This window comes from Apium graveolens, chromosome 2 (assembly GCF_009905375.1).
Source record: "Apium graveolens cultivar Ventura chromosome 2, ASM990537v1, whole genome shotgun sequence".
Lineage (NCBI taxonomy): Eukaryota > Viridiplantae > Streptophyta > Magnoliopsida > Apiales > Apiaceae > Apium > Apium graveolens.
In genome coordinates this window covers 257,740,999-257,813,087 of record NC_133648.1, presented here as the reverse complement: position 1 = coordinate 257,813,087, position 72,089 = coordinate 257,740,999, and positions in this window count along the sequence as shown.

The following is a 72,089-nucleotide window of genomic DNA, read 5'->3' as shown; positions in this document are numbered from 1 at the left end:
ATTATTCGATTAATAGTTTTGAAAACTATATATATAATATACTCGGGAACATCGCCTCTCGGTTTAAAAAAATGTTCAACTCTGGGTCCCCTATATTAAGGGTATACGCAAGTACTGCTTATCTCTAGCATAGGTATTATGCAGTTTATAAACAATTTAATAAATAATGAGATATAAAGATTATGAAATAGGCATGCATATATATATATATATCATATCAACATGCTCCAATATATCATAAGACTTTCTAATTACAACCATGCATTTATCACAAGATAATGCATATACAAATATATACATCACAACAACAGTATAACGGGTAGAAAACTTGCCTGAGTGTTCCGGGGTAGACTTAAGCTTATAGTGGGTCCGGTAACCTATAAACAACAACAAAAGCCGGAATTAGACCACGGTCGCTTAAGAAACTAGTCAAAAATCACTCATACCCTAACGGTCGCTTACGGTCGCTTATACGCTTAACGATTTGTGTTAATCGCTTGCGTACCCTCGGCACCACCAATTTTAATAAATTAACCGTTACAAATTTTAAGGCAACTCTTTCGCGATTACTTTACCAACTGCCTAATCCACCTTACATAATTGTTTCATATTTCGATTAATCATTTAAGGGTCTCCATTATGCTCTCAAAGTTACTTGAGGTTTCGGGGTTCGCTCGTGAAACGCCATTACTTAAAATGGTCATTTCTCATCGCTCGTAACTCGGATTTAGGAGAACGACAATATCAAAACGAAGCTCGTAACATGAAATATCTAAACATGGAAAAGGTCAGAAGCTTACAGTGAGTTCACGGGTCCTAAAGTTTCATGCAAAACAGTCTAAGGAAAATGAGCATTACGAAAACTATGTTTACGAGATTCCCAAAATAATTACCACTCTAAATCCCCATTGATTCACTCACAACCACCAACACAACAATATTCAATAATCATAATACAAACTCAGTCCCCAACTCCAAGTGTTACCAATTTATCCAACCAATCAAAGACCCAATATTCAAAACCAATACAAATCCACCAAAACTACTTATAATCAAAGATCAAGCCTAAATACTAACAATGCTTCAATAAAACTTAATGGAATCATATAATCAAAGCTAGGGTTTGAAGTTTATACCTTCCTTAGATCCTTAAACCACTTATAAGAGATTGTAATCCTTAATAGAGACCTTGATCTATGTTTATAATGTTCAAACTTGCAAAGGAGTTCAAGAAATGAGTTAGAACTTTTGGAGTTACAATTAGTCCGATTTAAAGAACTGTAAATATGAGGGTCTTACCATGATTATTTGGACGAGACTTGTGAACAAGAGTTGTAGGCCATCTCAATACCTTTCCAAAATTCTATAGAACACAACATTTGAGTGAGTATTCAAGGAGATATGGCAGTTTGAAGTTGCTGGTATTATTTTGGCCGAGAGCAAGAAGCTTGGAAATGGGGGAGAGAAATGAAATGTTGCTTGGTTGATTTGTTTTTTGAATGAAATGAAATGTTTGGTTGAAAATTAACCTTTCAAAATATCTTTTCTTTTTCTTTAATAAAGTGATGATCTCACCTTGATTACATCATCACAAAGACACTTGTTCAATCCTTATGGTTGGATGATGTCATCTTCCCTAATCCCTTTGATTAGTGCTTAATTAATTGGCTAATGACCGCTTATTTGTTATACGGTTCGCTTAACTTTCGTTTTTGTTCGTCATTTGAAAGATCATATAATTATTCAAAGAATCGTTGATGCATTACTATAGTCCACCACGAACCTACGATAGTCATTTTTTTCCTTGGAATCTTAATAGCTAACCATACAAAGTCCATACCTGTCGTATCAAATTTTTCCAAGGAGGTAACATAATCACCATTCATGATTCATGAAGAACACTCCAGATCCTGACGTACATACATGACATGAAGCAGATAAAATTACAGAAGAGTTTCAATCAAAGCAACGATAGCAGGTTAATACCATTCTTAATCATATGCCTTCAATAGAAGACTTAACTCTAGGGTTTGTTTAGTCCTTTTTGAAACATAATCCTGGCTTATCTCAAGATAGGACCCTCTAAGATAGATAGCCCGCTCACGGTGATTACATGAATTAAATCTTTACCAAACTGCTATTATGGTTGAGTATCGCACAATTATTAGAAGAAATGTCAATCTTTCATACCATAATACCACCTCCACGGCTTTAACCATCATTTTGTATTCCTCTGGCACAAGCGCCTATAATTTCTCTTTTACAGTTAGAGTGTCGGCCACCTCATTGGCCTTTCCTGATAGTAATAATTCCTTAAAATCAATGTCTTTTGAACGATCTCCAACTAAATTTTCTACCTCATTTCCAATCACTGCTTGTGTGAAAATGCTCTTCCTTAAGCTTTGGTGAGAAAAAAAATCACCATTTTTCCATAATTTATTGCCTCGGTCTTTAGAGGTTAACATTATCATGACTAACTATCGATCATACTTAGGACGTCTCTTATCTTGGGTCCTTCTTATTTTCACCAATCTCAACCTCCATTGGGTCAATCTATACTTTCTTATGGTTCAACACGTGCCCACCTGGCATTATTATAATTACGTAATATTTCTTTTATCAAAACTTCTATTCTTCAGAACTTTGAATATTACCTTTCTCCTTATAAGACCTCTAAGGTTATCCTTAAATCGTTCCTCCTGTATTCCCTAGATACAGGGCATATCAAAATACCATTTACTAATACTAGAACCATTGTCTATATACTTTTAAAAATTCCTCCACTGATCCTTAAAGGTTGTTGTTACCCCAATCCTTTCCAATTCATACTGTCGAAACTCATACTGTCCCTATTAAGGGTAAAATGGCAACCTTTATGCATTCCCCTAGGATTCATCTCAAGTTATCGAGGTTCTATCCTAAATTCCACCTTTAAATAGGTACTTGCATCCTTCCATGGATAAATCAAGTCATATATCCCTGATAAGGGTATCTTATTTAATCATTCCCACCTCGATAGTCTATACCTAATTTCACAATAACATCCTTATTCAAACTGAGGTCAATCCATATGGCCTCTAGAAGATAACAATGGTTATCCTCCTATCTTTCCTGATTTGGTAATGATAACAGGGATGTTCTGGAAGATATTGGTTGTGTTCAAAGTGAAATTTTTAGTTCTAATTACCCATTTACCTCTGTTATTTATCTTAACAGTCATCTCAATGTTGGGATATCTTTTGTACCTGGTGTCTCCTTTTGGGTATCCAGTCACTGGTGTTACATACACCTCATATTCTTGAAGGTCACTTCCTTCATCCAATTTCTTAATTTCTTGATTTCCTGTCTCCTCGGTTCATCCGTGTTTTCTTATTAGCCCATCGATCTATCTCGAAGTGTCTTCGAATACTCCCAACTTAAAGGGGATAAAAAATATAGATATATATACATATCATTTATGCCTTCAACCATCAACTTTAACTCATGATGAATCACCCTCATCCAGATGATCACACACTTTTCTATTTCTATTACTACGAGTCTTTAGGTTTTCCTCATACCCAACTCCCTTATCATTCCTCAAACTCTATTGCCTTTATATTCCTTTCCACTTCAGTTTCTTTTTTTTATTATTACAATCATTTCATGGACCCATTAATCATTGACTTCAAACATCACGTCATTCTGGGATTCGTGTCCTCAGGACAAATCTTGCCAACTTTTACAACTTAGATTCATAATTCATCATATTCATCCGCCTTTGTTCTGGCTCTAAAGCTTTTACACTATCTCTATAACTTTGGGAAGTACTTTCCCGAAAACAATTGACTGAACTTTAATCGGTTTATTATAACCTCTGGCCCCGTGTCTTTCTTGGCCTTTCACCAGCGGGGTGGCCTCTCTCTTAGGAAGGTAAGTGACAAAAACAGTCTTTTGCACTTCGTCAATCATTTAGAATCTCAAATTATTCCTATATTTCCTTTAGCCAGGCTCTTGCCTCGACTGGGTCAACCTGTTGCTTGGAATTCTGAGAGCTTAGCGACTTAAAGGTCATGAAAGAATTTCCCACCTCATTGTTTCCTCAGGGTGGTGGTTGGGGGTAAAAGTATAAGTTTTGTTTAGGCAGGTCCATGAATTGCCCCATAGGAGTACCGTCCTGGTTCCCCCTATCTTGCTCAACTTCTGTATTCTCAGTATGAAATATTTCATCCTTCTCCCATAATCGGGGTTATCTTATACATTAAAATCCTTGTTTTCTACTTCATTATGTTATGGGTTCCTTCTTTCTTGATGGTGACCTCCCTGACTATCATATTCAGGGTTTGCCCTAAATCTTATTCCTCGAACTATGGATTTCATCTAAGATCCAGTCCTTAAACTGTTCAACGTTTGGAACCCAAATTCTGTAGGAATACCTCATTATTCCCTTATCATCTTTCTCGGTATTAATCTCTTCTTGATTCATTGGCTTTTTGCCTTTATTCATCACTATTTCTTGGCACAATATGATCTTTTCCTATAATTCGGGCTGCATTACAATCTCAAACAGCCTTTCTGTTCCGGCTCCGGTTACCTTCACTTCTATTTCCATTTTCTCGAAATCTTTTATCTACTCTTCCGAAGACATTATCATCTTGAGTCTCTCCTTTCTACCAAGGGCATTAGCCACCACATTGGCTTTACCTGGCTGATAAATAATCTCATAATCATAATCCTTGATTAGCTCTAACCACCTCCTCTGGCGCATGTTGAGCTCTTTCTGCGTAAAAATATACTTGAGCTCTTGGGGTTTGCGTAAACCTCGCACTTCTCTCCATACAAGTAGTGTCTCCAATCTTTATGGTAAAACTATTATCGTGAGCTCAAGATCATCGGAGATGTCGAATTTTATATTCCCTTAATTGTCTTGACGCGTACTTGATTACCTTACTTTGTTGCATAAGCACGCACCCTAATCCCTTGTACGAAGCATCACTCTAAATCACAAAATCTCCTTTTTTTCCTATGGCAACGCCAACACAGGGGTCGTCACCAATCTTTTCTTTAGTTCTTGGAAGCTGTTCTCGCATTCCTCTGTCCATTCGAACTTCTCAGTCTTACGAGTAAGCCGCATTAAACGGGCTGTGATCTTTGCAAAATTTTAAACAAACCTACGGTAGTAACCGAAAATTCCTATCTCTCGTAGTCGCCCTGACTACGGTCATCAATTCCTCAGCGATCAAATTTTTACTCTTGTTAGGATCCTCCTCAGCAACAATCTCTTCTGGGTCAACCTCCTCAAAGGCTACATCCTCAACATGAGCATTATTCGGTCCCTCGTTAGGACGCTCAATCGGATCCACAATCTGATCTCCAATAAGTAATAAAACATCATCGCGTTGTTGCTCCTCAAACTTAGGGTTCGGAGTCCCGCTACCATATACGATAATGTACTACGCTTCTATCACGATATTCATAAGGTTTCCCGTAAGGGTTTTTAGCTGTCAGTACTACGCTAGGTAGTCCGACTATGAGCTTGGCAAGAGTTCTTATTATCTTAGTGAACTTATTATTTTAACGTCACATCATCTCTGAGGTTTATAACGCTTAGCTCTGATACCATTTCTGTAACACCCCCAAATCCGGGGTCAGAGATCTGGGTTGTCACGAGTTTTATTTTCCTTAATAACACTTAATCTTAATAAACAACCAACTATTGCGTACTGTACCCCACAATATACACACACACCACAAGTTATAGTCTCAGAGATGAATAACAAAAATAACACAAGTCATTTTATTCCACAACTAAAAACCATTACACCTTAAAAGGGTTTCTGAATAAATTTACATATTCTTTGCCATTAGTACAATTCATAATCTACATAAGTCTGGTACATCAACAGTTGAAACCTAGCCTATTGGTAGTTCCTACCTCAGCTACAGCGGCATCAACGCCGACAGAAAACTGCGGAATGTTTAATATCCGCTTGCAAATTGGGAGTTTGGTCCTGTTCATCATGTTGTTATGGATTAAAAACTAATATATATAATTGCTGTATTTAATACTAAGGAACGTGAGCTTCGAAGCTCGATTTGACTGCTCTTGTGTTTCGTGACTCAATCTGCCTTAACAAGATGCCTACGTACCTTGCTGATTGCCAAGGATCAAGTCAAAAACGTAGTTCTGATTTGTGGGGTGAGACCCCTTATATAGATGTTGGTGATCCTTGAATTGGACTTGGTATAGGAGACTTGGTGGGCAAGTCTCATAATTAGAATGGACTTTGGAGTCCTAGATAGTAGGAAACTGATTCCTTATCCTTTTAGGTCCCCTTGAGGCTTATCTATAAGGATTTATATCCTTATCAGGACTCTTCTCAACAGCTGATTTTTCCCTTATTAATTAATTACGAAATTAATTAATAATCAGGGCTTTTGGACCTTTTTTATTCCACCAGGCCTGATCTGGTCCATCAGGCTTAACCTTTCTGGTCTGAATATTATATATCTTATTATTGGGCCTAGCAGCCCATTAATTATAAAATCAGGACTTATTTATCCCTATCATTTGCCCCCCAACTTTTGGGAAACATTGATTAGGTTTCGCAGAAGTTAAATCTATTCGTTCCCTTACAGGGTTTCGTTTTTGCGTAAAGTGTGGAGCGACCTACACATTTACAACGAATCTTCCTTTTATTCAGAAATTATCTTAATTTCCAGGAATTTTTCCCTAATTTTCTGGAATTTTCCCTAATTTTCTGGGATTTTTCCCTAATTTCTGGGATTTATCCTAATCTTCTGGATTTTTCCCTAATTTTCTGGATTTTTCCCTTAATTTCTGGGATTTATCCTAATTTTTCTGGATTTTTTCCCTTAATTTCTGGGATTTATCCTAATTTTCTGGATTTTTCCCTTAATTTCTGGGATTTATCCTAATTTTCTGGATTTTTCCCTTAATTTCTGGGATTTATCCTAATTTTCTGGATTTTTCCCTTAATTTCTGGGATTTATCCTAATTTTTCTGGGATTTTTCCCTAATTTCTGGGATTTATCCTAATCTTCTGGATTTTTCCCTAATTTTCTGGATTTTTCCCTTAATTTCTGGGATTTATCCTAATTTTTCTGGATTTTTTCCCTTAATTTCTGGGATTTATCCTAATTTTCTGGATTTTTCCCTTAATTTCTGGGATTTATCCTAATTTTCTGGATTTTCCCCTTAATTTCTGGGATTTATCCTAATTTTCTGGATTTTTCCCTTAATTTCTGGGATTTATCCTAATTTTTCTGGATTTTTTCCCTTAATTTCTGGGATTTATCCTAATTTCCTGGATTTTTCCCTTAATTTCTGGGATTTATCCTAATTTTCTGGATTTTTCCCTTAATTTCTGGGATTTATCCTAATTTTCTGGATTTTTCCCTTAATTTCTGGGATTTATCCTAATTTTCTGGATTTATTCCTTATTTCTGAAAATATTAATATTTTTCAGAAATTATTTAAGGAATTTCCTTATTTTTTTGTGATTTTCCAGGATTTTTCTTCCTTTTTTTTTTTTTTTTTCTATATAATTTTCGACCAGGAATCCATTCGACCAGGATCCTGGTCGAATTAACCCCCATATTGCCCTGGTCGACAGCTTTTCGAGCAGGAGTGTTTCGAGCAGAAGTCCTGGTCGAATTTCGGCCAGGATTTTTTCCTCTTTTTTTTTTTTTTTTTTTTTTGAACAGAAATCTTCGACTAGGATTTTCGGTCAGAATACATTTTTTTGACCGATTTAGCCTTTCTTTTAAGCCCAGATCGACAAAAATTCGGGCAGGTTCTATTCGACCAGGTTTTTACCTTGCTTCCTGGTCGACAGGGTCAGGAAAAAAGGTCAGAAATCATTCAGGCATTCTGGTCGAATGAAACAAAATATTCTTTTCTTCCTTTTTCGATCAGGAATTTTTGGTCAGGATTCTTTTCTTGACCGAATTAACCTCCATATTGTGCCTTGATCGAAGCTTTTTTGAGCAGGATTTTCGTCCCTTTCGGTCAGGATCTTCATTTTTGACCGAATTAGCCATCTTTTGTTGCCCAGGTCGACAGAATTTTGACCTCAATGATTTCGACCAGGAATCTTTCATGTTTCTTGGTCGAATGGGTCTCATTTCTAGTCGAATTAAGCCTCTTTTTCAACCCTGATCGACTTGATTTCGAGCTCAAGCCATTCGACCTGGACTTCTTTGTGTTTTCTGGTCGAATAGGTCAAGATCATTTGCATAAATTTTTGTACATACTTGGATTTAGGCCCCTAATGCTGGGCTAAAACTTGGGTTTTGTTTTTTTTTTTTTTTAAATATAGTGGGCCTTATCCTGGGCCTCCCACTTTTAATTATATAGGCCCTTTTCTGGGCTCGCTTCTTATTGACCATCTTTTCCACAGGCCTTTTAATTGGGCTCCCACTCTGGGCTTTCAATTTGGGCCAAAAATTTAACTGGGCTTCTTTTTTATTGGGCTTCAGAGGCCTTTCAAACACTTGGGTTGTCAACTGGGCATGATTATTTCCTCAGGAACATTTTGGTCTTGATAAATATTTTTGACCGAATTAACCTCCTTTTCTAGCCTTGGTCGAAGCCTTTTCGATCTCAACTAATTCGACGATGAATACAACATGAAACCTGATCGAATTGGGCCTGGGATTTGGGATATATTACTTTCTGTGACTCCATATATTTGATTTGGGCCCTAAGTCTGGGCTGGATTTTTTCCAATCTCAAATTTGAGCCTAAGATTTGGGCCTGAATTCTTTTATGGGTACTTTATTTTTGACCCTGGGCCTTTTCCAAACTAGGCCTTTACCTTGGGCCTTCCCCTTTTTTGACTGGCTTTTTGTATTAGGCCCCTTACTTTTAACTGGGCTTCTTTGGTCCACCCTAAATTGGTCTTTAATTTGGGGCCATTTAATTTTCAGCTAATTGGGCCCTTTTCTGGGCTTACCTCTTATTGGGTTGATCTTTGCCCTAAACCTGGGCTAGATTTATGAAACCTTGTATTGGGTTTCAATCTTGGGCCCTTCTGGGCTTTGATCTTTAATTGGGCACTTAGTATTGACCCTGGGCTTGATTTATTGATCCCTATACTGGGTTTTTTTCTAATTCAAGTAGGATTAGGCCTTATTTTTGGGCCTTCATTTATCCAAATCCTTTTTGGATTTGGGACTTATTTCTGGTTTTTGAAGATAATACTCATATATATTTTCTTCCAGTTTTTGGACCCCGGGTGCTGGGCTTTGAATATTTGGGGCCCTTATCTGGGCTTGACATACTTCCAGGCCCAACAAGTTTTAACCTTTTTTTTTTTTTGAATTGGGCCTTTTTATAGGGCTTTCATATCATGCATCTAATTTAATTGCCATGCCATAGAGATTCAAACATATTTCGAAAAATTCTCTGAGCTTCAAAAATTGTTTGGGATTCATCCCTTACACAAGTCTTAATAAACTTCATAATAAGACATATAAATCCTAAGCAAAGCTTCAAGGTGCTTTTCAACCTACTCTCCATCATGACAAGTGAGAATCGTATCCAACTGCCCTACACATAGTAAACCTTCAGGTTTTGTGCATGCCAAGTTCTCGGGACTTCAAAACCATCCATAGTCTCCAGCTTGTAGGTTCCTCTACCCTGAACACTCTTGACTCTGTACGGCCCTTCCCAATTCGGGGCAAGCTTCCCTTTTTGTCCTACACCAGATGCTTCTATCTTCCTCAAGATTAGATCGCCTTGTTAAAAAAACCTTTCTTTAACCCTTAGGTTGTAGTAGAATGAAGCTTTTTTCTGATATTCTACTATCTTTGCATGTGCTTTATCTCGCACTTCATCAATTAAATCCAGGGCTAATCTCTGCCCTTCCTCATTTTCTTTCTCATCGAAAGCCTGAATCCTTGGAGAGGAATGTGATATCTCCACGGGAACTACTGCTTCCGCCCCATATGCCAACATGAAAGGAGTTGCATCTGTCGTGACTCTACAAGTAGTCTTGTAGGCCCATAATATTGGAAGTATCTCATCTACCCAATTATTTCTCGACTTTTCGATCCTCTTCTTTAGTCCATCCAGGATTATCCGATTTGCTACCTCAGCTTGCCCATTGGCTTGCGGGTGAGCCACAGAGGTGAACCGCAACTCAATTTCATTTTCTTCGCAATACTTCTTGAATTCCTCATTGTTGAATTGTGTTCCATTGTCAGTGACGAGGATATGGGGAATTCCATATCGGCACATAATGTTTTCCCACAGGAATTGTGCAACTTGCTTAGTTGTGATTTTGGCCAAAGGTTTGGCTTGGATCCACTTGGTGAAATAATCAATGGCTACAATCAGAAACTTCCTTTGTGTCGTGGCCATAGGAAAAGGCCCTAGAATATCCATCCCCCACATTGCAAAGGGAATAGGCGAGTTGATAGAGGTCAGCATCTCGGGGGGTTGTCTAACAACTAGTGCATGCTTCTGACAGCGATCACACTTCTTTACATATTCTTTGGCATCAGCCATCATTTCTGGCCAATAGAAGCCTAAACGAGTTATCTTATGAGCCAAGGCCCTGCCCCCCAAGTGTTGTCCACAAATACCTTCATGCACTTCTTCAAGAGCCAAGCGTGCCTCATCGGGCCTGAGACACCTCAAGTAGGGAACCACGAAAGATCTTTTATAAAGAATCCCATCTATCAAAGAGTATCTTAGTGCCCGAACAGTTAATTTCCGTGCTTCAGTTGCATCACTTGGCAACCAACCGGTCTGAATGTGAGCCTTGATGGGATCAATCCATGACGTCCCCAAGCCTATGGGAGCCACTAGCTTAACATCTATGCTCCGTGTCTTCAAAACACGGAAGTACACACTTCCTGAACTTTCTTCAATCTCAGACGAAGTGAACTTTGATAGCGCATCCGCCTTAACGTTTTCTTCCCTTGGAATGTGTTCAACATGGCATTCATTAAATTGGGTCATCACAGCCCTTACTAGGCGGACATACTTAGCCATCGTATCATCCCTTGCCTCAAATTCTCCCTTTACCTGGGATATGATCAGCTTCGAGTCTCCACGGACCTTTAAGTTTTTGACTCTAAGTGTCCCAGCTAGACCAAGGCCAGCTATCAGGGCTTCATACTCTGCCTCATTGTTTGTGGTTGGAAAATCTAACTTCATAGCATACTCAATTAAGAACCCATCAGGGCTTTGCAAAACCAACCCTGCTCCACTGAAATTTGTTTTTGATGCTCCATCAAAATAGAGAACCCAATATTCTTTCTCCTTGTCATTCTTCTCCCTGTCCCCATTGTCGACTCTCTTGTCTTGAGGTATGGTATCTTCCTGCCCCCCGACTTCTTGGTTGGGTATGGTACATTCCACCACGAAGTCAGCTAGTGCCTGGGCTTTTATGGCCGTACGTGGCTTATACTTGAGATCGAACTCTCCCAACTCTATTGCCCACTTAATCAGTCTCCCACTTGCCTTGGGACTGTGAATGATATTTCTCAGTGGCTGATTTGTTAGCACTTCAATTTGGTGAGCTTGAAAATAAGGACGCAGCTTTCTTGAAGCCATTACCAAGGCCAAAGCGAATTTCTCAATGGCTGAATAATTCAACTCAGCACCATGCAAAATTTTGCTGACATAGTACACGGGTTTCTGGACTTTCAGTTCCTCCTTAACCAACACAGCGCTCAAAGCACTCTCTGAAACGGCTAAGTACAAGTATAAAACTTCATTTAAAGCTGGTTTGGCCAACAACGGGGCCTGGCCCATATACTTCTTTAACTCTTCAAATGCCTTCTGATTTTCCTCACTCCATACGAAGTCTTTGATGTTCTTTAGTGACTTGAAAAATGACAAGCACTTGTCTCCTGACTTGGAGATGAATCGTCCTAATGCAGCAACCCTTCCTGTAAGCTTCTGAACATCCTTAACAGTTTTTGGGGGTTCCATGTCCAGGATTGCCTTTATTTTATCGGGGTTAGCCTCAATTCCCCTCTTTGAGACCATCAATCCCAAGAATTTTCCAGATCCTACTCCGAAAGCACACTTCGCAGGATTCAACATCATCTTGTGGTACCTCAGGACCTCAAAAGCTTCCCTCAAATGGGTTATGTGATCGGTCTTTACTAAACTTTTGACTAACATGTCATCAACATAGACTTCCATAGTCTTACCAATAAGATCCTTAAAAATTTTGTTTACCAACCTTTGATAGGTGGCTCCTGCATTCTTGAGACCAAACGCCATAACAAGATAACAATAAACACCAAAGTCAGTGATAAATGATACCTTTGGAATGTCATCCTTATGCATTTTGATCTGGTTGTATCCGCTAAATCCATCCATGAAACTCAGCATCTCATGTCCAGCAGTGGCATCAATCAAAGTATCAATCCTAGGCAGCGGAAAACAGTCTTTGGGGCATGCGTCATTCAGATCAGTGAAGTCTATACACATCCTCCACTTTCCATTAGCCTTCTTCACCATTACAGGGTTGGCTAACCACTCCGGAAATTGGATCTCCTCAATGAAACCAGCCTCTAAGAGCTTTTCTACTTCCTGTTTTATAGCCTCTTGTCTTTCCGGGGCAAAATTTCTTTTCTTTTGTTTCACTGTCTTCCGGCTTGGATCTACGTTTAGCTTGTGAGTAATTAACTCCGGGTCTATGCCTGGCATATCAGCTGCTGACCATGCAAACACATCACTATTTTCTTGCAAAAATTTCACTAACTTCCCTCTAAGGGGCTCCTCTAATGTGGCTCCAATGAAAGTCATCCTCTCAGGATTCTTGGGATCTAAAGGAACCGAAACCAATTCTTCTGCTGGCCTTCCTCTATTCTCATCATTTTCTCGAACATCCATATCTTCAATAGGAAGAACCTGCCCCCCGACTCCATCTGCCCTCAAAGAGGCCACATAACAGCTTCTAGCCATTTTTTGATCTCCTCTCTCTTCTCCAATCCCGTTTCGGGTGGGAAACTTCATGACTGAATGGTAGGAAGAGGGGACTGCCTTGAAGGCATGTATCCCTGTTCTCCCCATGATAGCATTATAAGTTGAACTAGCCTTTACCACCACGAAATCCAGCATCTGCGTTGCTTGCCTTGGCTCCGTACCTATGGTGGTTGGCAATTTGATTATCCCTTCCACAGGACATTCTACTCCAGCAAATCCATATATTGGCATGTCGGTTGGTGTTAACTGGGAGTCGGTATACCCCATCCTTAGAAAGGTGTCGTGGAGCAAGATATCCACTGAAGCACCATTATCCACAAGGACCCTCTTAACCGGGCTATTTCCTATTATCGGCGTTATGACCAGCGGGTCGTCATGGGGAAACTTCACACCCTCTAGGTCGGAATCATCAAAAGCCAATGTTACTTCTGTCCTGGCCCTCTTCGGGGCTTCTCCAACAATATGCATAACCTCTCTAGTATATGCCTTTCTGGAATTTTTGGACAATCCAGCAGCAGTTGGACCTCCAAAGATCGTGTTTATCACAGGCCCTCGAGGTCTCGGCCCTCCATAAATGGTGTTTATAACTGGTCCTCTAGGTTGGGGGTTTCGCCCCTGATCGTCTTGGTCCCTCCTACGATCTTCAAAGTTCTTCCTTCCATTATTATTTCTGTCCCCTCCATCTCCAGTATACTTGTTCAATCTTCCTTTTCGAATCAAAAACTCAATTTCATCTTTCAATTGCCTACACTCATCGGTGTCATGGCCGACATCTTTGTGAAACCTGCAATACTTGCTCTTATCTAGCTTGGCTGGATCGGCCTTCAAGGGCTTAGGCCAACGAACATCTCGATCTTTCTCGATCTCCATCAAGATCTGGCTTCTGGGAGCATTCAGCATAGCGTATTCGGTGAACTTTTGCCCAGGTCCTCCCTTCTTGGGGGTTGAATCAGGGTTTTGTTCGGTTTTAGGATACTTATCCTTAGCGATATACTCCAGATCAGTTTTTCGCTTCTTGCCTCCAGTGGGCTCATTACTTACTACGGTCTTCCTCATGCTTTCTTCAACCTTGATATACTTCCCTGCCCTCTCTTGGAGCTGCAACATATTTTCAGGGGGACGTTTGGCCAAGGACATCTTGAAAAACTCATCCCTAGTTCCTTGTTGCAGTGCTATCATAGCTACCTTATCATCAAGGTCTGGGACTTTTAAAGCCTCCTTTGTAAAACGATTCAGGTAATCTCTCAAGGATTCCTTAGCTTCTTGCACAATACTCATAAGAGATGCTGAACTTTTCTCATGGACTTTTCCACTGATGAACTGCTTAATAAAAGCCTGACTTAACTCTCTGAACGATCCAATAGAGTTTGGGGGCAAGCGACTGTACCATCTTTGAGCCATACCTGACAGGGTTTGAGGGAAGGCCCGACACTTTATAGCATCATTCATGGGTTGCAGCAACAGTGCATTAGAGAATGTCCTAACATGATTAGCGGGGTCTCCCGTGCCATCATAGGCTTTGATAGTGGGAATCTTGAATTTCCTTGAGATATGGGCATTCATTATCTCTTCTGTGAAGGGTGGAGTTGGATCATCAGGATCTCCAAGGGGAAGGAGATTGCTTGGATCAGTTCTTGGGACAACAGCCCTTCTTCTTACCGGACCATCCAGGTCTATGACAGGAGGAGGATTTCTCCCCCTAGGAGATATCTCGGGTCTGGTGGCCTGGTGAGCCTCCAAATCACGCCTCAGCCTTTGGATTTCAGCCTCATGAGCCCTGATCCTTTCCTGCACTTCTTGGGGATTCGCCCCTGGGGTGCTTTGGGGGCGTTGCCTTCCATCGGTCATTGGCTCTTTTCCAGGACGCCTCCTTCTCGGGGCCACTTCATCATCCGAAGATTCGGAGTCTCTCTCAGTATAAGGACCAGAAAATTCCCGATCCTCAGGAATAGGACCCAAACCTCGTATATAGGGGGTGACTGCCCTCGTGCTTCGCCTCGCCTAGCATATCCGCTTCCTCCAACCTCAGGGCGAAGGGGCATCCCATAAGGGGGGTTAGTAGTAACAATAGTTGAATATTCATACCCGACGGGTCGAGAATTCACAGGTATATGTATTTGTTGAACTTGAGGATTCGTACCTTGAATAGTCGGGGGAGTTGTCCCTTGTGGCTGAGGATGAGTTGCCCCTGTCTGGGCTTCCCCCTGAGTAGATGCATAAGTTGAATGGGGAGGAACCTCCACGGTTGATGAAATCACCTGGGTTGTCTCTGATGGTGTTCCTTCCTCTAGAGCTCCAATTGTTCTCCGTGTTCTCGCCATGGTTGTTGTTGCTGTCCCACAGACGGCGCCAAATGTTATGGATTAAAAACTAATATATATAATTGTTGTATTTAATACTAAGGAACGTGATCTTCGAGGCTCGATTTGACTGCTCTTGTGTTTCGTGACTCAATCTGCCTTAACAAGATGCCTACGTACCTTGCTGATTGCCAAGGATCAAGTCAAAAACGTAGTTCTGATTTGTGGGGTGAGACCCCTTATATAGATGTTGGTGATCCTTGAATTGGACTTGGTATAGGAGACTTGGTGGGCAAGTCTCATAATTAGAATGGACTTTGGAGTCCTAGATAGTAGGAAACTGATTCCTTATCCTTTTAGGTCCCCTTGAGGCTTATCTATAAGGATTTATATCCTTATCAGGACTCTTCTCAACAGCTGATTTTTCCCTTATTAATTAATTACGAAATTAATTAATAATCAGGGCTTTTGGACCTTTTTTATTCCACCAGGCCTGATCTGGTCCATCAGGCTTAACCTTTCTGGTCTGAATATTATATATCTTATTATTGGGCCTAGCAGCCCATTAATTATAAAATCAGGACTTATTTATCCCTATCACATGTCTATCTGTTGTTGTGTGATAAAAGAAGAAAGCAAGGGTGAGCAACAAGCCCACCGAAATAATATGTTTAATAATTAACAATATATGAGCATTCTCATAGTACTCATGAAAGTCTTGGTCAAGAAGAAATGAACCAAGTTGATATCTTGATGCGGCCAAGTCGCAAAATATTTAGTATATATGTATATATACTTTTCAAAATCTTGGATATCCTCTTCCATGCATAATATACATAGAGTTCCAGTTTATAACTATATAAAAATATCGTTGCAAGGTGATCTCATATATCTAACATTATCTCAACATTTTCTGAAAATCTTTGTCATGCATAAGATAATCATTAACTAAATATAAATTGAAAAGATGAAGTTACAAGATACTCCAATATACTTATATATTTTCCAAATACTACCTTGTTGAAAATGACTTACTGAAAATGACTTACTGAAAATATTTAAGGTAAGAATGATTGACGATATCAATCATTTCTCGAATACTTGGAGAATAACGAAACATTATTCTTTAAGAAAATAAAGATTATTTTTTAATAAAATAAACGGAGTCATAAGTCCTCGAATGAATATTCAAACTAATATTCACTTATAACTTAAAACTATCGAATAAACCTTATGGGATTAATAGTTTTGAAAACTATATATATATATAATATACTCGGGAACATCGCCTCCCGGTTTATAAAAATGTTGAACTCTGGGTCCCCTATATTAAGGGTATACGCAAGTACTGCTTATCTCTAGCATAGGTATTATGCAGTTTATAAATAATTGAATCAACAATGAGATATCAAGATTACGAAACAGGAATGCATATATATATATCATATCAACATGCTCCAATATATCGCAAGACTTGCTAATAACAACCATGCACTTATCACAAGATAATGCATATACAAATATTTACATTACAATAACAGTATAACGGGTAGAAAACTTGCCTAAGTATTCCGGGGTAGACTTAAGCTTAAAGTGGGTCTGGTAACCTATGAACAATAACATAAGACGGAATTAAACCACGATCGCTTAAGAAACTAGTCAAAACTCACTTATACCCTAACGGTCGCTTATACGCTTAACGATTTGCGTTAATCGCTTGCGTACCCTCGGTTCCACCAATTTTAATAAATTAACCATTACGAATTTTAAGGCGACTCTTTCGCGAGTACTTTACCAACTTCCTAATCCACGTTACATAATTGTTTCGTATTTCGATTAATGATTTAAGGGTCTCAATTATGGTCTCAAAGTTACTCGAGGTTTCGGGGTTCGCTCGCGAAACGCCATTACTTAAAATGGTCATTTCTCATCGCTCGTAACTCAAATTTAGGAGAACGACATATCAAAACGAAGCTTGTAACATGAACTATCTAAACATGGTAAAGGTCAGAATCTTACTGTAACACCCCCAAATCCGGGGTCGGGGATCCGGGTTGTCACGAGTTCCATTTCCCTTAATAACACCCAATCTTAATAAACAATCAACTACTCTGTACTGTGACCCCACAATAAACACACACACCACAAGTTATAGTCTCAGAGATGAATATCCAAAAATAATCACAAGTCATTTTATTCCACAATTATATGTCAATACACCTTAAAAGGTTTTCTGGATAATTTACATTTCTTTGCCATTATTAAAATTCATAATATACATAAGTCTGGTACATTATTAGTTGAAAACTTAGCCTATTGGTAATTTCTACCTCAGCTACAGCGGCCTCAACGCTTCCAGAAAGCTGCGGAACGTTTCCTATCCGCTTGCGAATTGGGAGCTTGGTCCTGTTCATCTTATCTATCTGATGTTGTGTGATGAAAGAAGAAAGCAAGGGTGAGCAGCAAGCCCACCAAAATAATATGTATAATGATTAACAATATATGAGCCTACTCATAATACTCATGAAAGTCTTGGTCAAAAGAAATGAACCAAGTTTGATATCTTAATGCGATGAAGTCGCAAAATATTCAGTATATATACATATATACTTTTCAAAATATTAGAAGTCCTCTTCCATGCATAATATACATAAAGTCCCAGTGTATAACTGTAAAAAAAAATATCGTTGCAAGGTGATCTCATATATCTAACCTTGTCTCAACGTTTTTCTGAAAATCTTTGTCATTCATAAGACAATTATTAATTAGATATAAGTTTAAAAGATGAAGTTACCAAATACTTCACTACACTTATATCATTTATAAAGCTACTTGAACTACCATTGTTCAAAGTATAATGAGCTTTCAACAGTTCATCACATAGATGAGACTACAAGACAAGATTTGAATAGATTAAATCTTTAAAATATTATTAAAGGAAATGAAGTTATGACATACTTCATTAAGTTCGGATATATATATATATATCCACATATACATCTTCCTTTATACATTTCCTGAAAACCTCTGTCATGTAAAGTATGAACAGAATTGCAATATCCAATAAGTTTGGAAAGGAAAAGAATTTTGGCATAAACCAGATATCTTGCTGATCAGGAAAAGATACCCATAAGTAACCTTTTCTACTAGTAGATGGACGAATTCCCCACTGGTCATCACCCTGGTCGTAATAGGACCTTATGCTGGACTGCCACTCAGCCACTTATGCATTTGATGGACTCCCACTGAGCCACTTACACTATCATGGACGCCCACTGAGCCCATGTTGCTTATGCCGACTCAATAGATGGACTTACTTCCCGAACGTTGGGTAAGTAATCAATACATTTACCAAAACTGCAACCGTGTTGCGAATATAAAATACACTACAGAGCCGGATCCCTCAGGTTTTGAGCGAGTATTTAAATCCCCTTAAAAAGGAAGATCTTAAATATAAAAATGAGTTTTGGGATCCGCTCTAACTTTTAAAAATCATTTTGAAGACTCGAAAACACTTTATAGAGTGTTTGGAGTAAAGCTGATTTAATGAAGTAAATCAGTCCCCAGAATATTTAGAAAATGACTGAATATTATTATTTAAATAATATTCCCATAAAGAATAATCTTTATAAAAATAATTGAAGTAGAAGTATTAAAACTTATACTTGAAACGAGTATTAAATAACCAAAGATATACTTATATGAAAGTACTATCTTTATTTGAATAATTGAAAATAAGTTTGATTATTGACACCTTATTCTTAAATAAAATAAAGAATATATCTCAGCAAATAATCGGAGTCATAGATCCTCAAATGAATATTCAAATAATATTCAATAAATAATATAAACTAAGTCATAAGCCCTCGAATGAATATTCAAATAATATTCAATAAATAATATAAAAGAGTCATAAGCCCTCGAATGAATATTCAAATAATATTCAGATAATAAAATAAAAGGAGTCATAAGTCCTCGAATGAATATTCAAAATAATATTCATTTAATATAAAGGAGTCATACGCCTTCGAATAATATTCGAAATAATATTCAATAATAAAATAAAGTTTAAGTTATCGAATAAACCTTATTCGATTAATAGTTTTGAAAACTATGACCATATATATATATATATATAAGTATATATATATATATATATATTTATCCATATATATAAAATCTACTCGGGATCCTCGACTCCCGGTTTTAGAAAATATTTTCACCTTTGGGTCCCTGTACTAAGGGTATATGCAAATTACCGCTATCCTCTAGCATAGGTATTATCAACTGAATCAACAGATATATATGGAAAGAATACGAAACAGGCATGCATATATATATACCATAGCAGCATGCTTCAATATATTGCAACATTTGCTAATTAACCAACATGCATCCATCGCAAGATAATGCAAATACATATATTCATCACAACAACAGTTATAACGGGTAGAAAACTTGCCTGAGCGACTTGGGGTGATAAAAGGCTCGGGACGAGTTTGGTAACCTATAAACAACAAGTAAGTTGGAATTAAACCAAAGTCACTTGTAAATCTATACTTTAACTAACTTAGACTCTAACGCTTATTTTGCGCTTACTGATTCACTTAAGTCACTCGAGTACCCTCGGCTCCACCATTTTTAATAATTTAACCTTTACGAGTTTTAAGGCGATTCCTTCGCGAGTGTCTTACCAACTGCCTAACACACTTACCATAAATGTTTCATACTTCAATTAGTCCTTTTTGGTCTTTAACCTATGTTTCAAAGTAAGGCGAGGGGAAAAGTTTCGTTCGTGAAACGCCGTTACTTGAAACGGTCGTTTCTCCTAAACCGTGCATCGGAATCGAACGAACTACATATCAAAACGAAGCTCGTAACATGAGCTATCTATACATGGCAATGGTCATAATCTAGCAGGGGTTTCTCGGGTCCTAATGTTATGCACAAAAACAGTCTAAAGAAAATCGGACGTTACGATGGCTATGTTTACGCGATTTCCCAAATTTTAAACCATTCAAAACCAACCCAATTCAACCTCAATCCAACATACAACCAACATCCATCCTTATCACATCATAAAAACCCCAACCAATTCAATTTTAACATTCATACTTATGCCTAAGCTTAACTTTAACCATACTTAAGTTCTTTTAATCAAAACAACAACATTTACCATTCCATTTCAATACCATTTCACTCCCAAACTCTGAATCACAAACATCAAGCTACAATATCACCTTACTAATCAAAATCATCTTATAATACATAGGAATCTAGGGTTTGGAGATGATATACCTTCCTTGAAGTGGTGGGAGGAGCTAGGAAGCCTTAAGAAGCTTTGAAAAGTCTTAGGAATGCTTGGATCTTCAAGGAAATCAAGAAAAATTTCAAGTTAAAAACTTGAAAACACTATTCATAGTCTTCTTCTTTGATTAAATGAAGAAGATTGAGAAGGAATTAATGGCTTAAACTCATGATATAGCCCTAACTAAGCATAAAGATGATTAGGGAATTATCTTACCAATTTAGGAGGCTTGGATCTTGAGTTTTGAATTTCTTCCCCTTTTGAAATAGTAAAAGCCGAGAGCAAGCTTGCTTGGAATGAGAGAATTGATTTTTTTTTGTGTTTTGATGAAATGATTTGCTTGGCTTGGTTGATTTGATTTTGTGTTTGATTTAGTCAATTACCTTGTTGCCCTTGAATTTGTGTGGTTCTTATTCAACCACACCTCCTTCCTTCCCATATCATGCCTATGTCATGTGGTGATGTCATCCTTCCCTCCTTGTCCTCTTCTCATTGGTTGGGTGACATCACTCTCTCTAATCCCTTTGATTAACTTCCTAATTGTTTGCCTAATGACCGCTGATCTGTTATACGGTTCGCTTAACTTTCGTTCTCGTTTATTGTTTGAAGGATCATACCCGGGATCTTATTACTTAGGTTCCCTTAACCTTTCTCAATACATTATATTCCTTTTTATGATCCTCTATTATAATCCTTTAATTTAAATCCTTTTTATCCTGTTACCTTATACTCAATTATCTCCGTATCTAGTGTATTTCCGGGAAAATCAAAGTGTTCGGATTTGGATTCTGACGATCTTTACATACACTTATATCCCATATAAAGTACTAATAAAATCTCAGAATATCCATATCAGAACCCCTACATAGTGTGGCATGAAAAGTTTTCTCATTCGGCAAAAACACTATTCATAAGGATTACAAAAAGTTGAAAATTTTGGGGGTTATTACAGTCTCCCCTCCTTAAAAGGATTTCATCCCGGAATCAAACAGAAAACAAATGGGGGTACTTTTCTAGCAGTGCGCTCTCTAGTTCCCAAGTTGATTCTTCCACATTATGATTCTGCCATAGTACTCTGACTAGCTTGATCACTTTGTTCCGAAGACCCTGCTCCTCCTTATCTATAATCCTTACTGGCTTCTCCACGTAGGTTACGTCTGGTTGCATGTCTATGCGCTCATATGCCCCTATTTGTCTAGCATCCGAATTACACTTCCTTAACATTGATACGTGGAACATGTTACGACCTGCTACATGTTCGGGGTTAGGGCTAGCTCATATGCTATCCTCCCAATACGTCTTAATATATCCAAGGGTCCAACAATTCGTGGACTTAGCTTTCCTTTCTTTCCGAATCTCATCAACCCTTTTCCCAAGGGATACCTATAACATTACTAGGTCCCCTATTTCCCATTCCTTGTCCTTTCGTGTTAAATCAACATACTTCGTGTTCCCATCTTGGGCTACTACCAGCCATCCTCTGATTAGATTTATCATATCCTTGGTCCTTTGGACTACTGCGGGTCCGAGCATCTTGCGCTCTACATCTTCATCCTAACATAAGGGAGATCGACATTGTCTTCCCTCAAGGATCTCATAAGGCGACATCTCGATAATGACATATGATCTATTGTCGTAAGATAACTTAATCTGTGTTAAGTGATCATTCCAAATTCTTTCAAGTCTCTTGCACAGACTCTCATTATAGCTTTTAGCATTAGAGCTTTTGCTTCTCAATACCCATTCTTTTCCAGTTCGTAATCGCTATTACCTTCCGTTCCTAATATTATACTGGTTATACCTTTGGCTCGTTAGCATTCTATAACCTTTTAATAACCACGTCAACCTTAGTATCACTAACGCGTTAGAATCGGAATACCACCATACTTGGTACCACTTCCTTTCTAGCTGCCTCCATCTTTGAAAGCTTGATCCATCATATAGAAGTAAAAAGATTCATTGAGAGATCACTATGATCATGAACACTTGTTACATTGCATAGTTAGTACAGAAGGTGGCCAGCCTTTAGTACTTGACAAGCAATTAAACAATAGCTGGTATCCTACTCAGCTTCTATCACACAGATAGATAGTCATTCGGCAATACCTCCCCTTCTAGAAGGGTTGTTCTTCTCAGTTTATATGAAATGAAAAGAAGAGAAAAGAACGAATTGAAGAGAATTGTATATATGAAAAAAATATACTGCCACAAAATATCTGGCTTGGAACCTACCTCTGAACTATAGAGGTTTGTCATAGGAGAATAAAATATATGTGTATATATATCAAGTATTATCGCATCGCATTTCACATGCCTAAATATTTTTGCTATTCCGTCCATCGTTCTATGGACCCATGCTCTTCCTCGAGCTTATACACAATCACCTTTGAAACTCCCTCGATATCGAAAATCGAATCTGGGATCTCATTCTAGACATCATTGTTAGTAGAATTCTATGCTTGCACCGCAACCTTCCTCATATAGTAATACGACTCTCTTTTCATAAGAGGGAATAAATATTCAATAGGTAGATACTCTACTTAATTAGTCTATCAATGATAACTTATACACTACCACGACCAGATTAGTGGTACTCAATCTCAACATCCATTCCAATACAAGTCTCACGGTTGTAATCAACTCATTACTCACAGAATCATTGCTGCATTACTATGGTCCACCACTGACCTACTGTCGTCATTCACTTTCCATGAAATCTTAATATCTAACCATACGGAGTCCATACATGTCGTATAGAATACTTCTAAGGAGTTAACATAATCACCAATCATGATTCATGAAGAACACTCCTGATCCTGACATACATACATGACATGAAGCAGATAAAATTGCAGAAGAGTTTCAATCAAAGCAACGATAGCAGGTTAATACCATTCTTAATCGTATGCCTTAAATAGAAGACTTAACTCAAGGTTTCGTCTAGTCCTTTTTGAAACATGGTCCTGGCTTATCTCAAGATAGTATCTTCTGAGATAGATAGCCTGCTCATGGCGATTACACGAATTAAACCTCTACCAACTACTATTACGGTTGGGTATTGCACAGTCATCAGAAGGAATGTCAATCTTCCAAACTATAATACAACTTGCATAGCTTTAACCATCATCACTGTATTCCTTTGGCACAAGCGCCTATAATTATCCTCTTACCTTTAAAGTGTCGGCCACCTCTTTGGCCTTTCCTGATAGTAAATTTCCTTACAGTCAATGTCATTTTAACCACCTCCAAATAAATTTTCTACCTCATTTCAATCACTGCTTATGTGAAGATGTCTTCCTTAAAATCTGATGAGTAAAAAAAAATCACCATTTTTCCATAAGTTATTGCCTCAGTCTTTAGAGGTTAATCACTGTCACGACAGACTCCCAATCATACTTAGAACATCTTTAATCTTAGGTCCTAATTTCCCTGAACAATTTCGACCTTTACTGGTTCGATCCATAATTTCTCGTGGTTTAACACGTGCCCCACTTGGCATCATTGTAATTACGTCATATTTCCTTTATCAACATTTCTATTCTTGAAAATTTTGAATATTACCTTTCTTTCTTGTAAAACCTCTTAGGTTATCCTTGAATCGTCCCTCCTGTATTCCCTAGATACAAGGCATATCAAGATACCATTTATTAATACCAGAATCAATGTCTATATACTTCTGAAAAAAATTTCTCCACTGATTCTTAAAGTTTGTTATTACCTTAATCCTTTCCAATTCATACTGTCAAAACTCATACTATCCCTATTAAGGGTGAAATGCCAACCTTTATGCATTCCCCTATGATTCGTTTTAAGTTACCAATGTTCTATCCTTAATTCTACCTTTAAAAGGTACCTGCATCCTTCCACGGATAAATCAAGTCATATATCCTTGATAGATTATCTTATTCATCATTCCCACCTCGATAGTCTATACCTAACTTCATAATAGCATCCTTATTCAAATTGAGGTCAATCCATATGGCCTCCAAAAGATAACAATGGTCATCCGCTTTTCTTTCCTGATTTGGTAATGATAACATGGATGTTCTGGAAGATATTGGTCATGTTCAACGTGAACTTCTTCTTAATAATTCCTTATTTACTTTTGTTGTTTATCTTAACAGTCACCTCAATGTTGGGATATCTCTCATACCTGGCATCTCCCTTTCTGAGTATCGAGCCACCGGTCTTACATTTCACATTATTGAAGGTCACTTCCTTCATCCAATTTTCCTACTTTCTTACTTTCTTGTCTCTTTAGTCTATCCGCGTCTTATTATTTATCCTTCGAACTATCTAAAGGTTTCCTTGAATCCTCCCAACTTAAAGGGGATAAAATGTACATAACTCGTATGCCTTCAACCATCAACTTTAACTCATGGTGAATCACCCTCATACCAATGATTACATACTTTCCTATTTCTATTGCTACGAGTCTTTAGGGTTTCCTCATACCCGACTCCCTTATCATACCTCAAACTCTATTGCCTTTATATCCCTTTCCACTTCAGTTCCTTTTTATTTCCCTTTCTCTTATCATTATTTCATGAACCAACACAACATAAGCATTGATTTCAAACATCCCGTCATTCTGGATTCGTGTCCTTAGAACGAATCTTGACAACTTTTACAACTTAGATTCATAATTCATCATACTCGTCTGCCTTTGTTCTGGCTCTAAAGCTTTTACTCTATCTCTATAACCTTGGGAAGTACTTTTCTAAAAACAATTGACTAAACTTAAATCAGTTTATTATAATCTCTTGCTCCGTGCCTTCCTTGGTCTTTCACCAGCGGGTGGTCTCTCTCTTAGGAGGGTAAGTGACAAAAATAGACTTTTGTGGTTCGTCAATCATTTAGAATCTCAATTGATTCCTCTATTTCCTTTAGCCAGGCCCTTGCCTCGGCTGGGCCAGCTTGTTCCTTGGAACTCTGAGAGCTTATTGACTTAAAGTTCCTGAAAGAATTTCTCACCGCACTGTCTCCTCAAGGTGGTGGTTAGGGATAATAGTCTAAGTTCTTTTTAGACAGGTCCATGAATTGCCCCATAGGCGTACCGTCCTGGTTCTCCCTATCTTGCTCGACTTCTGTTTTCTCAGTATGAAATGTTTTCTCATCCTCCCCATAATCGGGGTCATCCTACATATTTTAAATCCTCATTTTCCACTTCATTATGTTATGGGTTCCTTCTATCTTGATGGCGACCTCCCTGACTATCACGTTCAGGGTTTGCTCTAAATCTTATTCCTCAAACTAGCTTTCATCTAAGATTTCATCTTTAAGCTCTTGAACGTTTGGAACTCAAATTCTGTAGGAATACCTCATTATTCCCTTATCACCTTTCTCGGTATTAATCTCATATTTATTTGTTGGCTCTCTGCCTTCATTCATCACCTTTTTCTGGCACAATATGCTCTTTTCTAATAATTCGGTCTCTATTGCAATCTCAAACAGCTTTTCGGTACCGGCTCCGGTTACCTTCACTTCTATTTCCATCTTCTCAAAATCTCTTGTAAACTCTCTCAAAGACATTATCATCTTGAGTCTCTCCTTTTTACTAAGGGCATCAGCCACCACATTGGCTTTCCCCGAATGATAAAGAATCTCATAATCGTAATCCTTGATTAGCTCTAACCACCTCATTTGGCACATGTTGAGCTCTTTTCTGCGTGAAAATGTACTAGAGCACTTATGGCTTAGGTAATTCTCGCAATTCTCTCCATACAAGTAGTGCCTCCAATCTTTAGGGCAAAACTATTGCCATGAGCCCAAGCTCATAGGTGGGGATATCGAATTTTATATTCCCTTAATTATCTTGACGCGTACGCGATTACCTTGTTGTGTTGTATAAGAAGCACCCTAATTCCTTATGCGAAGCATCACTACAATTCACAAAATCTCCTTTTTCATCCGGCAACGCCAACATATGGGTCGTCACCAACCTTTGCTTTAGTTGTTAAAATCTTTTCTCGTATTTCTCTGTCCATTCAAACTTCTTAGTCTTACGAGTAAGCCGCTTCAAAGGGGCTACTATCTTTACAAACTTGAACGAACCTCCGGTAGTGACCGGCCAATCCTACCTCTGGTAATCGACCTAACCATGGTCATCAATTCATCAGTGGTCCTTTATTCATTCTTGTCAGGATCCTCCATGGGATCCTCCTCAGAAACTATCCCTTCTAGGATAACATCCTCAATCGCTACATCATCCGGTCCTGCGTTAGGACGCTCTATCGGATCCACAATCCGATCTCCAATTAGTAATAAAACATCATCGCGTTGTTACTCCTCAACCTCAGGGTTCGGTGTCCCGCTACCATATACGATAACGAACTACGCTTCTATCACGATATTTATAAGGGTTCCCATAAGGGTTTTAACTGTCAGTACTACATTAGGTAGTCCGACTATGAACTTGGCAAGAGTTCTTATTATCTTAGTGAACTTATTATCTTAACGTCACATCATCTCTGAGGTTTATAACGCTTAGCTCTGATACCATTTCTGTAACACCCCCAAATCCGGGGTCGGGGATCCGGGTTGTCACGAGTTCCATTTCCCTTAATAACACCCAATCTTAATAAACAATCAACTACTCTGTACTGTGACCCCACAATAAACACACACACCACAAGTTATAGTCTCAGAGATGAATATCCAAAAATAATCACAAGTCGTTTTATTCCACAATTATATGTCAATACACCTTAAAAGGTTTTCTGGATAATTTACATTTCTTTGCCATTATTAAAATTCATAATATACATAAGTCTGGTACATTATTAGTTGAAAACTTAGCCTATTGGTAATTTCTACCTCAGCTACAGCGGCCTCAACGCTTCCAGAAAGCTGCGGAACGTTTCCTATCCGCTTGCGAATTGGGAGCTTGGTCCTGTTCATCTTATCTATCTGATGTTGTGTGATGAAAGAAGAAAGCAAGGGTGAGCAGCAAGCCCACCAAAATAATATGTATAATGATTAACAATATATGAGCCTACTCATAATACTCATGAAAGTCTTGGTCAAAAGAAATGAACCAAGTTTGATATCTTAATGCGATGAAGTCGCAAAATATTCAGTATATATACATATATACTTTTCAAAATATTGGAAGTCCTCTTCCATGCATAATATACACAAAGTCCCAGTGTATAACTGTAAAAAAAATATCCTTGCAAGGTGATCTCATATATCTAACCTTGTCTCAATGTTTTTCTGAAAATCTTTGTCATTCATAAGACAATTATTAATTAGATATAAGTTTAAAAGATGAAGTTACCAAATACTTCACTACACTTATATCATTTATAAAGCTACTTGAACTACCATTGTTCAAAGTATAATGAGCTTTCAACAGTTCATCACATAGATGAGACTACAAGACAAGATTTGAATAGATTAAATCTTTAAAATATTATTAAAGGAAATGAAGTTATGACATACTTCATTAAGTTCGGATATATATATATATATATCCACATATACATCTTCCTTTATACATTTCCTGAAAACCTCTGTCATATAAAGTATGAACAGAATTGCAATATCCAATAAGTTTGGAAAGGAAAAGAATTTTGGCATAAACCAGATATCTTGCTGATCAGGCAAAGATACCCATAAGTAACCTTTTCTACTAGTAGATGGACGAATTCCCCACTGGTCATCACCCTGGTCGTAATAGGACCTTATGCTGGACTGCCACTCAGCCACTTATGCATTTGATGGACTCCCACTGAGCCACTTACACTATCATGGACGCCCACTGAGCCCATGTTGCTTATGCCGACTCAATAGATGGACTTACTTCCCGAACGTTGGGTAAGTAATCAATACATTTACCAAAACTGCAACCGTGTTGCGAATATAAAATACACTACAGAGCCGGATCCCTCAGGTTTTGAGCGAGTATTTAAATCCCCTTAAAAAGGAAGATCTTAAATATAAAAATGAGTTTTGGGATCCGCTCTAACTTTTAAAAATCATTTTGAAGACTCGAAAACACTTTATAGAGTGTTTGGAGTAAAGCTGATTTAATGAAGTAAATCAGTCCCCAGAATATTTAGAAAATGACTGAATATTATTATTTAAATAATATTCCCATAAAGAATAATCTTTATAAAAATAATTGAAGTAGAAGTATTAAAACTTATACTTGAAACGAGTATTAAATAACCAAAGATATACTTATATGAAAGTACTATCTTTATTTGAATAATTGAAAATAAGTTTGATTATTGACACCTTATTCTTAAATAAAATAAAGAATATATCTCAGCAAATAATCGGAGTCATAGATCCTCAAATGAATATTCAAATAATATTCAATAAATAATATAAACTAAGTCATAAGCCCTCGAATGAATATTCAAATAATATTCAATAAATAATATAAAAGAGTCATAAGCCCTCGAATGAATATTCAAATAATATTCAGATAATAAAATAAAAGGAGTCATAAGTCCTCGAATGAATATTTAAAATAATATTCATTTAATATAAAGGAGTCATACGCCTTCGAATAATATTCGAAATAATATTCAATAATAAAATAAAGTTTAAGTTATCGAATAAACCTTATTCGATTAATAGTTTTGAAAACTATGACCATATATATATATATAAGTATATATATATATATATTTATCCATATATACAAAATCTACTCGGGATCCTCGACTCCCGGTTTTAGAAAATATTTTCACCTTTGGGTCCCTGTACTAAGGGTATATGCAAATTACCGTTATCCTCTAGCATAGGTATTATCAACTGAATCAACAGATATATATGGAAAGAATACGAAACAGGCATGCATATATATATACCATAGCAGCATGCTTCAATATATTGCAACATTTGCTAATTAACCAACATGCATCTATCGCAAGATAATGCAAATACATATATTCATCACAACAACAGTTATAACGGGTAGAAAACTTGCCTGAGCGACTTGGGGTGATAAAAGGCTCGGGACGAGTTTGGTAACCTATAAACAACAAGTAAGTTGGAATTAAACCAAAGTCACTTGTAAATCTATACTTTAACTAACTTAGACTCTAACGCTTATTTTGCGCTTACTGATTCACTTAAGTCACTCGAGTACCCTCGGCTCCACCATTTTTAATAATTTAACCTTTACGAGTTTTAAGGCGATTCCTTCGCGAGTGTCTTACCAACTGCCTAACACACTTACCATAAATGTTTCATACTTCAATTAGTCCTTTTTGGTCTTTAACCTATGTTTCAAAGTAAGGCGAGGGGAAAAGTTTCGTTCGCGAAACGCCGTTACTTGAAACGGTCGTTTCTCCTAAACCGTGCATCGGAATCGAACGAACTACATATCAAAACGAAGCTCGTAACATGAGCTATCTAGACATGGCAATGGTAATAATCTAGCAGGGGTTTCTCGGGTCCTAATGTTATGCACAAAAACAGTCTAAAGAAAATCGGACGTTACGACGGCTATGTTTACGCGATTTCCCAAATTTTAAACCATTCAAAACCAACCCAATTCAACCTCAATCCAACATAAAACCAACATCCATCCTTATCACATCATAACAACCCCAACCAATTCAATTTTAAAATTCATACTTATGCCTAAGCTTAACTTTAACCATACTTAAGTTCTTTTAATCAAAACAACAACATTTACCATTCCATTTCAATACCATTTCACTCCCAAACTCTAAATCACAAACATCAAGCTACAATATCACCTTACTAATCAAAATCATCTTATAATACATAGGAATCTAGGGTTTGGAGATGATATACCTTCCTTGAAGTGGTGGGAGGAGCTAGGAAGCCTTAAGAAGCTTTGAGAAGTCTTAGGAATGCTTGGATCTTCAAGGAAATCAAGAAAAATTTCAAGTTAAAAACTTGAAAACACTATTCATAGTCTTCTTCTTTGATTAAATGAAGAAGATTGAGAAGGAATTAATGGCTTAAACTCATGATATAGCCCTAACTAAGCATAAAGATGATTAGGGAATTATCTTACCAATTTAGGAGGCTTGGATCTTGAGTTTTGAATTTCTTCCCCTTTTGAAATAGTAAAAGCCGAGAGCAAGCTTGCTTGGAATGAGAGAATTGATTTTTTTTTTTTGTGTTTTGATGAAATGATTTGCTTGGCTTAGTTGATTTGATTTTGTGTTTGATTTAGTCAATTACCTTGTTGCCCTTGAATTTGTGTGGTTCTCATTCAACCACACCTTCTTCCTTCCCATGTCATGCCTATGTCATGTGGTGATGTCATCCTTCCCTCCTTGTCCTCTTCTCATTGGTTGGGTGACATCACTCTCTCTAATCCCTTTGATTAACTTCCTAATTGTTTGCCTAATGACCGCTGATCTGTTATACGGTTCGCTTAACTTTCGTTCTCGTTTATTGTTTGAAGGATCATACCCGGGATCTTATTACTTAGGTTCCCTTAACCTTTCTCAATACATTATATTCCTTTTTATGATCCTCTATTATAATCCTTTAATTTAAATCCTTTTTATCCTGTTACCTTATACTCAATTCTCTCCGTATCTAGTGTATTTCCGGGAAAATCAAAGTGTTCGGATTTGGATTCTGACGATCTTTACATACACTTATATCCCATATAAAGTACTAATAAAATCTCAGAATATCCATATCAGAACCCCTACATAGTGTGGCATGAAAAGTTTTCTCATTCAGCAAAAACACTATTCATAAGGGTTACAAAAAGTTGAAAATTTTGGGGGTTATTACACTTACAGTGAGTCCACGGGTCCTAAATTTTCATGCAAAACAGTCTAAGGAAAACGAGTATTACGACGGCTATGTTTACGAGATTCCCAAAATAATTACCACTCTAAATCCTCATCAATTCACTCACAACCACCAACACAACAATATTCAACCATCATACTACAAACTCAGTCCCCAACTCCAAGTTTTACCAATTTATCCAACCAATCAAAGACCCAATATTCAAAACCAATACAAATCCACCAAAACTACTTATAATCAAAGATCAAGCCTTAATACTAACAATGCTTCAATAAAACTTAATGGAATCATAAAATCAAAGCTAGGGTTTGAAGTTTATACCTTCCTTAGATCCTTAAACCACTTACAAGAGATTGTAATCCTTAATAAAGCCTTGATCTATGTTTATAATGTTCCAACTTGCAAAGGAGTTCAAGAAATGAGTTAGAACTATTGGAGTTACAATTAGTCCAATTTAAATAACTGTAAATATGAGGGTCTTACCATGATTATTTGGACGAGACTTGTGAACAAGAGTTGTAGGCCCTCTCAATAACTTTCCAACGAGCTATAGAACACAACATTTGAGTGAGTATTGAAGAATATATGGCAGTTTGAAGTTGCTGGTATTATTTTGGCCGAGAGCAAGATGCTTGGAAATGGGGAGAGAGAAATGAAATGTTGCTTGGTTGATTTTTTTTTTGAATGAAATGAAATGCTTGGTTGAAAATTAACCTTTAAAAATATCTTTGCTTTTGCTTTAATAAGATGATGATCTCACCTTGATTACATCATCACAAGGACACTTGTTCAATCCATATGGTTGGATGATGTCATCCTCCCCTACTTAATTACTTGGCTAATAACCGCTTATCTGTTATACGGTTTGCTTAACTTTCGTTTTCGTTCGTCGTTTGAGGGATCATATCCGGGATCTTATTACTTGGGTTCCCCTAAACCTTTCTCAATATTTTATATTCCTTTTATGATCCTCTCTTATTATCCTTGAATTTAAATCCTTTTAATCATGTTACCTTATACTCAATTCTTTCGGTATCTGATGGATTTTCGGGAAAAATCAAAGTGTCCGGATTCGAATTCCAACGACCTTTACATACATTCATTTACTTTGTGAAATACTAATACGATCTTAGAATTTCCATAACAGTATTCCTATATAGCATGGTCTGATAATTTTCCTTAATCAGCATCATCAGCAAAAAGTTACTATTCATCAGTGTTTCAAAAATTCCAAAAATTGGGGTTATTACAAATCAACCCACAAGTATACCAATCAACTGCCACCTTCTAAACTCACCATTTCACCACCACATATAATACTAAACAGTACGACCCATATTTTAGTTCACTTAAGATTATAGCGAACAATTCTTATTATACCATACATTTTCTCATTTCTTCTGATTATAACAGAATATCACTAATGAATACAATTAAAAATTATTTTAGAATTCTTCTAGTTCATGTTTCAATTCAAGCTCTCTTATTGATAATTCATCTATCCTTGACAATATACACTTGTTCTTATTAATTAACTTGTTCAACTTCTGATAACCAACACATGGTCTCAACCAACACATGCTCTCAACCAACACTATCATATTCTTGTGAAAGAATTCTGTTGGTTTTAAAGCAATATGCTTTTGAACCACCTCATGCAAAGCTACAAAAGACTGTCTGAGATTTTTGACATTTGTATCAACAGAAGTCAGATCAAATCTTGCCATTTGGTCAGAAAAATGTTGAAATTTGGAAGTGATATTGACTTGAGAAGGGATAATATCATCCATCTTTTCTCTCACCGGCTTTCTAATCTTGTCTTGATGACCGGTCAATATTAATTCTAGAGCTTTTCAAAGCGGTGAAAAGCCTTGAGTTGAGCCTCATACACTTCATTGACTGCATCATAAACCTCTTGTGGAGTCAGGACCTTGGCATTACTCCCCAGTATGGTCACATATTCATCTCTGAACCTAGCCAAGACCTGATCCATCTCCAAAGTAAAGTCCTTAGACAACCAAGCATCTACATTCCATCTTGCCCAGCTTCATTAACTATCTTCTGCTTCTGTTTCTCAACATCTTCATTGTAGGTTAGCAGAATAGTTTGATAATCTTGATTGCTCATATTTGAGGTAAGAAGGTGTTGTGAGATGTTGGCTAGACCAGAAATTTGATCAACAAGAAGATCATCCACAGTGCTTGGTTGAGATTGAGAATTCTCTAGCCACTGTTGGATGATATGAGATGTTAGTTCTGAGGAGTTTGAAGTTGATGGAAGTGCATCATTAGAACCACATGTGACAGATGTCACAGTTTGGCTCACAGCCTAAGTTGTGGTTATGACAGTTTGTTGTTCCATACTTGGAGTGAGAACCTCCATTTGAATTGGAGAGGAGTTAGCTAGATTACTGTCATGTACTCTAGCCTCAAACCCTTGTGTTTCTTTCAAAACACTATCACTTGAAATTGTTGTATTTGCCTCCCCCATAGCAGGATCATTGGCAATTGAACTCCTAGCTTCAACTGTGAGAGCAATCTCAGCTAGGGTTGTGAGGGGAGTTGTTCCCACAAGAGGAACCTCCAATTGAATTGGAGAGGAATTAGATAGCTCCCCTAGGAGTACTACCCTCAAACCTAACAACCTGTGAAGGTTGATTTGCACATGTAGGTGCATTTGTGTCCATCACAGGGTCTTCATTAAAAACTGATAAAACTCCTGTATTTGTGTTGGTGTCATTAAGGTCTACCCCAGCATGTAGCCTCTCACCAACTAAATATGGTTCCCGGGTGGTGATCACAGTTTCTAGAACCATGTCACTTGAAGTTGGTAACTCTGGAGAACTAGAATCAAGAGTTTTATTGTAGGAAGAAGAATTTGAGATATAAGATTTTCAATGTCAGTATTGAGTTTTGGCAGCTCCCCTTGAATAAATGAGGGAGCTTCAAGAGATGTGCTCTCCTTGTGTGTGACATCCTTATTCCTCCTTCCATACACTTGAATTGCTTCAAGTGCTTGTGTAGACTCTTTACAAGGTGCACTAGGGAGAGTTCTCTTTTCAATAAAGACACTATGTTGAGAGGATGCCCCTAGAATATGTTTTTGTCCTTCTTTTTCAACTACACCCTTTTGAGAGGATGCAGAGGTGGTTTGGGTGGTCAGCTAAGATTGTTTATCCTTCTTTGTCTTCTTGACCAATGGTGACTCAGGTTCCGTTTGTTCCTCGCCACTCTCATTTATAATTGACAAGATTGCCTGCTTTCTCTTCTTTTTACTCACTCCACCCTTTTGAGAGGATAAAGTGGTTGGTTTCCTAGCTTCTAATGGTACAGAAGAAAGGGTCTCAGCATTGGTAGGTCCATGTTCGTGTTCCTGTGTTTGTTCTTCCACAGGTTCAAGAACCATTGTTGTACTAGAAGTTGATGTTGCTTGAGACCTCATATCAGGCAGTGAGTAAGGGTAAGTCTTGAATCTCTCCAATATAAAATGAGTGTTTATAAGACTTACAGGTACTGTGTTCTTTGTAGTAAGTAATCCAAATAGAATTTTGGATACTTGCTTACAATTGCCTATTAATGATATATTAATACCATTAAGTAAATATATGTCCTTAACCTTATGATTTAAAGCGGACATAATAAACCTAGGAAAAAATATTTCCTTACCTCTTGCAACTAGTGGCATTGTGAGCCTGGTGCTCAGTTCTTCAAGAATTAGTAAGCCCATATTCAGGTGTCTGTTGTAGGCAATGGAGTACACCAGCTTCTGCACAACACTTGATATGTTGTCATATCCTGTCTTTCTGCAAGTGAAGGCCCTAATGATTGAGTCAAATAAGTAGGACCACTCTCTCCCTAGATATTTCTTGTTGAACTGGCTAGATTGATCTTCTCACTGTAGTTGACAAAATCCATAAACTCATAGAGTTTCTGTTGACTAGGAACCTCGATCATATGCTCAGTTGGTATGCCCAAAAGTGCATTCACATCTTGCTCATTGAACTTTATCTGTTGGCCTCCAATTGAGCAAGTCACGACTATAGATACAGAGTTGTCATGCATAACTGTCCTCACTACAGCCGTTGTCCAGAACTCATGCAGGACATCCAAGTACAGGATTCGGTTAGCAGTTAAAGAACCCGCAAGATAAGTTTCAGACAAAAAATTGACAAACCCCTTGAAAATATCAGGAGCTTGGTTAGCATCAGTGAAAGCAAGGTAGTTAATTCCATTCTTGGGAATTTCAGCTCTAACATTGTTGAGTTCCATTGTTGTTGAGTAAGAGTGAACGGGTAAGAAAAATGAGAGAGAAAGAGCTTGAAATGAGAGAGAAATCAGTTTGGATTTGAAAATTAGGTCACTTAGAGTTTTCGAAGGCGTAAAGAGGTGTATGTAGAGATGTCTGGGTATTTATAGTAAAAGGTAAATGACTTATCGAGAACTCAGAATAAACGTTTAGTATTTGCTTATCTAGAAGTCATTGTAGAGAAAATAGATACATATCAATATGTCGTTTTCCTGACTCTTATCGAGAACTAGAAAATGACTTGTCGAGATGTCAAATAAATACCCAGTTTGTCCTAAATAAACTGAATTGTTTCCAATTTTTATTTCAATAAATCAGAATAAAATCAGAATAATTTTTGCCAAAAGCATTTTACCAAAATAATTTATTAAATTAAATTAACTCAAATCTAAGTTATTTATATGCCTAAAATTGTACTTGTAAAGAACTCTATGAGTTAAAACTTATAGAGAACTCTACAATGACTTATCGATAAGTCATAATGAAGCTTATCGAGAAGTCCATCGAGAAGTCAAAAAATTGACTTATCGAGAACTCACTCGAGAAGTCTCAAAATGACTTGTCGATAAGTCAGTTGGACTTATCGAGAACTCAATTTTCTATATACTTTTTATTACTTTAATTCTGCCTTGTGCTAATTTTACATATTGAAAATGCAAATCAACATTTAGACAGTTTTCTTAGAATTGAAAAATTCCAAGCTAAATTTTGAATTTTGAAAAATAAATATGCAGAGATTTCTGAAATATTTATAATGCATATGACAGTTGATTTCCAATTAAATCAAATTAATTTTGATTTAATAGAAATTAATCTGTTGCAAACCATTAACTGAGTTCTTGACTTAGGATGAAGAATTTAGCATTCCAATTTCACCTACAAGTCTAGTGAAAGTTGCTTCATCCAAAGGTTTAGTAAAAATGTCAGCCAATTGTTTTTCTGTTGGAATAAAAATTAGCTCAATTGTACCATTTACAACATGTTTTCTGATAAAATGGTACCTTATATCAATGTGCTTTGTCCTAGAGTGATTAACTGGATTAGCCACAATGGATATAGCACTAGTGTTACCACACATGATAGGAATTTTGTTCAACACTAGACCATAATCCAATAACTGATTTCTAATTCAAAGCACTTACGCACAATAACTTCCTGTAGCTATGTATTCAGCCTCTGCTGTAGAAGTTGACACATATTGTTGCTTCTTTCTATACCAAGAGATTAGTCTTGTCCTAGAAATTGACAGCTTCCACTTGTACTCTTTCTGTCAACTCTGCATACAGCAAAATCTGTATCTGTGTATCCAACAACTTCAAAACCTGTTCCATTAGGATACCATAATCCCAAATTTGGAGTCCCCTTTAGATATCGGAAAATTCTCTTCACGACCATCAAATGTGATTCTTCTGGATTGGCTTGAAATCTTGCACACAGACATGTTACAAACATGATGTCTGGTCTACTTGCAGTTAAGTACAACAAAGATCCAATCATTCCTCTGTAGCTTGAGATATCTACACTTTTGCCTTTTTTAACTTCATCCAACTTTGTAGTTGTAGACATTTGTGTAGATGCAGCTGAACAATCAACCATACCAAACTTTTTTAATAAATCCTTGACATACTTAGTTTGGCTGATGAAGATTTCATCACTTCTTTGACTGACTTGAAGTCCAGGAAAGTAACTCAACTCCCCCATCATACTTATTTCATATTCACTATGCATAAGCTTAGAGAATCTTTGACAAAGCTTTTCATTAGTAGAACAAATATGATATCATCCACATAAATTTGAACTAGGATCATGTCATCACCATCATGTTTGTAGAAGAGAGTCTTGTCTATTGTACCTCTAGTGAATCCATGTTTCAGTAGAAATTCTGACTGTATGTCATACCAGGCTCTAGGTACTTGTTTTCGACCATAGAGAGCCTTGAACAACTTGTATACAAAATCTGGAAATTTCGGATCTTCAAAACCAGGTGGCTATTGCACATAAACTTCTTCTTCCAGCTCACCATTAAGGAAAGCACTCTTGACATCCATTTGATATACTTTAAAATTTGAGTGTGCAGCAAATGCAAGGAAGATCCTTATTGCTTCAAGTCTTGCAACTGGAACAAAAGTTTCATCATAGCCAATTCCTTCCTCCTATGAGTAGCCTTTTTGTAATATCTGGGATATATCGTGTAATTATTTTTGTTAATAAATAAATATTTTGTATGTTCTGTATTTACCTGTGAATTATTTGTTAAATGGTATATGTGTTTGGATGTTTAAATATGATATAATTTGAGTATTTTAATTTTTATTTGTCCAAAATAAAGTATAGATAATTGTCATAGTTTTCTATTAATTTGTATGTTGTTTTATGACTTTATAAAAGATTTTTGAAATTAATAAATTCTTTTTCCGAGTATTTATAAATTATTTTGTATAATTGGGAACCAGCCGACCTCACCCGTTTTTACGTTTTTATAACCCGAAACTCTTCCGAGAACTCCTTCCTAACCTAATTGCAAAATTCCGAGCATTTTCCATGTTTTGACTTTTTCGATCTGGCGTACGGTTTGTCCCGTGCGGGTCCCGGCGCGATATTTTCGATACAAAATTTGTTTCGGTAAATCGATAAAACCCGTATTTTCGATAAACGGGATCTTTTTATTAAACTATTATAATTATCACCTCGTAATACGTGTAACCAAAGCGCTGAGACCAAGACCGCAGTACAAAACGTAAAGATTTGAATAATTATCCCAAAACCGGTACCGTTTTGGATCTATTTTCTCAAATAAACGTATTATTTTATATCCGGTATGATCCAACGGGGTACCAATATTCCGTAAATATAAATAGCCTTTTCCGTATTTTATTTCGTACAGAAAATCATTTACAGACAGTAATTATATAATTTTACAGAGAATATATATATATTCATATAAACTTTCAAGAATCAAACGAGCTTTTGAAGGTGTTATCAATTTCTGTTGGGAAAGCTCGAGTACTCAAAAAGAAGGTCTTGAGATGTTCTATCGGAATCAACAAGTTTCAAAACTGCAGAATCAAAGGTTTATTTTCTATATTTTATTTACTTCGAATTATTTTTGATTTAAATTATGAATTTTTATTCAAGGGATTGTTTGTATGATTTGATGATTTCATGTTCTAGAGCTTTTCTTCCTGATGATTTTGATATATTATATGACTGATTTGGAGTTCAATAACATGTTCAAAATTGAGTTCGATTTTTGGATTTCAAAATTAGGGTTTATAACCCGTATGAATGTTCTTAATTGAAATTTGGGGGTTTTGTTCTAAGGATTATTAGACGTTTTTGTTGATTGTATCGTTTTCCTAGTTGAATTTGCAATCGATTCATGTATAGTACATCAACAGACGATTCCTGGTTTTCTCAAATCGAAGCAAACAAAACTCACCGGAGCCAGCGAGTTTCTCGACCATTTTCCGGCCAACTCAGGGGTTATTAGGACGATTTGATTGCATGGTTGTGTTCCTGGTGTTGCATAGATGTGATATGGAGGAGATGGTGGTGTGACAATACCGGAGTCGAATTCTCCGGCGATCCCCATCATTTTCCGGCGAGGGGTTCGTAAACTTGCAGTTTGGTCCCTATTGTTTTGAAAACGATGAAGTTTAGTCCCTGAACTTTCCAGACTTTACAAAAATAGGATTCTTGATTAAAAATTATTAAAAAATAATATTTTCTATTTATTTTAATTACATAAATTCATTTTTAATTATTAAAAATTCTAAAAATTATTATTTTAATTCCAGAAATTATTTTTAATTCAAAAATAAATCTGAATTAATTAGTAATTAATATTAGTTAATAATTAACTAGTTAATTGGTCAATTAATTCGAAAATTAATTGATTAATTGATTTAATTAATATTAATTGATTTTAATTAATTATTTAATTAGATTTATTATTTATTTTTTTCTGAAAAATAGTTTCGAGCTTTAAAATATTATTTTAAATTGTTTTCAAGGCTCAATAATTATTATAAAATTATTTTAAAGCTAGATTCGGCCAATAGAACCCTGTTTATTGTTTTAAAACGCTTCAACGGCCCGTTTAAATTCCGAAAAATGTTTAAAAATCCGTAATAAATATCTGAAAAATCCTTTTAACATCAAATCTTCTTTGAAAAAGTATTTTCATTAAATATCTTACGTGTTATGTGTTATATGTGCATGGATTAATGTGTTAAATGCGTATGTGTATGTTATATGACTATTTTGATCGTATCTTTCAATCCGTAAATCGGATTTGGGTAAAACGAAGGGTAGATAGAAGCTTATATCGAATAGAATCATACGAGATGAGTATTGATAGATAATTATGCTATGTGAGCAAAAGAGGCAAGGCGTAGGAAAGGGAAGCAAGTAGTCGAGGAATAGGAGATTGTGGTTGAAAGCCAGTGAAGTATTAGCGAGTTAAGACAAGGAAAGTGTTCTGAACCTTCTCAAGATATATTGCGAATGATTGATAGCTCTGTTTTATATTGCAAGTGCTTTGAAGCACTGAACCCTTAACCTTGATTCCAGTTATTGATCTTTGAGCCGTAAGCCTTATTCTATCTGAACCATTGATTGTTGAATACCCAGATTCGAACCACAAACACACGATACTACTCCACAAATACATACAAAGTAAATACCGATCACTGAACCAAAATTGAATAAAACACTAAAACCTTGTACCCTATACGTTGAAAGACCAAATCCTTATAACCATGTGACTTTGATTCTTTTGTTATCCAATTCTTGTACCGTCTGTTAGCCAATCCTTGTGTTTGCCATATTACTTCCTTGCGAATATTGAAAACCATCTTATGCTTGAAACCCTCATGTTGTTTATGATTCTGTTTATTGTTTTACTTTGTTTATTCTATTTTTGCTATAGAATTGGATTGTTTTATAAAATTATGGACCAGATTCGTGGTCAGACCAGATTGGTGGTCAAGTTAGGCCAATATGTGCCTTGGATCCAGTAATTAGAGCAGAGTTGTATGCCTTGCTCAGGGTTAGTGTGTGACTGATCAGCAGCCTAACCTTGGTTTTTAAAATGAAAACTTAATATCCAATTCTAAATCACCGTTCATTGTTAACTTGCTACCTTAAATCATTTCACTTGATCATTATTTAATCTCAGTATTGCCAATGTGACTTGCTGATCTAGTTAGCTCATTTGGGCGATTTTGTTTATATTCTTTTCCAGTTAAGATGGAAACTGTTGGTAGCGAGGATCCCCAATCCAGTGCGAGAGCTAGGATTCCAGGTTGATCGGAATAAGCTAGTTGAAGTCTTTTGTGATGGTTTAAGTTTGTGAAGTTTGTAAGTATGTTTAATATTCAGTTATAAGTTTGAATAGTTGGAATTTGGGATGTTTGTGTTATAAGTGTGTGTGTGGCTTGTGTGCATACTTTAACCTGTTGCGATCTGTGGTAGTTGGTAAGTAAGGTCACTGTATATTATTATCATTATCTTTATTATTGTTATAAGCAGGTTGTAAATAAGGGGTGTGTGTGTGGACCCCAAACTTCTGACTCGGGTTTGGAGGGCGCAACACATTTGTAACCAACCTTGCTTTATTTCTGGTGATAATTCCATTTTCATCCATCTTGTTCCTATACACCCATTTTGTTCCAATTACACTTCTGTTCTTTGGTGCAGGAACCAATTCCCAAACTTTGTTCCTTTCAAATTGATTTAGCTCCTCTTGCACAGCAGATATCCAATCAGGATCAAGTAGAGCTTCTTCAGTTTTCTTTGGCTCAACTTGTGAAAGAAAATATGCATGTAAACATTCATTTGCAGTTGCACTTTTAGTCCTCACTCCAACAGTTGGATCACCAATAATTACTTCTCTAGTGTGACTTCTATCCCACTTTCTGGTGTGAGTTTGTTAACTTGAGTTTTCTGCATTTTCTTCACCACTAGCATGACTTGCAGAATCTTCTTCTCTTTCTCCCCCTGAGTTTGTGGTATCAAATTCAGGTACATGAGATGAGCTACCATTCTCATGATTCACTTGATCAATAGACTCTTCATCAATTCTGTGATTTGTGTTAACTTCAGCTTCATCCTCAAAATCACTATCAATGTTGAGATTTTCAAATTGTAGGGTCTCAGCTTCATTTTCACCGAGGCATTTCAAGCCTGTATATTTGTCATCATCAAAAGTAACATCAGTGATTTCCATAATTTTATTATGTTCAATCACATTGACTTTATATACAGTTCTCTCCAATGAATATCCCAAAAAAATTACCTCAAAAACTTTAGAGTCAAATTTTCCCACATATTCAGAGTTGTCCTTCAAAATATAGCACTTGCTTCCAAACACATAAAGATGCTTCACAATAGGCTTCCTTTTAGGCAAGATTGAATAGGGTGATTTTTCAAGATTCTTGTTAATGAGATATATATTTTGAGTGTAGCATGTAGTGTTCACAACTTCTTCCCAAAAACTTGTTGGCAACTTGGCATCTTGCAGCATTGTTCTAGTAGCCTCTACTAGTGTTCTATTTTTTCTCTCAACTACCCCATTTTGTTGAGGTGTTCTAGCAGCTGAGAACTCTGGAACTATGCCCTTGTCTTTGTAGAATTAAGTTAAAATTGCATTCCTGAATTCTGTTCCATTATCACTCCTCAATCTTTTCACACAATTCTGATCTTCATCCTGCTTCTCAATCTTCATGATGTGTTCAATTATGATGTGTGGAGTTTCATCTTTACAATGCATAAATTCTACCCATGTATATCTTGAGTAGTCATCCACCATCACAAGTGCATATCTCTTTTTTGAAATTGACAGGACATTAATTGGTCCAAATAAGTCCATGTGAATAAGTTGCAAAGCTACACTTATAGAATTCACAGTTTTACTCTTGTGACTTGATATTTTCATTTTTCCCTTTTGGCAATCATCACAGACTTCATCTTGAGCAAACTCCAGGTTTGGCATATCTCTCACTAACTCCTTCTTGGCTAGAGTGTTTATTGCTTTAAAATTCAAGTGAGACAGTTTCTTATGCCATAACTTGCTTTGCTCTACAGATGCCTTGGTGTAGAAGCAACAAATTCCATCCTCACTTGTTGAGTCCAAGTCTACAACAAATAAGCTTCCCTTCCTTGCTCCTTTCAGAGCAACTTCACCAGTCTTTTTACTGATAAAAGTGTATTCTCCTTTGTCAAATGAGACCTTGAATCCTTTTTCTGCAAACTAATTGACACTAAGAAGATTCATTTCAAGACCAGCTACCAGTGCTACATCTTTCAATGACAACATTTCCAGAAATCAATTTACGATATCCCATTGTGAAACCTTTGTTGTTGTCTCCAAAAGTCACTAATGGGCCAGCCTTCTCCTCAAATTGTGATAGCAGGGCCATATCACCTGTCATATGTCTTGAGCATCCATTGTCTATGATCCATATGAATTTCTTCCTTTTTCCCTGCACACGATAAGGATTAAGTGTGTTTAGCAACCCAAGCAGTGTTGGGTACTTTCTTCTTATTTACAAAATATGCAGAATTAGAATGAGTTGATTCAGAAAGAATAGTGTTCATGGACTGTTGTGCATTCTCCCTTTTTGATGCAGACCCAATATTTACTTTTTTGAGGTCTACTCTCAGCTTATGGAAACTCTTCATCACTTTTAAATTGCAAGGGATGCAGTTAAACTTGTCACAGAATGAGTAGGGATCATTTGAATTTACTTTATTATACTTGCATGCTCCTTCTACTGGCTTTCTAACAACCTTTTTACAAAGGTGAGTTAGATGATTCATAAAGTCACATTTCTGACATTGTTTTTTTGGAGCATCTGCAACAAAAGCAAAGTTGTTGCTTTTATTTATCCCAATCTTCCCATTTCTATTCTTCTTCTTCTTTCTTGCATTTTCAGTTTTAACTTCTTTGACAGATATCTTGGAATCTTGGTTGACCATGGGCTTCTTTTCAACTTTGGAAGTTGGAGTTGTTCCTGCATTTTTCTTTTCATTGTCTTCATCAGCAATTTCTTGCTTTATGATCAACTCGTCTTCACTGAAATCTACTTCACATGCTTTGAACGTAGGTGAACCTGTCACACCCTGACTTAACAATATATTATACAAATTATTACAATAGATAACAAAAGAAAATAAATACAACTAAATCCAAGATCTTATAGTTTAGGGTTTGGAACAGCCCAACACTATTAATTATTTCAACCTGATGTCTAATATCGACTCCTCACACAAAACGATCACTAATCTACCTGAGCTCGAACATATACATCGGCATCACAAGTCTTACGCTCTGTCTGCTTGAATCTAACCATATCTGCTAGCTGAAGTATTAGGGTGAAAGCAAGTAGTGAGCCAAATGCTCAACAAGTGCTATACAATACAATACAAAACATAAATCGAGATATAAGAATAACAATGTGAAGGTAGAGGGAATAATAGCAAGAGATAAACTTTTGGGTGATGGCATCATTTATTTGTAACAAAACAATTCAAACCATTTCTTTATCAAAAAACCATTTTATGACGCTACAGATTACAGCCGGTGATCAGCCGCGAAGTAATCCCGAACCTCGCTGGGTTCTAGAACATTAATGGGATCCCTAGGAAACTTTTAAGCCTAAAATTAAGAGCGGAAAGGACTTGCGTCTCAGTCTAGATCCACTATTTAAGAAAACATTTGTCCCCCTTTGGGACTTGAAGTCAAATTTTAACCTTTTTATTTTAAAAACTGATGCCAATTGCTAATTAACTACTTAAACAGTAAACATTTTTAACAAGGTTTTAGATTAACTTTGAAGCACTGGAAATAGATCCACTAAATTTCAAGGCCATGATCCACTAGACTATACTTTATCAAGAGAAATTGCAAGGTTTCCATTTACAAGGATTTTGACAGTGAGATTTAACAATGTTATCGGATAGTATGAAGGAACAAGGTCAAACTAGGTTCTAGGTAATGTTTCCAGATAAGACATAGGTATTTAAAAAAAATATAAAGAAGGTAAGCATCAATGGTTCCAAATGAGGTATAGGTATTAAAATATAGAGGAAGTGAGCATCAGCTCAGGGTATGACAGTGTATCACGCTTTAGGGTAAGGATAGGGTTATCAAATAATCATGAAAAATCGTTAAGGAATAACTGACTTTTAGGTATCAAGATAAGGTTACTGAGTATAACTTGCACATGGTTCAATATCACAATTACTTTGGTATACTAGCATGATAGGACTTTGGATTTACTTACATAGCAATCTTCAAGTAAAGTTAAACTACTTGAAATAAATACTTGAGGGTTCATGTCATTTTCATATACTACGGATATAGATTCGAAACCACTTGGTTCATGTATATCAAGGTGAATTAAAATACTTGCATCATATATAAGAACTGGTTATCACACACTTGTAGTGTATACGAAAAGACAGGTTGAATCACTTGCCTTGAGAAAGGCTTGACTTGACTGGAAGTAGGAGCAACTGGAAGCTTTACTCGAACTTAATGGAAAGTTTACCCTCGTCTCGAGATCCTACACCAATAATAATAACCTCATTATAATATATTCTTACCAACTCAACCTATTTATAAACCAAAATTTAACACAATGGCACTTAGGCCTACATACACACAATTTACAATCACCTTATAATAATAATAGTACACATAGACACATATGCTCACATACCATATTTAAGTACCAAATAATATCACACACATTATATTGCATCACTAGGCTTGGATGATCTCACTCCACTTACTTAAGTCACTTGGTCGCTTACTAGACAAAAACTCCAAATTTTGACCTCCTAATTCGAAGTGCCTTTACTAAACCATCCAATTTCTATTGACCCTGACTTGGGCCTTTCACTCTACTGAATTTATGCTATCTTTCAACTATGGTGGTCAACCAAAACTTCACTCCTAAGTGCTCTAAAACTATGTGGTAAGTGAATGGGCTCATTATAGTAAATTCCAGAATGACATCTATGGTTTCTTGGGTGCATTTGACACTCTTACACTTCAATTTTACCTCCGAAACTTCTAGACTAGACTCTCCTGATCATAAGACAACTCCCAAACTTGGTGTGGCTCAAGGGCCTAGCTTGGGCCTCCCTAGGCCTAAGCTTAAAGTATATGCTTCCCCTGTTTTTCTGGGCATAAAAGGGTCCTGATTTGAAATAACTTATGACACATGATTCTAACTCATAACCTATGAACTATGGCTGGAAAAACTCCTCTGACACTCCCTCTAACTAAGGCCCAACAGGGCTAATGAGGGCCTACCTATGACATGGTCAAAACTTCCTATTTCTAAGTTGCAATAAAATTGTCCCCTGCTGGACAGATTTTGTGTTTCCACTCTTGCACCTAACCAATCGTCTTAAAAACCTCTAACAAACACCTAAAACCTAATTTATACTCCTAGTGCTAGCTTCTGGTGACTTGAGCCTCAAAGTGCACAACAATGACAAGGTCAAAGCTCACTCTAAACCTCAGGGTACCAAACTGATTTTCTGCAGAATCTAATGCTCTCCTTTTACCAAGATTCTTACTTGACAAACCCAACCAAACATCAATCAAAAACCCAAACCAAACCTCAACCAAGGTGATCTAATGAACTAAATCTCCTACACTCAACATTGGCTTGGTGAAGATCATCCTTACCTAAGGTGTAACATAGCAAAACAAAAGTTAACATACTACACTAAATACAAGTCATCAAGTTTTTGAAAACAACAATTTATATCCTCTTGATATATATTCGAATTAACATCACATACCAAGGAGCACAAATCAAGATCAATATCTTAACTCTACTGAAATTAAAGCCTATTATCAATCCAAATGATCAATAAATTTCAAAAATCATGAGTTGATTTCATGCATGCATGTCTTTGAATTTTACAAGCCAAAATCATATGATTTCCATAATAATTTTTATCATAAAATCAACATGCAAGCCTAACATAGACTAATACTAAATGATCACTTAGCATGCAAAGGGTTTCATCAAGTTTTCACTACAAAATTCATACTATTATCACAAAAACATACAAGAATTGAACAAGGCAACAAAACACCACTAAGAACCATTCATTCGGCTCCCTTGTGGTCATGGTCGAATGAAATGGAAGGGAAATGGCCATTAAAAACAAGAGCTTCACTCTCGTAACTTGGCATTTCACCATTCCTTGTAGTTCCCTCAATAATGCAACCTTAAATCCATGAGAATCAAGATTGTATTTTGAGTTCTAGTTAAACTACGACATGCAAGATTAAAACTCAAACTTTTCACTCTAAACTTTTTGGAATATATATGAACAACATGTAGGGAGTAAGATTACTTGAATATAAGATGGATGTTTGAGTGAAAGAATGAAGAAAGAAGGGGATGGGGATGGGGGGCTTCGGCTATGGGAAGGGCCGAGAGGGGGTTGAGCCGAGAGGGAGGGGGAGGAGAAAGGAGTGGGTGGAATGGTGGAGTGAAAAATGAAGTGCTCATGGTACTTGTGTTTATTTTATGCCTTTGATTTGACTAAATGTGAGTGGATTTAGTAAATGACAAGAGTAACCTTCTAGCTAAAGTTGGGTAAATTTGCATGCAAGGACAAAGAGGTAAATTGGCTAGTAGAATGAGAGTGAGTGGGGTTGGAATTGTCTTTTTAGCCCTTTAGTTGAATGGGAGGGTATTTGCATGCAAGGATATTCATATAATTTGTTAATTACTAAACAACTAATTTTCAAAGATCTATTTTTATAAAATAAAGTAAAAGCTCAAAAATTATAAAAATTGTACCATAAAATAACTTGGATTTTTAGAAATTTTATGAGATCACTTTTGAAATTTGTGAATGAAATAATTTTTAAAAGATAATTTTCCATGGTAAAGAATATTCTTTATAAATCAAAAATAGTAGCAATTAATAAAACTTTTGCTTTGAAAAATTTATATTTTAAGTAAAGCAATTTATAATGCAGCAACTCCATTCACACAAGTGTATAATCAAATAGGTATATTTATAATCGATTCAAATATTATATAAAGTTCGCAAATAATATTACACAAAATGCCGGTCGTAACTAAACCAACCTTTCTCAGCATAGCTGGGACATCTTCATTTTCAGTTGATTTTCCTTTATCATCAACAACTTTCTTGTTGATGTTCAAAGCATCATAATCAAGTCCAATAGCTATGTTAGCACATGGCTTGTTTTTCTCATGGTATTGACCAACCAACTCAGATGCATTTCTGAAATACTTTAACTTTACTTCATTCTTTTCCATCTTTTCCCTCAACACAACTTCAATTTCAGAAGCACACTTCAGCTTATTTTTCAGATATTCATTTTCTTGCTTGACTGACTCAAGCTCCACAAGCAGCAAATCCAGCTTTTGTTTCTCACTCTCAAGCTTCTCATTAGCCTTTGATAGCCTACTGACCTCCTCAGTAGCTACTACCATGCTAATATGTATATGAAACATCTCTACACTCATCATTTTGACAGTCTCTTTATATTGACTAGCATTTAAATCACTAGTGGTTAAAGTTGGTACCTCTGATTTTGAAGTGAATGCTTCTCCATGCACAAAAGCCATGAGTGCATAGTTTTCAACTTCTTCATCCTCATCATTAACATCAGTGTCATCCCAACTCTTTCCTTCTACAATATAGGCTTTTCCAGACTGTTTCTTCAAGAGAGTTTCATACTTTGCTTCCAGTTCCAAGTAAGCTTTATCCTTCTTCACTTTTTTGGGCTTCCTGCATTCAGTAGCAAAGTGACCCAACTCATCACAGTTGAAGCACCTTATCTTTGATCTGTCCATAGATCCTGTTTTCTAGCCACCTTTGCTAGCTAAATTATATTGGGCTTTTGGTTTCCAATTGTTGTTGTTAGAAGATTATCCCTTGCCTTTGAAGAACCTTGGCTTCTTGACTCTTATGTTGGAAAATTTCCTAGCCAAGTAAGCCATGGATTGGTCCATTTTATCTAGCTCATCCAAGGTGTAGTATTTATCTTCCTCCAGCTCCAACACAACTTGCTTCTGAGGTCCTTTGTTCTTTTGTTCCACAACTTGAATAACTAGAACTTGATTATCTTGCTCATCTTCACTTTCTTCTATGTCATGTATAATCAAAGAACTAGAACCATCAATAACATGTCCAAGGTGTGCTTTCAATGACTTTCTCTACAGCATCTCAAGTTCATAAGTTTTCAAGATTCCATATAGAACTTCCAAAGTCATTCTGCTTAGATATCTTCCTTCTCCAATGGCTGATATTTTCTAGTTCAATATGGTCAGGAAGAGCTAGCAGGAACTTTAGGTTAACCTCCTCAGCTTCATAATATTTATCATGTAGCTACATATCATTTATCAATTTATTGAACCTTTCAAAAACTTCAGTAATTCCTTCCTTTGGTTTAGCCACAAAACCCTCATACTGAGATACCAAAATCCTTCTATGGTTTAACCTAACTTCCTCTGTCCCCTCACATAAAATCTCTATTTTCTCCCAGATCTGTTTGGTTGTATCACAGTTGATAATGTTATTGTACATCACATTGTCAAGTGACTCTATTAAAATCAGTTGCAAGCCACTATCCAGAGAGACTTTTTCCTTTTCATGTTTAATATATTGTGAAGGATCTTTAGGAGCATAATGTGCTGGAATGACTGTGTCTCCATCTGTAGATTCCTCAACTCTTTCCATGGGGGTTAAAGAGCCATTCTTGAGAATATGAACATATAATGGGTTGGCCATACTTATGAACGACATTATTTTTTTCCTTAATGTGTAGTTAGATCTGTCAAAATTATAGATCTTGATACTGCTAAGCTTCTGTGTATTCATTCTTCCAAGATCTTTAATCTGTTTGCTTTCAGATTTGGCTCTGATACCACTTGTTAGGTAATGAATACAACACAAAGGGGGGTGAATGTGTTTTGGATTTTTTTAATCTTTTTAAACTATTTTGGATATGGTGAACAAAGCAGTTTAACTTGTAGAGATATAGTGTTTAAACCAAATTAATAAACATGCACATAAACACAGTATCTTCAATACTAACTTAATTTTATATTAAAATCAAGTATGTATTGCTACAAATTTTTAGGTTCTTAGTTGATAAAGAAATCGGCTTCTTTCTTGAGAGAGTTACAAGAAATTCTAGATCTGTTTGTTACTTTTGAAAACAAAGGATCAGTGTTTACTTTATAGATCAGTAAACACAGGTTTTACACAGCATGCAATGGCATGTACTAAACTGTACTTTAAGTTATCTAAAGCTTTCCATTTCTGGCTTAGTATATCTTTGCAAATCGTGCATGTCTGTGACTTAACTTTGTCAGTTAATCTTGGCCTTTGATCTTGTACTCTTCAAGCTGCTTTTGTAGACTTTTCAAATTAGTGATTGATTTGTTTGTTGATTGATAATCTTGGATCTTTAACTGGTCTGCATTCTGTACTTGAGATTTATATCGAGATCTCCAGTTTGAACTATAGAGAACTGACATCTCGATAAGTATAAATACTTATCGAGATCTTTTAGTTCTCTACAAGTGTTTTGACTTATCGAGATCTCTAAGTTCTCGAACATGAACTTGGCTTGTCGAGATCTCTGAGTTCTTGAATGAGAACTTGACTTGTCGAGGTCTCTGAGTTCTCGAATGAATTTGGCTTGTCAATATCTCCAAGTCTTTGCATGTAGAATTAACTTGTCGATATCTCCAATCTTCATATCTTCATTTTGGCTTGTCGATATCTCTGAGTTCTCGAATGCAGGAATGACTAGTCGATATCTCCAATATTCATATCGTCATTTGGCTTGTAGATATTTCTGAGACTTCTCTATAAGCTATTTTGGACTTCTCGATAAGTCATTCTGGAGTTCTCGAATGACTTCTCTATATGACTTGATCTGTGACTTGTAGATATATTGACTTAGAATATTTTTCCCAAAACATATTTATTCAACTCCAAGCTTCTTCACAATTTCTCTGAGGCATGATCTTCTTGATCTTCTTCCAGAGTTTATTTTTAGGCTTGAGACTGTTTACAGAAAAATACTCCAGTCTAATCTTTGACATTTTTATATACTCAAGTAATACAGTACAAAATACAAATTTATATTATCATACAACTAATTCTTGGGGCTGTCAATTTGACTTAGTCTTGTTATAGTACAGGCATGTCTTGTACAACAGTTACTATATATTAAATCAGAAGAGAAGGGCAAAAAATCCATTTTAATAGCTATCAAATTAGCAATATACCCTTATTTATCCCGTTATTACAAAAAAAGTCATTAACAAATTAATATAGAAAAATAATATTACACCTTGAACTCATAAGTGAGACTCTCAACCAATTATGCTAGACATTCATATTGAACACAAATAAAATTCATAATCAATATTCGCAAATACGCAAGTACCCCGTGTTCGATTAATCTCCAGTTTACTTTTCTTATAATTTATTTGGTAAGCCATAAAATTTTTCTGGACAAGTACCTTAAAGTCATATTTTTAGCAAATTTTTTTACAATATATTAAACCAAAACACAAGGGAAAGTTCCATTTTAATAGCTGTCAAATGATCAGTTTAGCTTTAATTATCCAATTATTACAAAAATGCCATCAAAAGTTTAATTTAAAAAAATATATATTAGTTGGTGTTGGGAATTGAACTCAACACCTTGAACTCAAAAGTAAAACTCTCAATCAATTATGCTATATGACACCCTCAATCTCGGGGTTAGGAAATGAGGGCCCACACACCTTTATACTAAGAATAATTAAGCATAAACCCGATAAACTAATAACAGGATCAAATAGGATTAAGTTTGAGACAAGATTACAACTACCAGCCAGATAATATATATTACAACCCAAAATAATATTTAATTTAGACAATCGATTCCGACTTGGAACCGACAGATAATCCATTATATCTTTACAAACTTGCCGACTAAGTGCTTGCTCACACACAACCTGTACTAACTGCTCGGGCATCTGGAAGCTACAACATGGTAGGGGCCACCAGGTACGCTCTTACAAGTAGTGCGCCTAAGTCTGACCATCCTCTTGCTTAACTGTAATGGTTAAAACAGAGCAAAATATATGAGTATAAAACTGAGCAAGTAACTAAATGACAGTTCTATAATGCAATAATAATAATTTACCAAATCACTTCTTAAGGTATTCAACTTTAAATCTCTAGGTGGTATATTTCTATCTTTGGGCTAGGGAAGGTTTATGAAGAAATAGTTGGGCTTTCAAGAATCAAGGTTCAAGATAAGGCGAAAGCCGACATTCATCACAAATCATTAACAGGCTCTCAAAGATCTTTCAAATAGAGAGCGAGAATCTATTCATCTTTGGGAATCAATTGCATAATTGATAAAAATATCAGAATAAGAATCAGAGTTCACAAGCTGTGTGCTAATCAATATCACAATCAACTCATTTCAAAACATTATAAGTCATTTCATTTTCAAAGAAGCAATTTGCTAAAGCAATGTATTCAACATCTTTTATAAAGTGATAGGGAACCCTTGATTGGACTACTTTAACTTTCATAAATAATAATATGGGTGATCAGCCCGTACCGACCTCCATCTGGTCATTAAGGTACCAATGGCATAATATCAGCCTTAAAGTGGACTAGCCCCGCTAGTCTCTTATATGACTAGACTAGTCCCACTAGTCTCTTACGTCTCAATCCAATCCATCAGGAATTCATTTGGAAAACCTCGTGTTGGAAAAGAAAGGTTTTACTAAATTCATTTTATCATTACCAAGAATATGAAATCATTTGGACTCTTTCAAGTCGAAAATCATTCTTAAGTTCAATTTCAGGGATTCAAAGAAATCAACTGGATCAAGGCAAATAAATACCAAAGCTATGGTCACGATCAAATGACAATAAGGTTCATAAGTTAGGGAATCAGATCAGTCTTAGAGATCATTACGGAATAAGGTATACAAAGGAAATATATAGGTTAATCAAAATAATGCGCAAAGGACCTCAAAGGGTTCTTATAAAGTTAACAAGAATTCAAGATATCTAAAGGAATCAATAGGTAATCAAGGTATGAATCAACAGGTTTACAGTAAGGGTTTGAACAATAATCATCTCAAGTCGTTACAAGAACACTATTAAGGTGTATCAAGGAAACAATAATGGGTATGGTACAAGAATCAAAATCAAGGTTTAAGAATCAATAACAGGTTATCGCAAGTATTAATAAAAGATTAATATTCTATCATGGCATCAACAATATCCTTTCAGTACACAATTTATACAAGTAGGCAGAGTTACTTTCCTGAATTCGCTTTCCTGTTTTACAAGGGTTGAACTACTGCCATCTAGTACACATTTTCCTTTCCTAGCCTGGATGCCTTCACGCTCCGAATCTACAATCCAAAATCAAAACCCTAATTAGATTCCCACTTGATGTTCCTGGAACGTTTAACAATTTCCCCTTATCGCAATACCCTAAGAATATATATACTCAATCATATACACAAAGCACGTTTATACAATATACTCGTATACTTTAAACTAAATAGTCATCGAATCACATATTGCGACGCAATTACAACACATAACATATAATCCTTGTATCCAAACTCTATACTTGAGTTATAATAACAATTATACAATCTTATATCAAGACGACTCAATCCTTCCTTTTATATCACTTAATTCGAACCAAAACCACCAAATAAACACATTAATCCCTAGTAATCTTACATGCATTTACTTTGAAGTCCTATGATCAAATCAACCTCTTTTACACCCTTAACCATTCAGATATAATTACAAAATACACTCAAAATCGAAAAATGACATGCAAGTAACAAAATTACATACAGCCTTCACTCATCCTTTTACATCATTTTTAACTTAAATCTTTACATGCAAAGCTATCACTTAACATGCATTTGATACTTCATCTAAAACCAAATCAAAATCATCTCTATAATTCATTTAAACACATAATTTGGAACCTAAAGGATTGATCTTTCACCTTAGCACACAATTCAACTTATTCTCTTAAAATTCAACCTATAACCTTCGAATTTTACCAAAATCAACAAATGCAACCTTCGAATTTTACCAAAATCAACACATGCAACACCAAAAATTTGTTTAAGGATACCAAATATCAGTTTTAACATCATTACTCACCACCGGTTCACCGGAGTTCATCACCGGTAGCGGTGGTTTCACGGTGGTGCCCCCATTCGGGGGTTTCCAAACTTAAAACCTCTGATTTCTCTTTGAAAAGGTAGCAACAACTACATGTTATACAATTTCATCACAATAATAATAGAAACTCAAGTTGATCAAGCAAAACTCGAGCCTCGGCTCAAAAGCGAACCCAAACACACACACACACACACACATGTTGCATGCAAGCATAAACACACACATGCACGTGAATTGAAGCTCATATATGGAACAAGGACGAAGATTCATTGAGCATCTCAAAGAAATAAAGAGAGAGAGAGAGGGGGAAAGAGAGAGAGAGAGAGAGAGAGATAGGGAGAGAGAGAGAGATAGAGAAAAGAACCGGGTGAAGGAAAGAAAAAGAAAGGGAAGAGTGAGTTTTTATAATAAAAAGGGCAGGGGTACTTTAGTAATTTACAAGGATTCCTTACTTTCATTCTTTTTTCTCTTTTATTCTAAACTCAAAAATAAATTTAAATAATGAATAACTCTCTCAGAAAAGATGGGAATGCAAAGAATAATAATTTTAGAATAAATATCTCAAAATTAGCTTTTCAGCCCTATTTTCAAAATAATTTTTGAGCGAATGGTTGATTTATTACGGATTTTACAAGATTGCGCTCAAAATCGAATTATAACTTGATAAAATCATTTTAAAATACACTGATCACGAAATAAATCCATCTATCATTTTTTAAAAGTCTCTAGGACTATTTTGAAGATAACAAAACAAATTTCACACCTTGAACATACTCGAATAATTTTATAAAAACATTTAAGGGTTCAATAAACCTTAATTTAAATCAAATAAATCCCTTAAAATCATTAAAAAAATAACCAGAGCACATAATCAAGCATATTCTCAAGCAATAGCACGTATTCACATATCACGACTCATATAATAACACATTCGATCATAAAAACTTTCCCCTTTTTAATTAATAACCTTTTTTTGCCGCGTAACGGGTCACGTCCTGTTTGACGGCCCGCCCGACGCTGAGCGTTCAATCACGCTCCACAATCAATCCTTTATACCAACTGACACGTCACTGGAATATAATACTCACTTAAATATTTTCATTTCACATAACAACACATAGTTCATATTTAAATACTTTTAATCTCTTTTAAAATGGGTCTCGTTCTACCTAACGGCCCGACAACACAGCTTATCCCCTAAGCCGACTCATCAAACTGGAACGCGTCATTTTATGTTACCAGTTACTAATATACAATAAGGAAAATTAACCAACAAAATCATTTATCCCTTTATTTAATCACATAATTTATAATTACACCACAAAATTATACTTTATTCACTTAATCACGTCACGAAATTCCAAGTCGCTATAACTCACCCTCCTTAAAAAGATTATGTCCCCGGAATCTAGTTTAAGCAAATAGATGGGGATACTTTTCTTTCATATCAATTTCTAATTCCCAAGTTGACTCTTCTACTAAAGGATTTATCCACAACACTCTAACTAGAGGTACCACTTTATTTCTGAGCGTTCTCTCTTTTCGATCTAAGATTCGAACTGGTTGTTCCACATAAGAAAAATCTTGCTTTATTTCCACTGGTTCCAATTCGATCACATGGCTTGCACTAGCATTATATTTCTTTATAAAAGAGATGTGAAACACGTTATGAAGATGTTGCATCTGCGGAGGTAACACTAATTCGTATGCCACTTTTCCAACTTATCGTAATATTTCGAATGGTCCAATATACCTGGGACTCAACTTCCCTTTCTTTCCAAATCTGGATAAACCTTTTCACAGAGATATCTTTAACAACACTTTGTCTCCGGGCTCGAATTGCATATCCTTTCGATCTCGATCCGCGTACTTCTTTTGTCAATCTTGAGCAACAATTAACCTTTTACGAATCATTTTCACTTTCTCTTTCATCTGATGTTCGAGCTCTGGGCCAATTAGTTTTCCCTCACCAACTTCATCCCAATATGTCGGGGATCTGCATTTTCTTCCATACAACGCTTCATAAGGCGGCATGCCAATACTCGTGTGACAACTGTTGTTGTAGGAAAACTCAATCAATGGCAAATGATCATCTCAATTTCCTTTGAAATCTAATGCACAGGTTTGCAAAATATCCTCGATCGTTTAAATTGTCCTTTCACTTTGTCCGCCGGTCTGCGGATGATACGCCGTGCTCATTTTCAATTTAGTTCCCAAATGATCATGAAACTGTCGCCAAAATCTCGAGTTAAATCTCGGATCTCTATCAGACACGATAGATACTGGAACTCCATGACGCATCACAATCTCATCCAAATACAATTTGACCAACTTTTCCAATGAAAATATTTCGTTGATAGGCAAGAAATGCGCTGATTTTGTCTTTTGATCAACTATCACCCAAATCGCATCATGATTAGACTTGGTCTTTGTCAATCCTACCACGAAATCCAGCACGATATGTTCCCATTTCCATTCAGGTATGTCTAGTGGTTGAAGCAATCCACTTAATCGTTGATGTTCCACTTTTACTCTTTGGAACGTATAACATTTACTTATCCATTCCGCAATATCCTTTTTCATGTTTGGCCGCTAATAACTCTCTTTTAAGTCCTTGTACATCTTTGTACTTCCAGGGTGAATTGAAAATCTTGAGTTATGCGCTTCGTGCAAAATCTCATGCTTTAGCTCCATAATGTTAGGTATCCAAATGCGTGAATTAACTTGATATATGCTTTTTTCATCCTTTTGAGCTTTTACTTCCTCTCATGCATGGGATACTTTTGTTCATGTGGCTTTAGCTGCCTTGACGCATACGCTATTACTTTCCCGTGTTGCATTAACACACATCCTAACCCTTTATATGAAGCATCGCTAAAGATCACAAACTCTCCTTTTTCATCTAGGTAACACCAAGACTGGGGCGGTTACCAATCTCTTCTTCAATTCTTGAAAACTTTCCTCGCACTTATCCGTCCACACAAACTTCTCGTTCTTCCTTGTCAACTTAGTCAATGGAACAACAATCTTAGAGAAATCTTGCACAAACCTTATATAGCATCCGGCTAATCCCAGAAAACTTCTGATTTTTGTAGGGGTCTTGGGCCTTTCCCAATTCATCATAGCTTCTATCTTAGCTGGATATACTTTAATTCCTTCTCCATTGACTATATGTCCAAGAAACTGAACTTCTTTCAACCAAAACTCGCACTTTGAAAACTTGGCATATAACTTTTATTTCCTCAAAATTTCCAAAGAAATTCTCAAATGCTCCATATGATCTTCCCCCGTCTTGGAATATATCAAAATATCGTCGATAAATACTATAACGAACTTGTCCAAATACTGCTTGAACACTCTATTCTTAAGATCCGTAAATGCGGCTGGCGTGTTCGTCAAACCAAACGCCATTACCAAAAACTCGTAGTGTCCATATCTCGTTCGAAATATCATCTTGAGTATATCTTTCGCTTTAATCTTTAGCTGATGATACCCAGATCTTAAATCAATTTTGGAAAAATAAGTAGCTCCTTTTAACTGATCAAACAAGTCATTTATTCACGGTAGAGGGTACTTATTCTTAATCGTCAACTTATTCAATTCGCGATAGTCAATGCATAACCTCATACTTTCGTCTTTCTTATTCACAAATAACACTGATGCACCCCATGGGGATATACTTGGGCGTATTAGTCCTTTATCCAATAACTCTTGCAACTGCGTTGCTAATTCTATCATCTCAACTGGTGCCATACGATAGGGTGCCTTCGATATTGGTTCCATTCCAGGAGCCAAATCAATCGTGAACTCGATCTCTCAATCTGGAGGTAGTCCAGGTAATTCATTTGGAAACACATCGGGAAAATCTCTTACTGCTGAAAAATCCTCAATCCTTACGAATTCTTTCTCTATATCTTTGACATGAGCCAAATAAGCTTCGTATCCTTGACGTAACAATCTCCTCATCTGAATAGCTGTTAGAAACTTCTCCTCTTGTCTTTTTCCCTTGAATATCACTTCGATACCATCCTTAGTCTTTAACTTCACCTTCTTGCTTTTACACTCTATTTGCGCCTCGTGGTTTGACAACCAATCCGTTCCTAATATAACGTCAAATTCTCCTAACTTTAAAGGAATTAAGTCAGCAGAAAAGTGCCGACCTTCTATGACCATATCACAATCGGGACAAACCCTATTAACAATGACTTTCTCTTGATTTGCTAATTCTATAATCAAATTGGGTTCAAGAGGGTACGCAACACATTTTAGTCTATCAAGACTACTTTCAGAAATAAAGGATCTAGTTGCTCTAGAATCCATTGATACTTTTACTTCTATTGAGTTTATAACGAGCATACGTGCCACCACATCCACATCTTGCACATCATCTTTCATTGTCATGTTAAAGGTTCTAGCTCTGGGTTGAGCTGTTGGTGCTGGGAGAAGTGGCGGTCCAGCAATCCTAAGAACATTTACCTTTTGAACAGGCTCCTTGCAGTTTCTGGCCATATAGCCCACTTTTCCACACTTGAAACAGGTTAATTCGGGCTTCTTTGCGCCACTTGGGCACTCCGACGAATAATGCCCCTTCTGATTACACTTAAAACAGGTCACATCCAGCTTATTACATCTTTTCGGGTGTCTCTTCCCATAAACCTTACATTCTTAAATCCGAGGTCTGCTATCTTTCCTGTTTGTCCGATCTTCTGAAAACGATTCTTTTTTGCTCCATTCCCGAGTTTAAACTTCTGAAACTTTTGATTTTGACCTCCACCATTCTTGCCAAACTTCCCTCTAAACTTTGAACTTCCTTGCTCTTGCTCCGAGCTCTCAAACTTCCTTTTCCTACCTTCATTCTCTCTTTTTGCAGCTTCTCGCTCCCCTTCCACTATCATTGCCTTCTACACTAAGGCGGTATAGTTCTTGATCTTCAACAGTGCCACTTGACCCCGAATCCATGGCATAAGTCCCTTTTGGAACCTTTTGGCCTTCTTTGCCTCCGTATTCATATATTCAGGTACAACCCTAGATAACTCCGAAAATTTCACTTCATATTCTGCCACCGACATATTCTCTTGTCTAAGATCCAGAAATTTCATCTCCGGCTGATTTTGCATATAACTTGGCAAGTACTTCTCCAAAAACATCTCGGTAAACTTTTCCCACGACAAATCTTTTCCTTCAAGTAAAGCCTTAGAAGATTCCCACCAGAAACTTGCCTCATCCTTAAGATAATAACTCGCATACTATGCTTTCTTTTCATCCTTAACTTCTGCTAATTCAAATGCTTTCTCGATTTCTCTTAACCACGTTTGAGCTTTTATCGGGTCGGGCAATCCTAAGAACTCTGGGGGATGAACAGATTGAAAGTGTTTGAAGTTTCCAACTTTAGGGGCTATGGGTTGTTGTAAAAGTTGAGCAAGTTGGCTCATCATAGTGGTATCTTAGTTTAGTTCTTGGTCTTGGGTTTTAATTTCTTGTACTTGGTGATCTGGTAAGTTGGCCATTTCTTACAAACCCGATTGAGCAATTATTTAGCAATACGATAGCATGGCATTGATATATATAACAATATTTTACTACGAAATCACTTTTGCGGGTTTTAAGCTTTACCCAATTTTGCACATGCAATCCTGTTACTACATAATTTCTCTTATTAGTTGTGTTTTGTCATGGCACAAGGTACGATTTTACGAAATTTTAAACACGGTTGTATAGAAACATGGTATGCAAAATAGTTTAAAGAGATTCTCAGGGTGCACAATAGGAAACAAGATATTTGATTTATTCAACAAGCCAAGGGTACATAGATAAAAGGTCTGATTATGACAAGTTCTGAAATAAGGTACAATATTATAGCAGGGTTAAACAGAGGAAAAACTGGAAAATATCCCCCTATCTACCCCTAACTTCTAACAACAACTACTACTACAAAGTTCCGAAACACAAGACAATATAACAAATGAAAAAGGGATCCCGACATCTGACCAAGTATCCCAAGCCTACTGGCGCTGAAAAGATACAACAACAACTACTACTACGGGCTCCACCAGATGTCCCACCTGATCAACACTATCATCTAATCATCCAGAATCTCTCTCAACATAACCAACATCCAGCGAATAATCTTATGCAGCCTCCGGGCCTCAGCATCAGCATCACTAGTGGATGGTCCCTCATCCAATCTCCTCCGGGCAACCTGCTACACCATCTTAATCCGGACTCTCCACTTATCATCCGTAACTGAAGTCCTCTGCCTAGACTCTTGAGCTAGCCTATCCACCAAAGCTCCCAACTCAGGAATGCGGGAGTAAACAAAGTCTCGATCCTGGGCTAACCTGCCACCAACACTGACGGGCACAATCTTAGGCATCTCAAACTCTGGCTTAGGGGCTGGGGTCTCTGACTCTGGTCTCAAGGGTGATACCTGCATAGGAATCTCACTACTCTTAGATGGATCCTCCTCCTGATCTGAACTAACATACACAGGCTCCTTTGAAGAGGGTGGAATGGGGTCCACTGGGGTACCAGTCAAACTAATCTCTGAATCAGAATCACTACCACTACTGGGGTCCTGAGAGAAAACATAAAACAGCAACCAACAAACAGCGTTAAGGTCAAATAAAACTTCTAACTGTCTCACACCCTAACTCTAGTTGCCACTTTAAACTTAGACTATACCTAATAGTCTAACTCAAGTATATATGAGTCGAACACTCTCATGATATAGATATAACCCAAAATACCCTTTTTCCTAACTTGTCTCATGGACTAGATCATGTAGCTCTGATACCAACTTGTGATGCCCTCAATCTCGGGGTTAGGAAACGAGGACCCACACACCTTTATACCAAGAATAATTAAGCATAAACCAAGATAAACTAATAACAGGATCAAATAGGATTAATTTTGAGACAAGATTACAACTACCAACCAGATAATATATATTAAAACCCAAAATAATAGTTAATTTACACAATCAATTCCAACTTGGAACCGATAGATAACCCATTGTATCTTTACAAACTTTCTGACTAAGCGCTTGCTCACACAAAACCTGTACTACATGCTCTGGCATCTGGAAGCCTACAACATGGTAGGGGCCACCAGGTATGGTCTTACAAGCAGTGCGCCTAAGTCTGGCCATCCTCTTCCTTAAATGTCATGGTTAGACCAAAGCAAAATATTTGAGTATAAAACTCAGCAAGTAACTAAATGACAGTTCTATGATGCAATAATGAAAATTTACCAAATCACTTCTTAAGGAATTCTACTTTAAATCTCTAGGTGGCAGATTTCTATCTTTGGGCTAGGGAAGGTTTATGAAGAAATAGTTGGGCTTTCAAGAATCAAGGTTCAAGATAAGGCGAAAGCCGACATTCATCACAAATCATTAACAGGATCTCAAGGATCTTTCAAATGGAAAGCAAGAATCTATTCATATTTGGGAATCAATTGCATGATTGATAAAAATATCAGAATAAGAATCAGAGTTCACAAGCTGTGTGCTAATCAATATCACAATCAACTCATTTCAAAACATTATAAGTCATTTCATTTTCAAAGAGGAATTTGCTAAAGAAATGTATTCAATATCTTTTATAGAGTTGTCACAGCCCCAAATTACACTTAACAATATAAATTACTTAATAATAAAATAATATTATAAAAGGCTGTTTACAGACAATATCCAAGATCTCTAGGTTTAGTGTTTGAAGAAAAGTCCAACGCTACTGTGGCGCCCTCCAAACCCGGGTCAGAAGTTTGGGGTCCACACACACACACACTTATTTATAACCTGCTTATAATAATAATAAAGATAGTAATAATATGCAGTGATCCTACTTACCAACTACCACGGACCGCAACAGGTTAAAGTATGTACACAAGCCACACACATACTTTTTATTACAAACGTCCAAATCCCAATTATTCAAACTCAGAACTGAGTATTAAACATTATTACAAACTTTTACAAACTTAAATTATCTCAAAAGATGCCTGCTAGCTTAACTCGATCAACCTGGACCCCTAGCTCTCGCACTGGATTAGGGATCCTCGCTACCAACTGGTTCCTTCTTAACTGGAAAATAACATAAACAACATCGCACAAATGAGCTAACTAGCTCAGCAAGTCTCAATGACAAGACTGAGAATAATGATCATCAAGTGGAAAGGGTTATGATATCAAGTGAACAATAAATTATGATTTAGAATTGGATATTATATTTTTATTTTAAAAAACAAGGTTACGCTGCTGATCAGTCACGCACTAACCCCGAGCAAAGCACACAGCACTGCTCTAACTACTGGATCCAAGGCACACATTGGCCTAACTTGACCATTAATATGGTCTGACCACGAATCTAGTCCACAATTTTATAAAAACAATTCAATTCTAACATGATAACAGAATAAACAATGTAAAGCAATAAACAGAATCATAAATAGCAATGGATGTTTGATAATAAAATGGTTTCAATCTTCACAAAGGATCAATGTGGCAATTTCAAATCTTGGCTATTAAGTAATGAAAGAATTGGATAACAAAGGAATCAACGTTTCAAGGTTTCAAGGATTTGGTCTCTCAAAGCATAAGGTACAATGGTTTGAATATATAAGTAATCCGGTTCAGTGTTTGGTATTTAGTTTGTATATATTTGTGGAGTAGTATCGTATATTTATGGTTCATATTTGGGTATACAACAATCAATGGTTTAGAAAGAATAAGGTTTATGGCTCAAGATCAATAACTGGAATCAGGGTCCAGGGTTCAGTGCTTCAAAGCACTTGCAATATAAAACAGGACTATCAAGCAACTACAATATATTTCGAGAAAGTTCAGAACACTTGTCTGGTACTAGCTTGCTTTACTGCACTAACTTCCAATTACAACCGTTTATTCCTCGACTATCTGTTTCCCTTTCCTACGCCTTGCCTCTTCTGCTCACATATCATAAGCATCTATCAATATTCAACCCATACGATTCTATTCGATACACACTTCTATCTACCCTTCGTTTTACCCAAATCCGATTAACGGATTGAAAGTTACGCAATAAACAAATAAACACCGAACAAATAGACCGATAATCAATCAACAAGTTATATATAACACGTATCACGTCAAACAATCAATGATAAATTATTTATAAAGGAGTCTCAGGTTATAAACAGGCTTTCGGGTATTTAAAATGATATTTAAAATATTTTTCGGAATTAAAACGGGTCATTGGATAAATTTTTAAGCAATAAACAAGGTTTGGTTGGCCAAATCTGGCTCCACAACAATTTTATAATAATTATCGAGCCTTGAAAATAATTTAAAATAATATTTTAAAGCTTGAAACTATTTTTCGGAATCTTTTTTAAATAATTAAATCTAATTAAATAATTAATTAAAATCAATTAATAATTATTTAAATCAATTAATCAATTAATTTTCGAATTAATTAACCAATTAATTAATTAATTATTAACTAAAATTAACTAACTAATTAATTCAGATTTATTTTTGAATTAAAAATAAATTTTGGAATTAAAATAATAATTTTTGGAATTTTCAGAAATTCAAAACGAATTTTTATAATTAAAATAAATAGAAAATATGATTTTTAAACATTTTTAAAACAGGAATCCTATTTTTGCAAACTCTGGAAACTTCAGGGACCAAACTGCATCGTCCCTAAAAGTTTAGGTATCAAACTGTAATTTATAGGGGGGGTCGCCGGAAAATGCCCTGTCTCGCCGGAGAAGACGATTCAGGGATGCTCAGGACACCACCACCTCCAGATATGATCTACACCACACCAGGAATCTAACCATGCCATCAAATCACACAACCCATCCCTGAGTTGGCCGAAATTTGGCCGAGAAGTTCGCCGGTTTCCGGCGAACTCGACGTGAACTTAAAATCACAACTCCCTTCGATTTACGAATCCTCTGTTAAAGAGCTATATGCCAATCGATTGCAAATTTCATAAGGAACACAACCCACTATATATCAACAGCTAATAACCCCTAGATCAAAAAGCCCTAAATTTCAATTAAGAACATTCATACGGGTTATAAACCCTAATTTCAAAATTCAAAAATCAAACTCAATTTTGAACATGTTATTGAACTCCAAATCAGTCATATAATATATCAAAATCATCAGGAAAACAAGCTCAACAACATGCAATCATCAAATCATTCAAACAATCATCCGAACAAAAATTCATATTTTTAATTAAAATAATTCGAAAATAATAAAAATTATAGAAAAATAACCTTGATTTCTGCAGGTGTATGGATCACAGATTCTGAAAGTACTCCTCAAGACCTTCGATTTGGTTACTCGAGCTTTCCAAACAGAGATCACTAACACCTCGATTTGTTGGTTTGATTTTCAAAAAGATTTATGAATATATGAATTTTCTCTGTAAAAACTATATAATTACTGTTTGCAAATGATTTTCGGAACGAAATAAAATACGGTAAAGGCTATTTATAATTACGGAAAATTAGTATCCCGTTGGATCATTCCGTATATAAAATGGTACGTTTATTTATAAAAACTGATCCAAATGGTACCGGTTTTCGGGATAATTATCCAAATCAGTACAATTTGTACTACGGTCTTGGTCTCAAGGCCTGGTTACACGTATTACGAGGTGATAATTGTGATAGTTTAATAAGAAGATCCCGTTTATCAAAAATACGAGTTTTATTGATTTACCGAAACGAATAATGTATCGAAAATGTTGCGCCGGGACCCGCATAGGACAAACCGTACTCCGGATCGAAAAAGTCGAAACATGGAAAATGCTCGGAATATTGTAATTAGGTTAGGAAGGAGTTCTCGGAAGAGTTTCGGGTTATAAAAACGTAAAAACGGATGACGTCAGTTGGTTCCCGATTGTATAAAATAGTTTTTAAATACTCGAAAAAAGATTTTATAAAATCCATATATTTCCTATAAAATCATAAATCAACATAAAAATAAATAGGAAGATTTGACAATTATTTATATTTTATTTTGGACATATAAAAATTAAAATACTCAATTAATATTATTTTTAAACATCCAAACACATTTAACACTTAACACTTAACAAATAATTCACAAAATAAATACCAAACATAAATAATAATTATTTATTAGCAAAATAATTACACGGTATATCCCAGATAATACAACTTCATAACTACCGGTCCTCACAATAGACTTTCAGCTATCTACCTGAGCTCTCAAATAAGCCTCAGCATCTCCAGTGGACTTACGGGAGGACTGCTTGAACTAACCATACTTGCTAGCTGAAATACATAAATAATAGCAAGAGGTGAGCCAAATGCTCAGCAAGGTATATAATCAACAATTGGAATATTAACAACAGTTCAAATTTATAAGTTAAATAATTGGGAAATGGCATCATTAATCAGATCAAAATCTTTTTGAATCAACTCTTAACTCAAAAATCATTTTATGACGCTACGGATTACAGCCGGTGATCAGCCGCGAAGTAATCCCGAACCTCGCTGGGTTCTAACAAATTTAATGGGATCATGAGGCAGCTTTTAAGCCTCAAATAAGTGTGGAAAGGACCTGCGTCTTAGTCCAGATCCACTATTCTCAAGAAAGCATTTTTTTTGTCCCTTTGACAATTTGACACCACTAAAGCTCGAATATTCCTAACCTAAACTGACCTACTGTATTCCTAAGTCTATAAGCTAACTTGTGCACTAGAAATGACACTAAGGGCCTTTCTAGATTTTCTTGGGCCTAACCTCAAAGTTGACACAACTCTAAATGGGTGTCCTGAAAACTGCCCTGTTTTGGACTAAATTAAACTCATTGGTTCTAACTCTAAACCTCCATGGTTTGACTTGAAACTCTTACTTAAACTACCTAGTATCAATACTAATCAATTCCTAATGAGGGATTACTTTTAATCCAACTTTTTGACCTCCAAAAGGTACTAAACTCAAACTGTCCCCTGTTCTGGCAGAATCTTAGTTTTGGTGTGTGTACCTCACTAAATGGTTGGGTTTCTCTAAGTTATGGATTCTGGACTCAACTACAACCCAAGTACTAACTCCCAGTGGATTGGGCCTAACAATTCCTAATAAATGGCCATTCAAAATCAACACACAACTCACATGCAAATCTGGAAAAATTTCAGGTATCTATCCTAGCCTTTCCACCTTAACTCCCACTTCAAAACCATGAATTAAATCTTAACCAAGGCAAATTTACTTCTATAAGACTCTAAACTAAGGCCTCAACCAAGAATAGAGATCATTCATTCCCTATAGCACCAACATGCAAACTAAAACTTAACATGCAACTCACAATGATCACAAAAACAAGTTCGACTAAACAATGGGATTATTAGCTCATAAATTCGACTTAAAATACTAAATTATTTCAAGGGATCATGCACACTATCTTTTAACAACTAAGATCAAGCATCATATCAAGGAAACAATTCATTTTTAGCCCATATAGGTCGAATTTAATCACAAACCAAACATGCATGTATATTTTCGAAAAAAAGAGCATATATAGCTTGATCATTCTTGAAAATAATGCCCTATCTCTAACATGCAAAGTAAAACATGGCATTAAAACTAGAGATCAGTAGAATGCAAGTGTTTTAAAGGATTTTTAATCATGGAAACACTTAGTTTATGCACATAAAATTATATCTCATGGAGAACTCTTTAATCCACATGAATTAAGAGTTTCTCCTTGGAGATCACATAAAAACAAGACATGCAAGCATTAAACTTCATCTCCTAAGCATGGAACTTCTTGGAAAATGTATTATATATTAATGGGTAGTGAAATTACACTAGAATGGCAAGGATTTGTTGAAGAAAAATTTAAGAGGATGGGGGATGGGGGAAGGGGGCTTCGGCCGAATGGAAGAAAGAGGGGGGATGAGAGAAAATTTTGAGAGTGAAAAATGGTGAGGTTGAGTGGAGTGTAGTTTTGGATTAACTCTCCTCTTTTTGATCATCATGCACCAAGTAATGAGTGGAGTTTAAAATTTACAAGAGTGCCCTTCTTCCAAAGCTAAGCAAAATTGCATGCAAGGTTAGTTTGGTCTTTTGGTGGATAAAAGAGAGTTAGTGGGGTATGAATTGTCTTTTTAGCCCTTTAAGTTGAATGAGAGGGTATTTGCATGCATGGGTATCCATGTAAATTGCTAATTTCTAAACAACCAATTTCAAAGATTTAATTTTATAAAATAAAATAAAATTTCGAAAATTATAAAAGATGTACCATAAAATAGATTGGATTTTTAGAAATTTTATGAGATCACTTTTATGATTTGTGAATGAAATAATTTTAAGAGATAATTTTCCCATGGTAAAGAATATTCTCTCTAAATCAAGAATAAGAGCAATTAATAAAACTCTCGCTTTGAAAAATTCTTATTTTAAATAAAGCAATTTATTATGCAGCAAATTCCATTCACATAAATGTAAAATCAATAAATATTTTTATATTTGACTCTAATATTATACAGAGTTCACAAATAATATTACACAAAATGCCGGTCGTAACATCCTCTCCCCCTTAAAGGATTCTGTCCTCAAAATCTAAGAGAATAGATGAGGATACCGGGAATGCATATCAGACTCTAATTCCCAAGTTGACTCTTTGACCTTGGGATTCCTCCAAAGTAATTTTACTAACTTCACCGACTTATTTCTAAGACTCTTCGCTTTCCATTCGAGTATTTTGACAGGTTGCTCCATATACGACAAGTATGCCTAAATTTCTATAGGCTCATACTCTATTACATGATTGACATCCGGATTATACTTTTTAAGCAAAGACACATGAAAGATATTATGAACATGCTGATACTGCAGAGGCAGCGCTAACTCATAAGCCACTTTCCCCACTTGGTTTAAAATCTCAAAAGGACCTATATATCTAGGTGCTAATTTGCCTTTCTTTCCAAATCTAATCAACCTTTTCCACGGTGACACTTTTAACAATACGGCTTTGCCGACTTGAAAACTCACATCCTTTCGAGCAGGATCTGTGTACTTCTTTTTCCTGTCTTGAGAAGAAAGCAATCTTTTCTGGATCAGTTTGACTGTCTCCCTCATATGTTGGACCAGTTCGGGACCTAGAATCTTTCCTTCTCCAACTTTATCTCAATTCGTTGGCGATTTGCACTTTCTTCCATACAACGCTTCGTACGGTGGCATGCCAATGCTTGAGTGATAGCTGTTGTTGTAGGAGAACTCTACCAAAGGTAAATGTTCATCCCAGCTTCTCGCGAAATCAATAGCGCAACTTCGTAACATGTCTTCAATTGTTTGAATTATCCGCTCACTTTGACCATCTGTCTGTGGATGGTAAGTCGTGCTCATATTTAGCTTGGTGCCAAGACTCTCTTGAAATTGTCTCCAAAACCATGAGTTGAATCGCGGATCTTAATCCAAAACTATCGATACTGGAACGCCGTGACGTAACATAATCTCATACACGTACATATGCACCAATCTACCTAATGAAGTCCTTTCATTGATCGACATAAAATGCGCTGACTTGGTAAGGCGATCAATAATAACCCATATGGCATCGTGTCCAGATTTCGTTCGTGGTAATCCCACTATAAAATCCATAGAAATATTCTCCCATTTCCATTCTGGGATCTTCAATGGCTGAATTAACCCGCTTGGTCTTTGGTGTTCCGCTTTAACCCGTTGACACTTATAACATTTCGCAACCCAATCCGTAATTTCTCTTTTCATGTTCGGCCACCAAAACTTCTTTTTCAAATCTTCATACACCTTAGTGCTTCCTGGATGAATTGAAAGTCTTGAATTGTGAGCTTCCTGCAGTATTTCATTTTTCAGTTCAACTACTTGAGGAATCCAAATCCTTGATGAAAATCTTAATATCCCTTGCTCATCTTTTTACTTACATAACTCTTCTCCGGTCATTCGATTATTCTCTTGATATCAATATTCATTTTGATGTCATATCAAATTAGATATCAATACGAACTTTGATGCTCATAACATCCCATATTGAAGTCAACATCAATCATCTATATTAATGCCACCTTTGATATTCAACAACAAACTAAATATCAACATCAAGCAGAAACTGAATCAAACTGTATTTTATTCAAACAACTTATTTGGCAATGCCATCAAATTTAATCTTTCCTTTTTGCTGAGCGCGTCAGATACTACATTCGCCTTTCCTGTGTGATAATGTATCGAACAATCGTAATCCTTTATAAGCTCCAACCATCTCCTTTGCCTCATGTTGAGCTCCTTCTGAGTGAATATATACTTCAAGCTCTTATGATCCGTGTATATTTCACACTTCTCTCCATACAAGTAGTGCCTCCATATCTTGAGCGCAAATACTATAGTTGCTAACTCCAAATTATGAGTCGGATATTTCAATTCATGAGGTTTAAGCTGTCTGGATGCATATGCAATTACCTTGTTGTACTGCATTAGCACACAGCCCAAACCCTTATGTGAAGCATCGCTATAGATCACGAATTCTCCTTTGTCATCCGGTAATACCAATATCGGGGCGGTAACCAATCTTTGCTTCAACTCTTGAAAACTCTCTTCACAATCCTTATTCCATTCAGACTTAGGATTCTTTCTTGTCAACTTTGTCAGTGGCATAGCAATCTTTGAGAAATCATTTACGAATCTTCTATAATACCCGGCCAATCCTAGAAAACTTTTTACTTCTGTGGGAGTCTTGGGTCTCTCCCAACTCATTACTGCTTCGATCTTTGCAGGGTCCACTCTAATTCCTTCACTTCCAATTATATGCCCTAAAAATTGAACTTCTCGCAGCCAAAACTCGCACTTTGAAAATTTGGCGTACAGCTTCTCTTGTCTAAGAATTTCCAAAGCTATCCATAAATGTTGCTCATGCTCCACTTCTGACTTTGAATATATCAAAATGTCATCTATCAATACTACGACGAACTTGTCCAAATACTTCTTGAAAACTCTATTCATTAAATCCATGAAAGCTGCTGGGGCATTTGTTAACCCAAATGGCATTACTAAAAACTCATAATGTCCATACCTTGTCCTGAATGCCATCTTCGGAATATCTTCTGGCTTGATCTTCAACTGATGATATCCTGACCTCAAATCTATCTTAGAGAAACACTTAGCTCCTTTTAATTGATCGAATAGATCATCTATCCTTGGTAGCAGATATCTGTTCTTAATCGTCAATTTGTTCAACTCGCGATAGTCTATACACAGTCTCATACTTCCATCCTTTTTCTTTACGAACAAAATTGGCACTCCCCATGGCAACATATTGGGCCTTATAACTCCCTAGCCATGTGTCCTGGCTTCCCGCACTTGAAACAAGTAATTCCCATCTTCTGAGCCTTACACTCATTTGCCAAATGTCCTTTCTGATTGCACCGATAACAAGTCATGTTGATCTTATTACAAACTCCCAGATGCTTCTTCCCACAGTGCTTGAATTCAACCCTTGGCTGCCTATTCTCACTTGCTGGTCCTTGATTCTGTTGGAAATTTCCTTTGTTATTATGCTTCTTACTCACTTTTCCTTTCTTCTGTGAGTTCCATCCCTTCTGGAATCCAATCCTCTTCACATTCTTGTCTATCTGACCTCCTAATTCTGTCCTTTCTCCTTGAAATACCTTCCTTTTCTTGTTATCTCTTTCCTTTCTGGACTGCACTCCATTACTTTCAATCAAAGCCGCCTTTTGAACTACTCCTGCATAAGTATTGATTTTAAACATCGACACTCTATCTCGAATCCAATATTCAAGCCCTTTCTGAAACCTTTGGGCTTTCTCTTCTTCAGTTCCCACATACTTGGTCACAAACCTTGATAATTCTGTTAACTTCTTCTCATACTCCAAGACTGACATATTCCCTTGCTTCAATTCCAAAAACTTCACTTCCATCTGCTTCTGAATATACTTGGGATAATACTTCTCCAAGAATAGATCATTAAATCTTGCCCAAGTAACTGGCTGAACTGCTTCCATGGCCTTCACAGAATCCCACCAATAGATCACTTCTCCCTTCAGAAAATACGTAGTATAGAGAGTCTTCTGCTCTTCCCCTAACCTAACCAATTTGAAAGATCTCTCCGTTTCTCTTATCCAGGTGTTGGCTACAACTGGATCAGTGGTATCATGAAAAGCTGGAGGGTTCACACTTTGAAAAGCTTTGAAAGTTACTATTGGCTGAGGAGGTACTGGTGGATCTGGTTGATGTTGGTGTTGTTCATGATTCTCTGGGTTTCAAAATTGTTGTTAAGTAGTTTGTTGTTGTTGAGCAAGTGTATGGGTTTGCTGTTGCAAAGTTTCCAATATTTGAAGGATATCAGGGTCGGTAGAGGTACTAGTTTGCCTCGTCTTTTTGGGTGGCATGATTCTGAAATAAAAAGGTTTAACAAAACAGTTGTAAATATAACAATTATTTCAAGTTAAGAGGGTTTACAAGTTAAGGTTATCACATGCAATTCAGATTTTTGGTTATTAGCAATAAAGGTGATAGACAATTCTAGATATGGAAATGAAAGCGAAATTGAAATGAAATAGCAAGGCATTAATCATCAAAGCAAAGTCAGCTTACAACACAATAATTAAGGTTCGAATGAAATACAACGATATCAAAGTTCAACAAGGAAATAGGGAAACTACATAGTTTAAGAGTTCAACAACTAGAATGATAGCCAACTGGAAAGGAAATTAGGAAATCTAGCTCCTAATTGACCTAATCTTCTGCTTCCTGAGTCTCCTTGCTATCGTCACGAGCCTTCGGAATCTCGATCCATTCATGCTTCTGAAGCACCTTCACTATGCCCTGAAGCTCATCTGCCACTAGCTGGATGGTATACTGGCTGCTGCGGTCGCGGTGCGCTGGCATCTCATTGAGCTTATTATTGATGAGCTGCAACAAGGACTCAAGTCTCACGATCAACTGCGCCCTAGGTTCATTCTTAAGTCGAGTATCATCCTCAAAAGCTACATCGAGTCGCTCCAACAATCGATCATACTTCCCCTGAAGCTTATCGAACTAAAGCCTCAAATCAGCATACACAGAGAAAGAGATAGTGTCGGAAGGCACTGAAGACGAAGACGAATGTATCCTTTGCTGAGATATAACGAAGGGAAATATTAGCTATTTACCCGAATAATATCTACTTACTCTCTCGTGCTTCCTA